Source organism: Paramisgurnus dabryanus, chromosome 15, assembly GCF_030506205.2.
Source record: "Paramisgurnus dabryanus chromosome 15, PD_genome_1.1, whole genome shotgun sequence".
Classification (NCBI taxonomy): domain Eukaryota; kingdom Metazoa; phylum Chordata; class Actinopteri; order Cypriniformes; family Cobitidae; genus Paramisgurnus; species Paramisgurnus dabryanus.
In genome coordinates this window covers 6,696,953-6,761,734 of record NC_133351.1, presented here as the reverse complement: position 1 = coordinate 6,761,734, position 64,782 = coordinate 6,696,953, and the positions used below count along the sequence as shown (strand labels likewise).

The window sequence follows — 64,782 nt, the reverse complement described above, 5'->3', positions numbered from 1 at the left end:
GACTATCAATCTCCTTCAGCTGGTACATTACTTTAAGCACAATCGATCCCATTTACGGGAGCAGTAAATGCTGTGCCAGCTTGAGAGACTATCAAAGAATGCTTCACACTTCACAAGGGGACCTATCACAAGACTTTTTAAAGATGTAAAATAAATCTTTGGTGTTAACAGAGTATGTATGTGGTTTTAGCTCAAAATAATCAGTCCCAAAAAATGTGATTATGCGATCGCATGATTCAATGCATAATCAGCCAAAGTCCGGATACTTGCGGGGGCCGCACTTTCGCCGCATAAATTGCAGATTTCCGCACTCAAAATATGCGGGGCTTGCATGATTTCATAATCCTTGCATTTTTGTAGCAAAAACTCACATATATCTTAGCAGAAAGTTGAAAAATTTTGCATTTACTTCACACAAGCGCAGCCATGTCCCCTGTTGCTATGAGAACATTATGAAGTGATGTAATTACGCAATGTGAACATCATTGAAAAGCTGCACACCCCAACCGCGTTTTTTTGCAAGTTCCCGCTGTTTTTGCAAGTTCACATAAATCTTGCAAGTTCCCGCAAATTTCATCTCATAAAGTTGCATAAATAAATATCCCGCATATTCCATCGCATTTTTTAAGAAAACATGCCGCAAGATCAAGGATTTTTGCCCGCAACAATCACAAAAAAACTCCGTATTTTTCTGGAACGACTGATATAGATGTTAATAGATGTATTATAGCATGTTGAAATGTGCCCTTTTTGGGTGTGTCCTTTTAAATACAAATGATCTGAAGAAATGCAAAAACTGATCGCCATAACGATGGTTTGTCAAAACTGAAACTTAATTGTGCCGTCAATTATTCTCTCTCTCTCTGCACTAAATGGCAGATTAAGGGGTGGTATTATTATAATAAGATCCCCTTATGACATCACAAGGGGAGTAAATTTCAATTACCTATTTTTCACATGCTTGCAGAGAATGGTTTACCAAAACTAAGTTACTGGGTTGTTATTTTTCATATTTTCTAGGTTGATAGATACACTGGGGACCCAATTATAGCACTTAACCTCCTAAGACCTGGTGTGTCCACATACATTTTTTTGTTGTTTGCACCATAATACTTAATTCTGTGTAAATGGAACCTGTTGTACACAAACGTGAAATGTGGAAAAATATTTGGTTATTATATATATTGGTTTTTCCGAACCCCAAATAGTTGAAAGAAATCTAAAATGCAAGCCAAACCATCAGTTCTTAGGAGGTTAAACATGAAAAAGTCTGATTTTCATGATATGTCCCTTTAAAAGGGACAGTCCATCCCAAAATAAAAATTCATGTCATTCGGCACCCGTGTGCTATTCTTTCTTATGGTTCTGTAGCTTATAGAGAAGAGGCTAGTAATGCCAAGACTGTGGGTTTTTTTTTTTCGATAGGGGAACTAAAGACTGATAAAACAAGCATGCAAAGTTTGAATAAGAGCATCTGCCAAAATCATAAATATGAATGGAACACAAATCTAGCAGAATAAAATTTCATTTTCTCCATACACTGAAAGTACCTAGATGGAGATCAGGAACACCTGTGGTCTATCTTCACTTTCATTATGTGAAAAACAGGAACTTGGAAATTTATTTTTGAGAAGTTTGTGCCCATTAGAGCTACAACTAGGCCAAGTTACTTTCTTGCTGATGCAACCTGATCTGTTTGGTCCCGTTTCGTAAATCATGTACTTTACATGCTATTTAAAAACGCAGTATGCTGAATTATGTGCAGTAAACACAGTATGTATCAGCAAGCTATTTTGTAGCGTTCAGGCTCAGAGCCAATGTTTCAATAAACTCAGTATTGTGTTACACCCCTGACATCAGACAAGTGTTTGTTAGTTCACGAGCTTCTATTCTGTCAAAAGCCTCACCGACCGATGATTTACACTTGAGAAAATCTTCAGGACCGCAGACCAGCACATCTACGCTGTTGTTTGTATAGGAGCCACCCATTATTAACAGAGTAATCTGTGAGTTCATGAAACGCACAACAGATTGTACAGCTGCTATATCTGCTTAGCAGGCAGATGGAAAGAAACACTGCAAGAAAATGGTATTTAAAACATTTTAACGGAGTAAGCTAATAGATGCTGTCATCCAATACAACTAAATTTGCAAAAATACACACAGGAAATCTCATTTGATCACCCACTGACTGCCTGGTAACCCAGAATTCAAAATGTATAAAGTATATTTGGCTTTTTAAAGAATAGTTTACCCAGAAAGAAAAATCTGTCAACATTAACTTAACCATGTGAGTTTCGTCCTTTCCTAAAAACACAAGAGAGTTGTTTATAGCAGTTGTTAAAGGGACATACCACTTTTTTTTAAAATATGTTCAATTTCCAGCTCCTCTAGAGTTAAGAGTTACTTGATTTTTACCGTTTTGGAATCCATTCAGCTCGTCTTCGGGTCTGGCGTTAGCACTTTTAGCATAGCTTAGCATAATCCATTGAATCTGATTAGACCATTAGCATTGCGCTAAAAAATAACCAAAGAGTTTCAATATTTTTCCTATTCAAAAGTTACATTGTGTACTAAGACAGATGGAAAATTAAAAGTTGTAATTTTCTAGGCAGATATGTAGGAACTATACTCTTATTCTGGCATAATAATCAAGGACTTTGATGATGTAACATGGCGGCAGCAGGCGTAGTTATTTTACGCAGTGCCCAAAAATTTTCCGGGCACTGCGTAATATCATTGCGCTGCTGCAGCCATGTTAAGGCAGCAAACTCCTTGATTATTACGCCAGTTTGAGAGTATAGTTCCTAGACATATCTGCCTAGAAAATCGCAACTTTTAATTTTCCATCGGCCTTAGTACACAATGTAACTACAGAAGAGTCAAGTTTTAATAGGAAAAATATTGAAACTCTTTGGTTATTTTTTTGCGTGACGCTAATGGTCTAATCAGATTCAATGGATTGTGCTAGTAAGCTATGCTAAAAGTGGTACCACCAGACCCGGAGATCAGCTGAATGGATTCCAAAACGGTAAAAATCAAATGTTTAACTCTAGGGGAGCTGAAAAGTGTCCTTTTAACACTAAAGCTGTTTTTTTTATTTAATGAAAGTGAACATTGACCACAGATGTCAAGAAAGATATTTAAATCAGTTAAATTTGAATTAATTAAATTAAATTTGTTAAATTCAGTTCAGTTTAATTCGATTTGTTTTAAATAAATGTAAAAAATGTAAAAAAAAATGTACTGATTAAATATAAAATTTCAGTTTGTTCCTTACACAAAGCTATCATATGGCTTAAGAAGAATTGTTTTGTCTACACTAGTAGTAGTGCTTTTAATTATTTTGTATAACTTGACAGCCTGTTATCCCTATCAACTCTTTAGGGTATTAAAGGGATAGTTCACCCAAAAATGAAAATTCTGTCATCATTTACTCACTCTCATGTTGTTACAAATCTGTATAAATGTCTTTGTTCTGATGAACACGAAGGAAGATATTTTAAGGAATGTTTGTAACCAAACTGTTCATGAGCAATATTCACTTTCATAGTATTCTCTTTCCTACTATGGAAGTGAATGGGGTTATTGCCTATAAACCAAACCAAACTAAACCAATCCAAACGTTTGCTCTTATAAAGTGCTTTCATGAATCAGTTAAATTTCACTGGATTAGGACCAACCAGCTGTGATTTTCAATATTAATGGTAATTTCTGCCTCTGTATGCTGACAGCCTAATTAGAAGCACATTAATATTCACGTGCACAATCATGTGGGTTTACGCTTTTACAAAATTTAAGGCACAAAATGTGGATTTTAGCGAAGGCGGTGTGGTAAGTGTATTATATTATGGATGCTCTGGCTAAAGTGAGTTTAAATTGTGGTAGATTTTTTTAGTACTGGGTCTTCGCTTTTACCAGAGTGGGTATGAACGGCTTTGAGAGATGAAGACTTTGTTTTCTTTCCGGCCAGTTAAAGATATATCATCTCTTGTAGGTCAACCACAAACTCCCTGTGGATTTTAAGTTTTTAGAAAATTGTTAGAAAAAAATCTAAAGGGAATTTGTCTTGGCAAGTGCAATATCCATAACAGCTTTCTTGTTATAGACACTATTATTGTCCGTCTCCGTGCTCTCCCTATATCATGTATGTTGAATAGCACACACAAACATTTTCTACCATCAGAAACATCTTGTCTATGCTATATGCAAATCAACAAATGCCACCTTGTGTTTTAAATACATACGTTATGTATTTAAAGTCAACATTAAATAAAAATGTGCCGTTTTCCTTTTTATCCATGTTTTAAAACTGTGCATGATTCATTGGTGCAAGTTTGATGTTTTTTCCCAGTAAGCAATCTTGCATTTAAAAGATGTCTAAACACAGTCCAGAAGTCTATGCTAAAACAAGGCAAAAATTATTGAATAGATGTCTAGCCATAGCCCCAAAATAAATTAACCCATTTGCGCCTGATGCTGCATGAAGAAACATTACATCTACCGCCGATTACTTTTATTTCATGTTTCTAAAGTGCTACAGAGGCTTAGATATTACGTTTTTGGTAGACGTTGACAATTCTTAGTATTTTTTCTGAAAACCCTCAGGAGATAATGGTATTTATCCTAGAATAGGCGTTTTAGGAGTAATGGGTTAAATAAACAAATGAAGCCCCTCGTCTTTGCAGACAGCGTTTTACGCTGACTTTAAAAACAACCATGACATTACCAGAAGGCATCATTTAAATACAATGCCTATTGTTAACATTTTTCTTTGTAGTGATCTGTTGTTTCTTAAAGGGTGACATTTCATGAAAATCTGATTTTTCTATGTTTAAGTGCTATAATTGGGTCCCCAGTGCTTCCATCAACCTAGAAAATATGAAAAAGATCAACCCAGTAACTTAGTTTTTGTAAACCATTCTCTGCAAGATTGTGAAAAAATATATGATTAATTGAAATTTGGCTCCCCCTGTGATGTCAGAAGGGGATAATACCGCCCCCTTAATTTGCACTATCCAATCACGGCACTGCCATTTAGTGCATAAATCAGCTAATTTGCATGTTAAAGGACACACCCAAAACAGCACATTTTTGCTCACACCTACAAAGTGGCAATTTTACCATGCTATAATAAATTATCTGTGGGGTATTTTAAGCTAAAACCAAAGATTTAGATTTATTTTACATCTAAAAAAAGTCTTGTGAAATGTCCCCTTTTTTAAGATCAACATTTTTGTCATCACAAGCCAGCTAAAGCTTTTTATCTCTCCCCCTACATTTGATTCATATCATGGCTTTTGTATTTGAGCTGTATGTCATATTTTTGACATCTTGTGGTAAGCACAAACCCACGGCGTTCTGTTTTCTTTTTGTTCCCCTGCTGTCAATGCGCTGTCACACACGATAAGCGCAAGGTGCAAGACACCCGTGCGTCGAAGAAAACTAATACAACCTCCTAAACCTGGCCTGCTCCCATCTCACCTGGAGATTAGCACTCTGAATGTGCAAAGTGACGGCACTGTCGCAAAGGGGAAAGAGTGTTGCTCTCAAACACACTGCTCTAGTTTGCTGAAGCGTGGAACATTTGGTTAAAAAGTGCTCTTTAATCTAACATTTCAAAGCAGGTGAAGGTGAAACGAGTGAGTTGTACAAATGACAGAATGACCTGAGGATTAACATCTCACTTCAGCAGCAAAGAATACAGTTTGACAGGTCTCATATAGAGATGGGCTCCATGAGTCTGTGTAAGTGGATGTGGTCTTAAACCGTAATTGGACACTTAAGCCATACTTGAAGAGGTATGAATATTACTTTTTATGGTTTTCTTTTGTTAAAATGTTCTTCAATTACATGAACTTGATTAAATTTGAATTTTTTATTAGTGAATGCAATTGGTGTGGCTTACGTGTCCAATGCATCAGCCATCCAAGTGCATTTTGAGATTACTGTATCTGCATTGTTGTATAAATTTGCTTGCTTGGCCATTTAACAGAAGTGATTTCTGCAACATTCTGCAACATGTAAAATAAGCATGCACTTCAGGAATATTGTGCACGTCTCATGTGCCATCGTTATACTGTATCATATATCAGCTTTGTAGCAGCCACCCTGCTGTCTACATACTTGCATCAGCCCCATGCTACTAAAAAACACATATCTGTCAATGACAAATTTGCTTATTTCTGATATGCATTATTGCAGACCTTACTGGTAAACATGAATGTCATTACTAAGCGTATTCAGAGGAACTTATGTTACTTTTAATTAATTAACTAAAACAAATCTACAGATACAGAAGTGTGGGTGATCACAGATCAATATTTTAGTATTACAGAAAGATACAAAACTATTATTTTATGTACATTTAAGTTCAAAGTAAAATGCAAATGAATAAAAGAAAAAAAGACTGTGATTAGCTAATGAAAGCCAAATGGTGCATTAAGAGACACCTGAGTGGAACGACAATACAGAAATATAAATGCAAACTCAGAGCTATTTTTAAACGTTGTCAAAGGAAGAATGACTAACAATCCAGTAAGTGAAAGAAGTGAGCAATGTTTTTATCTTGACAGATCATTCATTACATCACATAAAGACAGACCTGATTTACTACAGGGGAACAGCTACTATACAGCATGAATAAAGCATGAATGAGCTTTCAAAAACTTGAACTTTAACTTGTCCTTGAATCGGCTATGTATAGTGTATTGCCTATAAAAACGTCCAAAGAATGCACTACAAAACATCTATATTATTATAAACAAAAGAGAAGTTCATTAGAAGTGCATTAAATACTATAAAGCCGTACGTTTACTTTGATGCATTCAAACCCTGCATGCATACTATATATCAGTCTATACTATATCCACTACCATCTATATTAAAGTAATACAGCATATAATACATAGAGAATCAGTTCAGCTATCATTATATGGCAATGTACAGACCTATGACAAAAGAAATGTCATGCAGTGTATCCTTTTAAGAAATATAGACTAATGCCGATATAAATGTCATATAGCAAGTACTGTAAAGTGCATAGTGGTAGAGCAATGCATTAGCAGTGCAAAATGTCAAGGATTCGAACCCAGGGAACACACATCCTGATAAAAATAATACCTTGAGTCACTTTGGATAAATGTAAATGTAAATATTTAAATCTTATATAAAAACAGAACTACGATCCCATGTTACAGTGGGTAGAGCATTGCATTCGCAATGCTAAGGTCATGGGTTCGATCCCAGGGATAAAAGCACTAGGCGTCTGCCAATAAATGTAATAATAATGTAACCTTAGAGACCACTGCCTATGTAAATGTCAAACAGCAATAGAAAAGTCATGCAGTGTATAGAGATATTTAGACTACTGTGCATATAAATGTCAAAGCATGTACTGTAAAAAAGTAAAGCATAGCCAACACTACAAAACAATACAGATCAATGACAACAGAGATGTCAGGCAATATATACTATATAAAGAAGTTTACTGTAGGCCACTTTATATATAACTGTCACACCGTATATACTGCAAATAAGTGTATGACATTGCAGTCAATCTTTATAGCCATCACTAATAACCAATGACAATAGTAAGGTCATAGAGCAATGCACTGTTGTACATGGACTCCCACCTGCACTGGAATTCCAGTCAAACTTCTCACCCACACTCAAAGTTTCCAATAGCTGATGGCTTTCACCATGGAGCCTTCACCAACAACATCTCCAAACATCTTTTTTAAAGCACACGTGATCAAAAGGAAACTCCCATCCATGATATTCTCCAAGCCATTACATCCAGAAATCCTGAATTAATGGTATTTGAAATGTTGCCTTGGACAATCCAATGCGGTGGACAGCAGAAGACAGAGAACTTTCCCAAATGCCCGTACCCCGAGATCCTCTCGCGTACTCGCAGTACAGCGCCACCTGTCGGTTCCGACCCAAAGCGCAGCGCCTCCTCTCCTTCCTACTCTCCAATGTTCATAGCTCGGCCGGAGACCGTCGTCTTCCCGGCTCCATTTCAACTGGATTTTTAACACTCCCAACCGACCCAGATCAGGACAGGACCGCGTCTAAGGTAAAGAAGAACATCTAAGGGTCTCGTAGAGTCCGGATTATACGGGGTAACGTCGTCTTTTCGTGCTGTTTTTCTTGTGTGTCGTTGAGAAGAAGGGAGCTCGAAACTGACTTCACGCATCAGTTGGTACACCATGCTGATACTGGAGTGCCATAACAAACCTCTCCGCTCTTACAAAGGATTTGCAAAGATCCGATCGGAACCGGCGTGCGCCGAACGACTCGATGATCTTTCCTCGCGATCCGGTCGTGATATTGTCCTAAAGTGAAGGAGGGGGGTGGACACGAAATGTTTTATTTAGCCTCGCTGGCGAGCCCCCCTCGCTGCGAATAGGTGCGATTATCGCTCTCCTTCTTCTCGCCCCGTAGATTGTGGTTGTTTTTGTCGTTTGCTCTCGAAAGCTCAACCGCAGACAGTCACTTGCACCTATTGGGCAGATGGGAGGAAAAACTCGAGACGATTTTCGCGGAGGAGGGTTTTGTGTACGCGCGACGGTATCGTTCAGCGCGAAACTGCTATAATGTATCGGCGATCCGCGCGAAACGTCATAATGCTTGCAACAATGTTACGGCTCGCGGTATTTACAAATTTTATCTGCTCGGCGCACTACTAATGGGTGAAGTTGGCGTGTGTGTGTGTATGTGTGTGTGTGTGCTGCAAGGCTCGTCGTCGTGTAAAAACGTGGACGTTTGTCCTTCAGAATGACAACAGTTTGATGTAATCGTATCGCATCATCTCCAGTCGTGGGTGTTTTCTTGGGGTTTGTTTGTTTGTATGCAGATAGCCCACACGAAGTTTCCGTGGCACATATGTCATCTTGTTTGCTCACCCTCTTGGCATGCTCATCAAATATGACTCGGTTCTGTTTGTGTTCAGGAATTCAAGGGTTAGGGTTGCAGGGTTGAGGTTAGGGTTTCCACCGAGCAAATGTGTGATTTGCTTAAACCCCCAGAGACTTTTTATACATGCGCACAGTGCTGTGATCTCAGTGGTTTAGAACTTGTTGTTGTTGTTGTCCTTCACAAAGGTGGAAAATGTCCAGTGAAAGGCAACGGTCAGATGATGAAAGTCCCAGCACCAGCAGTGGTAGTTCTGATGCAGATCAGAGAGACCCTCCGGTGCCAGAACCAGAGGAACAAGAGGAGAGAAAACAGCCCACGCCTCCACAACAGCAGAAGAAATCCACCAAACTGTCCAGCAAAACAACCGCCAAATTATCCTCCAGTGCAAAGAGGTAAATGTGATCAAAAGCTCTTTTGTACGTGGTTTACTTTTTCAAAGAGTCATTTGGTATTAATGAACCAGAAACATTTGTACACATTTCTTTTTTTTGTATGAATGCTTTTGAACATAAATAGTTTTGACAGTTTTGTGGCATCTGTATTATGAATAGATCATTGACAGCACGGACAGAGAAACTTTATAATGCATGATCAATTTGTTTCAAATAAAGCACTCAGTTTGTATTTAGCAAGTTCTTTTGGGATTCGGAGGCGGGGGGGGGGGGGGGCTTTTTCAGAACTTCCATATAAAGTTATTATAAGGAACAAGAGAAGTGAAAACGAGATACGGCTGATCCGTCCGTATTACAGTTCCCATTTTTACCAGGTTAGCTTTTCTTTCTTACACGGACAGCGATTCAAAACACATACACGTGCACAAACCGATCAGTCAATATCACGTTAACAACTAAATGTGGGTTGAATTGACAGATAAAAAAACACTTTAAGAAAATGTCAAAAATCCTGCCCTTGCTCCCTTGATAATGCTTTTGTAACAGCACCCGAGCTGTGCTTTAAAGCTCTTGTCAAATATGCCCAAGCACACCCCCTCCCTTTACCTCATTTACATATAAGCTTTAAAAGAAAATCTTTTGTGCTTAAAGTGACTTAAAGCAGCCGATGTGGGGCAGGTTGGGAGCTAAGGGGAGCTAGCTTTGAGCTGTGGGGGAGATCAGCGGATTGCGATGGACAGAGTGGCAGAAACATGCCTGGTAAAGTTTTCCTGTTATGGGATTCGGGTTATGCCTCGGAGAACAAAGAGGAAGCAGCCATGTTAGCTGTGCTGAAGGCAGAGCCAGCCGTGCAGTAAACGCAGCTGAGGTAGAGGGCAGTGTAATTCCCCGGCTGCATGCAATTCTCACAGCTTTCTCTCTTTTTCTCTCCCCCTCTCCGTGTCTCTCTCCTCCTCGCTTGTCTCTCACAGAATCCAGAAAGAGCTCGCAGAAATCACTCTGGATCCGCCGCCCAACTGCAGGTATGTTTAATGCATGCTTCAGCATTCTGTATAATGGTTGTTTGAAAACGGATCGCTGTGGAAAATATTGTAGCACCAACTGTTGGAGTGTTATAAACTCGACAATCTAAGCTGATCTCCTCGGGATGGCTTCAAAGAGTTAGGAAGGACAGCGTTTTTTTTTTTCTCCAGAGGCATTCTTGTTATTGATGTTCCTGTGGTCTAGGCGCTGTTATGTTTTTAATAATACGGCAGATGCTGCTCCTAAGCATATGGCTTTGATTTCTCATCCTCAAGCTGAACTTACTGCTGAACCCCCATCTGTTTTAATGAGCTGACCTAGAGATGCCAGAGAACAAGATGAGGGAGCTTTTAAAATTCCCACTGTAGCTCATGTGTGTGCAATTTTTTTCAAGACTGGAGGTTTGTATTGTTTCTGGGTATTTATAAAGTTGATTCGGTGAATTGGTCTTGTCGGTTGTGTTCACAACAAACCTGAAGTGTTTATATTGGGTATCCGTGGTATTGACAGTGTTCAGATTCTTGACATAGATTTTCTTTTGTTTTATCTAGATGTTATTTCATACAGGGATTAATCTACAATACCTGTTAAGAACATGTTTTGCTCTTAAATAAGAAATGCAAATATATTTTGCATAATGAAATGGTAAAATATTTATGGTCTATAATCGTATTTTCTGTACTAAAACATACAGTGAGAAAGGATCAGTAGGGGAGAGTGGGGCACAATCTAATGCTTTTTGGTTTTGGCTCAATCATTCAAAAGATATTTGAGTTTGATTATTTATATTTTTACACAAGCAACACACACATCTCTGTTACAAATGAACATTCGAAGTTTGTTTCTAGTACTTACCATTCTTGGACAATTACACCAAATGTGTCAGAAGTGCAAACGTTACAACTTACCCCATAGGTGGGGTTAATTGTAACAGGCAGGGGGTTAATTGTAACACATAAATATGTGAGAAAAAGCAGCAGAATTATGACAAAACATTTTTTAACCAGTCAGATAATAATAAATAACTAAAATAAATTGGACACACGATTTTTTAAAAAGACAGGCACATTTATTTTGTTGGCAGCCAGCAATCATTCGTGTGTAGCCTATTTAAAACAACGGCAAGAATTATGCTAGCGTTAGCGGTTTTCAGATCGTATGTGCTAAGGGGTTAGTTGTAACACAGCATTACAATTAACCCCGTTGGGTCAAAATATTTTCAAGCCCACCAAAAAAGTTGCTATGAGCTGGAGACATATTTCAAAACGATGCTATGTTTTAGTCAACAAGACACTGATTAATATGACATAGCATTGGATTTGGTATCTTACAAACCCAACTTAGAAACCGAAAAAAAAACATATGATGAAAACAATTACTTACATGCCACCAATAACTCTCTGGAAAAACATTATACATTTCCAATAATTTGCGGGAGATCGTTTTTTTGGCAGAGTAAAAAAAAAACCCGGAAAAACAAAATGCTCAACCTTGTGCAACAATGTAAACAGTCTGTGTTACAACTAACCCAGCGCACCCCTATTTAACATAACGGGAATTACAACAACAAAATTAACTACAATCCCTTTGTATAAATTTTTTTATTTTTAGAAAAATGTGTTTAACCGGCACAATGTAAAAGAATCTGCTTTTTTTTCTCTATGCAAATGCATTTTTTATTATTTGCTTTTGATGTGATCTGAATTCAGTTCGGTGAGGTTTCATGATTCACTTTGATCGTGGTTTGAGGTGGTATAAAAGCATTAGGTTGCATTTATTGGTATAATTTTTCTTTCATATGAGGTTTCAGTAACTGGAGGACAAAAGAAAAATCTAATCCCTCCAAATAATCTTATACGCGCTATGCAACAAATGCTTTTGGCCTTTGTGAACTTAAAATTGAGTGTTACAGCGTCTCAGTTGCCCAACATCAGATAAAGCCGAATACAAGTCCAATGTCCAAAAGCAGGCGTTGAATACACCACATTCATTTGATCCATGTAAATTTATAAAGACCTCTAACAGCTGATCCCAGCTCAGCTGACAGCTCATGCACCAGTGACACTACATTTACATAGGCACACACACACAAATTGGCCCTTTACAAGATCACTCAGTTTCATTGAATCCCAGAGGGAGATTTGAAGGGTACGAGACGTTTAAGTAGAGATGATCAGAAATGAAAATACCAGGCTGTATTGAGACCCCGTGCGCTTCTGCCAGCCGCGAAATCAGCGCTTTAAGCCGTGAGCCAAAGATGCTGATAATGGTAATCGACAATGCAGGGATTTTGTGGCTTTCATAGCGTGATGTGTGCAGCCACACAGTTCAGCAGGCTGAGATGTTTATCCCATAACGTTCATCATTAGCTCTCTGACTGGTTCTTTTCTCCGAGAGTATTTCCCTTGAGCACGGTTTACCTGGAGACAGACTGACATATTAAACTGATTTGTTGGTAATGCATCAAATGCATTGTATTTGTGGGAATGCATATCACTTCTAGTCCTTGTATGGGTGAGGATGTATTTTGTATGGCATGTCTCGGGATGCTTAATTTAAAAGAATACTTTATTATTCCTAATCCTGTTTATTGCTAATCCATGACTGTATTTCAAAGTCATATACATTTCTCAATTGGTATTGAATTGCAATGCATTTAAATGCATAGCAAGTCACTTTGAGGAAAAGCTTCGCCATAAATGTAGACATATTACATTTGTGTAAGTGACACAGGTTTGCATTTCTCTAAAGAATGCAGTGCATGCAAAATCAAATTGGTCCTTTTATTATAAAGTGAGTAAACATGACACGAGGGTGAGTAAATAATGACAATATTCCTTAGCTCTAGTGTTTCTGTTGGCTTTTCGTCCTCTGAGATTGATGCAGCGGTGGTGTGTAAACCTGACGCGTTTGTCCTCGGTTTCACGCTGCTGTTGTAATAACTGTTTAGGCAGGCGCGGTTGCGCTAACGCATTTGAAACGACGTGTTCCAGCAGGACTAAAGGGAAAAATGGTTATGTTGATTCATTTATCCGGGGAAACGTTCAAAGTGCTTCGGCTCTCAGGTGCCGTCCGACCCTCTGCGCTTTCTCTGAAATTTCTGTCTGGCCACTTACCATGTCACTGTGATTTACAACCAAATTCCTCTCAAGAAGCAGATTTTCAACAGCGATGCGGAGAGAGTTTTTAAGCAATCTATTAAAATTCATGCTGTGGAGCGAAAGGCCGACTTCGCCCGGCACAAATTTGCATGTCTTCATAAAAATAAACAGTAAAACTTAAATTGGCTCTAAAGATGAATGATGAGCAGCAGTTGAAGCCTTGCGTCCATGCTGAACAGGCAGAAAGGGGAAGCGTTAGGCAAAAAGAAAGCAAAAATGATCCACCGGTGTAGTTCCTGCTTATGGGTAGAAATTTGATTACATAAACAACGACCACTGTGTAACTTCAACCTTTGTTTACTGTTTAAATCGCCACATTTGTGTGCGCATCGAAACGTGTTGTAAATAATCGCCCAAAGGCTCCTAATAACCTGAATGTGTTTGTGTGAGGAAGTGAGAGGTTTTGACATGAGTGTGCTCTGTTTAACTCGGTTGATTCCTGGTGTGTGTGCGTGTCGGGACTGGTTGACGTGGCTAGGCAAAATGTAGTTAAAATAATTGAAGCAGATTTTTATTATCATACGAGCCCCAGAAAGATTTGTTTTGAGAGTTGTCATTTAAATGTCTCGGTAAATCAAAGCATAGTAGTAAACAAATAGAGAGGTCCAGTATAAAGCTGAATTTATATTTCTGTGTAGGACCTATGCTGTAGCCTACGCATAGAAGCACACCCTACGCCGTACTCTGACTCACACCTCCCCCAAAATGTAACTACAACATTATTTTGTGCCATCGTAGTAGTGTATTAGCCGCAAGGCACAACAGCTGCGTGTTAGATGCTGTGTAACCGCCACTTTTGCATTTGTCCACTCGTTTGTCCAGCACTTTGCAGTTAGGGCGGCCCGCCTAAGCTGGGAAACCCAACTGCCTTAACTAGGTCGCCAAAAAAGCATCACAAGCGGGCACGCTTCACACGACTGAAATGAAAGATGTGGTTCGTCACTGTCTGGAGGATAACTAGCCAGTTGATAAAACATCTTGGAGAATAGCGTGGACGCGCTTCACACCGCGACCATGCACGCGCGCTAAATGACCGAAATGGTCCGTAACTGTCTGGAGGATAGCAGTTGATAAATCGCGTGTTCGTGAGAACTGTAGGTGGACTTATGTTTTGGGTTTATTTAAGCCTGTTATTGTATTAGTCTATATTGCGAATTTAAAGAAAGTTAGCTGGTGATTTTGTTATTTGAGCAACCTGTTAGGTAGGTTGCACGTGCCTGTTGATTTGATATAATTGTTGAGCGCTCTTGCTCACTTTATTTATACAGTAGTTACACTCCATTAAGATAATGTAATTAATAGTGGAAAATAATCAGTTTTCACAATCTTTGTGCTATCGATCATCGTTCGGCAGACTTTCTACAACATCTGCTTCAGTTTGTGTTTATTAACCCTTTAGTTTCACTTCATTGCGCAGCTATTCCTGTTAGAGGTATCTGTTAAAAACATTTAATCAATAATCTAGTATGTGTTCATTTTCTGTCATTTAAGTTTTATTTGAGTGTTTTTAATAAAAATAATTTAATTTTCATCATGACGCGTATGCCACACCCATTTGATTGCCACGCCCCCCGGCCTCGCCTTAACTAACCTTAACTAACAAATTTTCTGCGGGAAACCCTGTGTTGCTATATTTTCTACAACCAAAAATGGAGGATAGCGTGGTTATTAATTCACTAAAAGGGTGACGATTAAAATGGAAGCCATTATTTAAATGGAAATTTACACTTATTTCGGAACAAGTACACAACTGCATTAAATAAATCACACTGTGCACATGCTTTTTGGCTATATGTAAAATCTTACATATTGTTGCTTTAAGTGCTGGAATTTTTTAAAAGGCCTGAAGTTGATGTTGGAATTCCTCAGAGGATTGAGATGCCATAATGGCCCTTGTCATCAAAGCTTTCACTTATTTAGGAATTCTGCTTTCATGACCCTCCTTCACGCTGCTCTTGTTGTGGTCCTGTTGTAGGTGTTTGCTTTTACTTGACCCCTCCACAATGACACAGTGTTTTGCTTGTTAAGTATGTCAGCAGCCCTGAATGAAGGTGTTTATAGAGTTGCACTGACGCAACCATCCCGATGTGAATCCATCTGCCCGCTTCAGATAAATTCATCTATTAGCCTGGAAGTGTTGTTTGACTTATATTCTTCATTGATTTTTCACTCTGGCCCCAGCTGTAGATCTTATACTCTGTCTTTTTATCTCGCTCCACCGGATATTGAAACAATAAGAACACATTTTAGGCCTGGACCGAAAATAAGACGGCAAAGTAGAACAGCAAGTCTTTGTCTTTTTTTAACCTCTGTCTGGTATCACAAAACCTTTGTTTATGCTAAAGCTGTGTTCACACAGTCACACATGTTTGGGATTGAAAAACATTAACGAACAGGTGTAAATAGTATTGTTCATACCAGAAGCACCAGAAGCAGAAGTCATTTTATTTCTTTAACTCACAATAGCTTTTGAGTATTGCTGGTAATCATAACGAAATATAACTACAATAAATTTAAAGGTGTGAATTTTTAAAGCGTACAAGTATTTTATCCTTCAATTTTGTGAGTTTAATTTCTTTAGTGATACAGATTCTTTCTCTTGCTACTTATTTCTAGAGCCATCTAACGATTAGTCGCGACTAATCATTTGCAGAATAAAAGTGTTTGTTTACATACCGGGTTTCCCACAGCGCTTTGCAGTTCGGGCGGCCTGCCTAAGCTGGGAAACCCTATCGCCTTAACTAGGTTGTCCAAAAAATATAATTTGCTGCACAAAAGGCCATCAAGTGCATCTCGGAGAATAGCGCCGACGCGCTTTACACCGCGAGCGTGTACGCGCGCCACGTGGCCAAATTGGTCCGTCACGTGTCTGTGAGAACTGTAAGTGGACTTATGTTTTGTGTTTATTTAAGCCTGTTATTTTATTAGTCTATAGTTCTTGCAATTTAAAGTAAGTTAGCTGGTGATTTTGTTGTTTAAGCAACCTGCTAGGTAGGTTGCACGTGCCTGTTGATTTGATATAATTGTTAGGGATGCACCGATACTGGTATCGGGTATCGGCCTCGATACCACATTTTCTAAAGTACTCGTACTCGTTAAAAGTCCCCCGATACCTGGAATCGATACCACGGTCTGAGAAATGTCTATGTTTGAGCGGCATGTAAGGGGTTAATGCCTCTTGTGTTGTCTAAAGAGGCAGAGTTTACAACAAACTGGAAAACTAGTCCTTTGTTTTTTTTTGTTAAATTATATGACTAAAGCTGTTACCTGTAAATTTAAATCATGTTTTTTTTATTAAGTACTCGGTATCGGTATCGGCAAGTACTGAAATGCAAGTACTCGTACTCGAATTCCAAAAAAGTGGTATCGGTGCATCCCTAATAATTGTTGAACGTTCTTGCTCACGTTATTTATGTGCATTGTTTATATGCTACAGTAGTTACACTCGTTTAAGATAATGTAATTAATAGTGGGAAATAATAAGTTTTTACAATCTTAGCGCTATCTTTCATCGTTCGCCAGACGTTTTACAACATCTGCTTCAGTTTGATTTTATTAACCCTTTAGTTTCACTTCATCACGCAGCTATTCTCGTTAGAGGTATCTGTTAAAAACATTAAATTCGTAAATAATCTATTTTGTTTTCATTTTCTGTCATAGTTTTTCAAAATTAAGTTTTTTGAGTGTTTTTAATAAAAATATTTTCATTTTCACAATGACTGATATCCCTTTGATTGCCCAGCCCCCAGTTAATCGAGTACTCGTTTTTCAGACCTATGAATTAATCGAAATGAAAAAAATGACATAAATGTACATCCCTACTAGCTACCATTCCTGTTTGTTATATAGAAAAAGACCAACCAATTAAGTCACATTTCTCTATTGTGTTTAACTAAAAAAAGAAGGTGAGAATTTGCATTTTCGGGTCAGCGTTCCTTTAAATATTTCTTAAACCGCTATGATCTTTAGACAAATGAAGAGGCCCATTAAGGACATGGAGTTCAGGACCTGTTTAGCCTCCACGGTGTAACGCGCTCTCATCATTGTTGTCATTACGGCGGACTGCTGCGGTAACACCCCTTCATTACGGCTAAATAAAGACGCGCAAGGAAAATGAAGGGAAACTGCGAGCGACGCAGGTCCAGAGCCCGCGTGCTGAGATGTGCAGAGTAAATATTTAAAGAGGACTCCTGGCAAGATTGTGTAATTGAGATCTGATGCATACTCATGAATCACAGAAAGCAATCACGTCGGCAATTACGGCCCGGCTTCTCTTTAAGTCTGCGCTGATGGTGCTCTCGCTGCTATTACACACGGGTCAGGCACTCCATGGGCAGTTTGTACACTAAAAATCCCATAAATGTATTCCATGCTCAGCAGCTCTTTGTCTAAATTGAAAGGTAGCCCTTCAGCGACGCCTCATTTTTCTCAGGGGGTCTTCCATTTCTTTTTTCATCTTCCCCCACTCTCTCTCTCTCTCCTCTCCCTTCTCATTGTGACATTGCCGCTCACATTTATTACCGGCTTGTGACAGTGTTTATCATGCCCTGGCTCTGGTCCAGCTGTCAGAATCATTGTGGGTTTTTTTTATTAGTTGTGTCATTTACTGTCCTGCAGACAGCCTTACACCAGTCGCAGGACACATTTCTGACACATTAAACAGAAGACAAAAATGATTATGTATAATAAGTATATAATGGATTTATAGGGTCTTTTATAGATATTAAAGAGAGGATAATTATATTTTATATTTAAGACATCTGTTATGTTTGTCAGTCTCTGTGTTGACTGGTGATTTATGCATTGAGCTACATAGGATACAGGTGTGGTTTTAAAACTCTGTGTTTGATCACAGACTATAATATGAAAATGTCTTTATTCCCCATTCATGTTGATAGGACTTGGTCTGGTATGACTGAAATAGCTGCCTGAAGGTGTTGCAAATATGCCTGACAAGATTTACAGGATCTTTGTTATGGCCTGTGTAAGTTAACTTAGCAAATAGTAGGGCTGTCGCGGTAACCGCAATCAAGTTTTAACCGCTAGGCCTACTAACAAGTCAACCGCATGGATGACAAGCAACTGCGATTTTCATGTTAAATTCATGAAGCTTTGCCTTTCTTGTTTTACACATCATACATGTATAATAAAGGCCAAATTTGTTTTTTGTAAATATATATTAATTTAAGTTGTAATACTAGTAATAACGTGAATGTGTGAAAAGCCTTGAGTGCATGCAAACTGAAACTGTCTGCCTCTAAATGCAATTTTAAAGTTTAAAATTACTTTAACTGATCAACACAATAACATTGCAATAATAAAACTGATTGCTTAGCCACAATTAAACCTATAAATAAAAACCTTTAATTGTTTTATTTTTGTGTATCGCACCGCGCATTAGCGGGTTGCAGCCAAAGTAATGCTGGTGGCTTTATTGTTAACTAATGGAACACTTATGCTACGTACACACCAAACGCGGGGCATCGTGTTACCTGCGTGATTTAACTTTGTGTCATGCGAATTTTTCGCTCGAGTTGAATATTTTCAACTTGGGCAAAGACGCGTTTGAGGCGAATAACGCGTATTTTTGCGGCAAACGCGCCGCCCATATCCGTCATTTGCATCGCCCCACGCAAGGACGCGTCTGATCGCATCTTTGCATTGACTTTGTATGTAATCTACTCGCGCAAATCGTTGAACCCTCGTCTTGTGTGAACCCACAGTTAAAGGAGGGGTGCATGATTTTTGAAAAAACTCTTTTGAAAAAGGGTTCAGAGTCAGAGTATCAAAACACACTTGTAGCCAATCAGCAGCAAGGGGCGTGTCTACTAACTAGGGCTGGGTATCGATTCAGATGTTCCAGATTGATTCAATTTCGATTCACAAGCTATCAAATCGATTCGATTCAATTTTTGATTGAACACTTACTTTTTATGTTAAGGTGGCATCAACGTCGATGAAGCACCTAAAACCGTCATTTTAAGCACTGAATGAAAGAATGACAGGCTCATTGGTAACATCGCGCAAGGCAAAAAAGAGGGTGACATCTAGGGAAGAAGACTAGTAATTTGATTAACGTTAATCTTACGTTCATTGTTTGCAGGAAAACATATGAAAAAAAAATTATTCTGCTCTTTGAGAATCGATTCTGAATCGACCACGTATAAAAAAAACTATTAATCGAAAAATCTATTTTTTTGCCCAGCCCTACTATTAACCGACATCGTTGCCTGGGTTGCATATGTGTGGGGCAGGTCTATCAAAAGAAGGTCCAGATGAAGTAGGGGCGTGTTTGTTTAGGTGATTTCAAATATCAACATTGGCTTTAGAGATTATGCACCCCGCCTTTAAATTTCAAGTTTTTCATCAACAAAATCTGCGTGAAACAGAAATAAACGTGATAATCATTCGCCAACTGGACTGTTTCGGCACGTCTGAGAGTCCGCTTTATGCTCAGCGTGAGGTAAAAATTTTCATTCTGTACTTTTTTACTTGCATATATTTCTACATATTTTCAACCAAGGACCAGAAGGATATAATGTAAGTTGTTAGCATTTACGCTTGTTCTGAAATGATGACAAAATCAAAATGATTAAAAATGATCATTTTTAAAATGAAGGAGTGTAACTACTGTAGCATGTAAATAATGTACATAAATAACGTGAGCAAGAGCGCTCAACGATTATATTGAAACAACAGGCACGTGCAACCTAGCTAGCAGGTTTGCGCTATTCTCCGAGATGTTTTATCAACTGGCTAGTTATCTTCAAGACAGTGAAGGACCACGTCTTTCATTCATTTCGTCCGTGTGGTGCCCGTGCGCAGTGTGAAGCGCGTCCACACTATTCTCCGAGATGCACTTGACGGCCTTTAATTTTTTTTTGGACAACCTAGTTAAGGCGGTAGGGTTTCCCAGCTTAGGCGGGCCGCTCGAACTGCAAAGTGCTGCGGGAAACTTTGAAGGATTTATTCGTTTTCATACTTTATAGATACACATTAATTTATCTACTAATATATTATTAAAAATGCCCTATTTTAATATGCATCTAATATGTTTGCATTCATTTTTTACATTTAGAAGTGCACAAATACTGGCTATTTTAAGAATTTTAATTTCATTAGGAAACTGCTGTGTTTTGTATTGACCAAGGCACTGTAAATTTGCACTTAACGATGTTCTTCAGTTTATTCACATTTTTTTCTTTAAAGTCGCAATGAAATTGAAATGAAAAACTATATATATTTTTTTAATATTGTGGTATTATTAACAAATGACTTATCTGTGAGCTTCATTATTTTTTAAAAATTCGTGTGTGCTCATAATCTTTAATCAAAAATGCAAATCTCCTCCCCTCCTCAAAACGATCTCTCTTCACTTCCGGTCAAAAGTATGGCAGGTGGGCCGGGTCCGGGAGAAGATCGCAGCGATTAGCAATTAGCAACACGACCCAACTTCAAACGATCCAATCAGATCTCGATGGACAAATTCAAATCCAGCCCTGCCTTATTTCATCTCAAAAGCCGTTTCATTCGGATATACGTCACCACGGGGAAAATAAGGCAATCGCTACTTCCGTTTCATGGCGACTTTAAACTATATATTTTTAGCTGTCCTATAGCTTCTCTTTTTCTCATAAGGGGAAAGCAACCCTGCAATCTACCTCAGTTCACCTCATTGTTTTGGGTTTAAATAATAATTTTATCTTCATAGTTTTATTAAATTAAGGCCCGCATACCACACTAGTGAGCCACGCAAAATCACTGCAAGGGAAATTCCTTCTCCGCGACAGCCCTTGCAAGTACTTGGCAAATTTAAAAATGTTATTAAATCTGAGGTAAAAGTGTGAGGCTGTCATTTCCTTTGACCAGAGTCGCAGTACATCTCCCCTATTGTGTCAGCACTCACAGAAGTAAAAGATTGCGCACATCTAACAGTAGTCAGCGATATCCAATGCCCTCATCCCTGAAAGACTGCCTGAGGAAACTGGCCTGTCATGGGCTGTTTGTTTGGTGCTTTGACTGCTCTTTTTTTCAGCTGTGTTTTTTTCTGATAATCACTCATATGAATGCTTGAAGGCCATATTTCGGTGTACTTAATTTTCATGAAGTAGATCTGGGAGCACTATATCAAAGCCAAGGTCGAGGCGTCAGCTAGTCATTCGATTGCTTAACAAAAACAGCAGATTTTTTTTAAGAGGCTGTAAAATAGCTTGCATAGTTCTCACTATCCGACAGTTTTCAAGTGTTTTGAGAAATCCCACCTGCCCTAGACTTTGAAAATGGCAAAAACAATTGGCCGTGTGAGGTTGTTGTTAGCCAATCCAAATACATTGATTCATCCTCTGCCCTTTCAGTCATTTTGCATGCTTGGTTTTGCTAATGTCGGGTTTTGGGGAATGTTCCTTTTTAATTGTATTTCGTTAGCATCTTTTTTTGTCTCTACTGCCTGAACTAATTTGCATGTAAGCTGTTTTGCAACAATGCAAAAGTGTGAAAAGCACTACTACTATATATTTAAAATGAACTGAAAGGTAACAAAACTATTACCACCTATTTTCCTGTCCAATTGCCAATGTTTTACTAGCAAATGGGCTGATGCAATGTAAACAAAGCAGCCATGAGGAGTTGCGGACATAGGTTCACATATCTGTTATTTAACAAATTCAAATGTGACCTCATAGGTGTTCGTTGAGCTAAATTACAAGAGCGTTGCAGGGTTTCCCCCAGAAAATGTGTTATTTTAGGTGGTAGGGTTCAGACAGTGACGGACCACGTCTTTCTCTCATTTGGCCGTGTGGCGCGTGCCCGCTCACTGTTTTTTTTTTTTTTTTAAGACCTAGTTAAGGCGGTAGGGTTTTCCAGCTTAGACAGGCCACCCGAATTGCAAAGTGCTACCGTAAACCCTGCGTTGTGCAAAGGTAATGTGTTTGATACCCGTTTTTCAAAGGTATGGAAGTTGCTAAAAGCATCTGCCAAATGCATAAATGAGAAGCTAAGATGCGAAAGCCGCTAAACGCCACCAAATGAGATTTTAATATTAACTGAATGCTCTCTGCAGGTATTATACATTCATCAAATACTATAACTTCAAAAATTGTTTGCAAAATCCATTAAGAGCCAGGAATTTTCAAGACAACATGTCAGATGCACTTAAAGCGTTTTGCATCAAAGCTCTTCAAATGTACATCCACCCTTACAGATTTTAGAGCAACTACCATAATAAATAACTAGTTGTTCTTTATAAAGATGTTGTGTCAGTAAAATCATGATGTTTTTGTTTGTAAAATCAGGAAATGCAAATGTAGCACCATTCTAGCATAAGATATCTAAAGCATGTGTGTTTACGTGTAATAGATTTCTCTTGAGGATTCTTGTGTCTGCTCTGCCTATTAAAGGTGCATGATCCTTCCCCCACCCCCAGGCCGCTGAGGGCTATTGCTCCATCACCCATCGCTGATAAGACGGGGAGTCATGTCACAGCTCAACTGTGTGGCCTGGTCTTTAGATAACCACACCGTTACACCTCATACTGTGACCGTGATAACCAGAAACCCTGCATCCACACTTGCACAAAAACTAGCCTTGCTTTGCGACACCATTGCATGGGCTGTGCCGGCGGTTGTGTTTGCGTATCCTGTTTTCTTGTTTAAATTCACTGTTTTGTACATTTATGCAGGTGTGCATGCAACTTACGGTGCATTTACGCTGTACATTTCTTTTTTTGTCAGCATGTGTGCTCCCTGGGAATTAAACCTGCAACCTTTGCAATGCAATGCAATGCTATGCTTAACCAGATGTGCTACTACAAAATCTCCTGTTATGTTGTTTGTAAATTATTTGCATACATTGGGTGAAAATGAATATGAGGCTTGTTAAAAATTCACACCCTGTTCGGGCTTGTTAAAGTTGTTTATTGCATAATTGCACTGTAAAGCTTTCCTCGCACCGCTGCGGTTCAGTCTCATCTTGTGGTGGTGTCAAATCGGGTCCTTAGGTATTGTTTGCCCCTTCCCCCTACATTGGCGTGTCTCCCATGGAGACGCAACATTGTTAGGCCATTACTACAGCACTAAAGCCCCCATGATGCTTGGACACTCGGGGGCCGCATATTTAAATGCCTGTTGCTGGCCGTTGGGTTATTTGCACCGTGGTGACATGAAATTAGCTCATCGAGTGATTTTACAATAACCTTGAGTATAGACTTAAAATGCTTAATGAATCTTAGTGATGTCATTATCGCGAGAGCTTATGTTCATGCTCCTTGATGGACAAATGTATAGGAGGTAATGATGATAAACGTAGAATTTTCAGTAACACGGCAGTCAGCTTTTTCAAAATAATATATATTTACATGAACAATAAATTTGTAGCATGACAAAATTATTTTTTGTAGTTATGAACACAGATGAGTTGTGCACAGTAGGAAACATTATTGCACATTAATGAGGTAATTTGCTTATACTACTTTATCTTTTATCTTAACAAAAAGATAAATATTTCCCCCAAACGGATAATGATTGATAAGACAAGCAATACAGATATGAAATTACAGTAACTTGTGTAAATTGGCTCCGTTTTGAATGTTTTTCATCTGCCTGTGGAGCTCAGAATTAAACTCTAATGTGTTTAATATTTGTGCTTCTAAAGCAGTCTTGGGATTAAAATAAGCGCTCACAAATTTACGAGAAAGATTTCAGCTGGAACAGGACTGCCAATTCTTTTCTATGTAAACTATTTGCTAAATTTTTAACAGATATTTCTGTACAATCACAACAACTCTGAGACAGCACTCAGCCCTTTCATTGAACTTTATTGCTTCCTTTACTTTCATCTCCATCCTTTTTACGGCTTGAAAGCGTCAGTCTTTATTTTTGCATAGAGAAACCATCAAATATGCTGTTGTGTGCTTCATCATGGAAGAAAGTCGTACGAGTTTAAAACAACAAGCTTGAGGATTTTTTTATTTTGGGGTGAACTCTCCCTTTAAAGGTTGCTTTCAAAATCCATTAGCCTGCTCATGTAAAAATAGCCTTTCTTTTTGCAAAGACTCTTTGAATTGGGTAGTTATTTAAAATGTTTCCATCATATTTGAATATTGGGTCAGGACGGTTACATAAGCTTTAGCAATGAATCCTCCTGTCAAATAAGCAAATGTTTTTATTATCTCGCTATGATCTGGTCACCTGGCTGAGCATCACACAGGATTGGGTTTGTGTGTGTGTGAATTTAGGACAAAAGGGAGCCACGGGTTGTACGGAGAGCGTTTTTGCTGCTTTGCACAGTTGGAACAAAAGCAAGCAGGACCCTTAGGCCAAGCATCTTTTCTTTCCAACTTGCACACACACACACACACACACACACACATGCGCGCACGCACGCGCACACAAAAGGAAGAGCGCATACAAAACATGTCAGCTCAAATTGATTAAGCATTATCACAATTCTCCCCTTTGAACTCCACAAAGGTCCCTTTCTCCAGCTCAAAGTGGCCTGTCAAGGAGATGACTCTTGTTGTGAGACAGTTTTTACCATGTTCTGTGATAGGCAGACACTGAACTTATTCCTCTTAGTGTTATTGAAAACATGTATTTTCAGAATCAGGTTTTTAAGAGAGAGTTCAGAAAATACAGAATTCACCCTCAAATGGTTTCCATACCCATACAAACCTAAATGTATCTTCAATACAATACAATGGTGGCCTGTAGTATTTATTATATTATATCTATCCATCGGTCTGTCTCTTTCTGTCTTTATCTGTCTGTCTATCTCTCTCTGTCTTTTTTTCTTTGTGTATATTTCTGTCTATCTGTTAATGTACCCTTACCTACTTGTCTGTCTGTCTATCTTTCTGTTTGTCTGTCTGTCTGTCTCTTTGTTTCTCTTTGAATGTTTCTGTCTGCCTGTCTATCTTCCTACCTGTCTGTCTATCTTTCTGTTTGTCTGTCTGTCTGTCTCTTTGTTTCTGTCTCTTTGTTTGTGTGTCTGTCTATCTGTCTCTTTGTTTTTCTTTGTATATTTCTGTCTGGCTGTCTATCTGCCTACCTGTCTGTCTTTCTGTCTTGCTATTTACCTACATGTCTGCCTGTCTATCTGTATGTATTTACCTACCTACCTGTCTGTCTATCTATCTGTCTCTGTCGTCCGGTTACATTCAAAGAGAAACAAAGAGACAGACAGACAGACAAACAGAAAGATAGACAGACAGGTAGGAAGATAGACAGGCAGACAGAAACATTCAAAGAGAAACAAAGAGACAGACAGACAGACAAACAGAAAGATAGACAGACAAACAGAAAGATAGACAGAAATAAAGAGACAGACTGTCTGTCTATCTTTCTGTTTGTCTGTCTGTCTGTCTCTTTGTTTCTCTTTGAATGTTTCTGTCTGCCTGTCTATCTTCCTACCTGTCTGTCTATCTTTCTGTTTGTCTGTCTGTCTGTCTGTCTTGTCTGTCTGTCTGTCATGTCTGCCTGTCTATCTGTATGTATTTACCTACCTACCTGTCTGTCTATCTATCTGTCTCTGTCGTCCGGTTACATTCAAAGAGAAACAAAGAGACAGACAGACAGACAAACAGAAAGATAGACAGACAGGTAGGAAGATAGACAGGCAGACAGAAACATTCAAAGAGAAACAAAGAGACAGACAGACAGACAAACAGAAAGATAGACAGACAAACAGAAAGATAGACAGAAACAAAGAGACAGACTGTCTGTCTATCTTTCTGTTTGTCTGTCTGTCTGTCTCTTTGTTTCTCTTTGAATGTTTCTGTCTGCCTGTCTATCTTCCTACCTGTCTGTCTATCTTTCTGTTTGTCTGTCTGTCTGTCTCTTTGTTTCTCTTTGAATGTTTCTGTCTGCCTGTCTATCTTCCTACCTGTCTGTCTTTCTATATCTATTTACCTACTTGTCTGTCTGTCTGTCTGTCTATGTATTTACCTGACTTTCTATCTGTCTGTGTCTTTCTGTTTCTTTGTGTATATTTCTGTCTGTCTTTCGGTTTGTGTGTCTGTCTATCTGTCTCTTTGTTTTTCTTTGTATATTTCTGTCTGGCTGTCTATCTGCCTACCTGTCTGTCTTTCTGTCTTGCTATTTACCTACATGTCTGCCTGTCTATCTGTATGTATTTACCTACCTACCTGTCTGTCTATCTATCTGTCTCTGTCGTCCGGTTTTATCCATCTCTTTGTTTCTCTTTGTATATTTCTGTCTCTCTGCCTACTTCTCTGTCTATCTATGTATTTACCTACCTACCTGTCTATCTGACTCTGTCTTTCTGTTTCATTGTGTATATTTCTTTTTCTGTCTATGTACTTAACTATGTGTCTCTCTGTCTGTCTTTCTATGTATTTACCTACCGACCTGTCTGTCTGTCTGCCTGTCTCTGTCTTTCTGTTTCTTTGTGTATATTTTGTCTGTCTATCTGTCTATCTGTCTGTGTACTTACTTACTTGTCTGTCTTTCTTCTGTTTGTTTGTCTGTCTATCTGTCTCTTTGTTTCTCTTTGTATATTTCTGTCAACCTGTCTATCTGCCTACCTGTCTGTCTGTCTTTTTGTCTATCTATTTACCTACTTCTCTGTTTGTCTGTCTATCTGTCTGTTTATGTATTTGCCTACCTACCTATCTGTCTTTCTGTTTGTTGTGTATATTTATGTCTGTTTATCTGTCCATGTACTTACCTAATTGTCTGTCTGTCATGTCTGTCTCTGTCTATCTCTGTCTATCTGTCCATGTACTTACCTACTTATCTGTCTGTCTTTCTGTTTGTTTGTTTGTTCGTCTTTCTGTCTATTTATGTATTTACCTGTCTGTCTCTGTCTTTCTGTTTCTTTGTGTATATTTCTGTCTGTCTATTTGTCTATGTACTTACCTACCTGTCTGTCCGTCTGTCTGTCTGTTTACATGTCTGTCTCTGTCTTTTTGTTTCTTTCTCTATATTTTTGTCTGTCTATGTACTTACCTACTTGTCTGTCTTTCTGTGTGTTCATCTATGTATTTACATGTCAGTCTCTGTCTTTTTGATTCTTTGTCTATATTTTAGTCTGTCTATCTGTCTATGTACTTACCTACTTGTCTGTCTGTCTTTCTGTTTGTCTGTCTGTCTGTCTATGTATTTACCTGTCTGTCTCAGTCTTTTTGATTCTTTGTCTATATTTTAGTCTGTCTATCTGTCTATGTACTTACCTACTTGTCTGTCTATGTACTTACCTACTTGTCTGTCTGTCTTTCTGTTTGTCTGTCTCACTATCTATGTATTTACCTGTCTGTCTCTGTCTTTTTGTTTCTTTGTGTATATTTCTGTCTGTCTATTTGTCTATGTACTTACCTACTTGTCTGTCTGTCTGTCTGTCTGTCTATATATTTTTTACCTGTCTGTCTGTCTCTGTCTTTTTGTTTCTTTGTCTATATTTTTGTCTGTCTATGTACTTACCTACTTGTCTGTCTGTCTGTATGTTTGTTTATGTATTTACATGTCTGTCTCTGTCTTTTTGTTTCTTTGTGTATATTTTTGTCTGTCTATCTGTCCATGTACTTACCTACTTTTCTGTCTGTCTGTCTCTTTGTTTCTCTTTGTATATTTCTGCCTGCCTGCCTGTGTGTCTTTCTGTATATCTATTTATCTACCTGTCTGTCTGTCTGTCTGTCTACACACTTATCTACATGTCTATCTGTCTATGTATTTACATTCCTACTTGTCTATCTGTCTGTCTGTCTGTCTACATGTTTGTCTCTATCTTTTTGTTTCTTTCTCTATATTTTTGTCTGTCTATCTGTCTATGTACTTACCTACTTGTCTGTCTTTCTGTCTGTCTATCTATGTATTTACATGTCTGTCTCTGTCTTTTTGATTCTTTGTCTATATTTTAGTCTGTCTATCTGTCTATGTACTTACCTACTTGTCTGTCTGTCTTTCTGTTTGTCTGTCTGTCTATCTATGTATTTACCTGTCTGTATCTGTCTTTTTGTTTCTTTTTGTATATTTCTGTCTGTCTATTTGTCTATGTACTTACCTACTTGTCTGTCTGTCTGTCTGTCTGTCTATCTACATGTCTGTCTCTGTCTTTTTGTTTCTTTGTCTATATTTTAGTCTGTCTATCTTTCTATGTACTTACCTACTTGTCTGTCTGTCTTTCTGTTTGTCTGTCCGTCTATTTATGTATTTACCTGTCTGTCTCTATCTTTTTGTTTCCTTGTGTATATTTCTGTCTGTCTATTTGTCTATGTACTTACCTACTTGCCTGTCTGTCTGTCTGTCTGTCTGTCTATATATTTTTACCTGTCTGTCTCTCTCTGTCTTTTTGTTTCTTTGTCTATATTTTTGTCTGTCTATCTGTCTATGTACTTACCTACTTGTCTGTCTGTCTTTATGTCTGTCTATCTGTCTGTCTGTCTATGTATTTACATTCCTACTTGTCTATCTGTCTGTCTGTCTGTCTACATGTTTGTCTCTATCTTTTTGTTTCTTTCTCTATATTTTTGTCTGTCTATCTGTCTATGTACTTACCTACTTGTCTGTCTTTCTGTCTGTCTATCTATGTATTTACATGTCTGTCTCTGTCTTTTTGATTCTTTGTCTATATTTTAGTCTGTCTATCTGTCTATGTACTTACCTACTTGTCTGTCTGTCTTTCTGTTTGTCTGTCTGTCTATCTATGTATTTACCTGTCTGTATCTGTCTTTTTGTTTCTTTTTGTATATTTCTGTCTGTCTATTTGTCTATGTACTTACCTACTTGTCTGTCTGTCTGTCTGTCTATCTACATGTCTGTCTCTGTCTTTTTGTTTCTTTGTCTATATTTTAGTCTGTCTATCTTTCTATGTACTTACCTACTTGTCTGTCTGTCTTTCTGTTTGTCTGTCCGTCTATTTATGTATTTACCTGTCTGTCTCTATCTTTTTGTTTCCTTGTGTATATTTCTGTCTGTCTATTTGTCTATGTACTTACCTACTTGCCTGTCTGTCTGTCTGTCTGTCTGTCTATATATTTTTACCTGTCTGTCTCTCTCTGTCTTTTTGTTTCTTTGTGTATATTTTTGTCTGTCTATCTGTCCATGTACTTACCTACTTGTCTGTCTGTCTGTCTCTTTGTTTCTCTTTGTATATTTCTGTCTGCCTGTCTATCTGCCTGCCTATCTGTCTTTCTGTATATCTATTTATCTACGTGTCTATCTGTCTGTCTGTCTGTCTACGCACTTATCTACTTGTCTATCTGTCTGTCTGTCTGTCTGTCTGTGTATTTACATTCCTACTTGTCTGTCTTTCTGTTTATGTATTTACCTTCCTGTCTTTTTGTCTATCCATCCGTCTTTATATCTATTTCTTTGTCTCTTTATCTGTCTGTTTATCTCTTTGTGTGTATATTTCTGTCTGTCTGCCTTCCTGCCTGTCAGTCTGTCTGTGTATGTACATATTTACACACACACACACACACACACACACACACACACACACACACACACACACACACACACACACACACACACACACACACACACACACACACACACACACACACACATATACATAAATACATATACACAGCATATATACCGCATATGTACATACACATATTAAAACACAACAGTGATTGGTCACTTCACATGTCAGACGATCAGACAATCTCCAGTTGTCTGAGTGGGAAGTCCTTGGCCAAAATAAGCTGTGATGTTAACCAGACTTTATGCCATGAGTCAAATGTCTGGCTATGCAAGACTTCCTTTCTCCTCTGCAGTAAAACGGCAACTGTGCGGCCCAGTTCTCTCATCCTTGTCGAGTTTAGAGCTGATGTTTCCTGTAACCGAGCTTAATTCAATCTTTCTTCAACATAAGAAAGGCTCCTTTAATAATCATCGCTCCACCAGTGCCATTTTACCACAAAGTTAATTCAGCAGCTCTTAATGGGCGTCAGCGATCTTGTAATCCGCTATTAAAAATCACGACAGATCCCATGGCAACAAGTCTCAGAGCCCGGAGCGTGACGGGTATTCTGTCTCTCTCTTACGCGCCTTCCTCTCTAAGGATGGAAGGGTGGTTGTTTTGGTTTCGTGATAGTAGATCTAAGGCTACCGGTGTGCTTGAAATGTGCAGAAAGGTCAATCTCAACGTTTACTCTAAGCCAGGGGTTCTCAAAGTTTACATTCAAAGGTCCAAATCTGAATTCTCATCGTTTTCATAGGTCCGGAAAAAATGGTTATTACAAAATTGTCAAGCATAGTCTTAACTTTATGTAAATCATTTGTTTATATAACAAATCAACACAAATGGTTTGGGAAAAAAATAACAAGTGTATTTTGCATTTAAAGTAAAAACATTTTTTAAACATAAACATAAGAAATATGCCAAAAGTAACCAGGTGCAAGATACAGAGCAACCTAATGAGAGAAATGGCACTGTTTGTTTTCCATCAGATGCATAAACCATGGCAAAAAAGTGTGGTTGGTATGTTTATTATGTTTGACGAGTGTTGATTTTTCAAATGCATGTTTTAAACGACTCAAACCAACAGTGATTTCAGATCGATAAGGACTTAATGATCAAAAGCCGTAGTACATGAAGTAGCTGTGCATAATATCTGGGTGTGATGGCTACAGCGTGACACAGGAAATTTTTTAATAACTCGTTTTATTTTCGGCCCAGGAATAATCATAAATCTAAAAAGAAAAGAAAACTAAACGAATGGTTTACAAGTTTAATATGCATTTGTAAAGTAGCAAATGCACACATTTAATCAATCACATAGAAATTAATGCACTTGTACTATGAAGTGGACGCGGGTCCGGATCAAGTTCCCGTCGGGTCCGGATCCGGACCGGAGTCCGGACTTTGAGAACCCCTGCTCTAAGCTAAGCACCACACAAGTCCTGTTGAAAATGTCTGATCGGAGATAGGATTATTTGTAATCTCATTTGCAAAACATTTTGGTTGTTTTATGAGATGGGCTGTGTGGTATAACTGTAGAAATGATATTTTGCCATACTGTTTTTACTCCAGTAGTTATATTTTTGTGACTCTTAGTCTGCATTGCTTTGTTATTTACATATTAGATTGGAAACATCAGAATCAAATATTCCAGAGAACAGTTTGATCAGTCATAAAATACTGTAATGTAAAATTACTCATATAATCCCCTACATTACGTGATTATTCATACACATCACTAGTTGAGCCAAAGGTTACAGAAGTGACTCAAATTGCTACATTTGTGTGGCTGTATCTAGGGACTGTATGTGGTTTGCACCTAAAAGCTGTAAATATTGCAAAGAGTAGAAACCACATCCTGTAACAAGTGCATCATCAGAGGTGTCATACCTTATTATACTCATCTTGTTCAGGGGTCTCGGGTATTTATTTCAGATCTTATCAAGAATCAGAACTGTGCTTTGGAGGACTAGATCTTAGAGAGCAAAATATCACAATGCATCTGTGAATATTCAGCTAAAATCTTTTTTAAAAATCATACTTTATAATGTAAAAAACATTTTATGGAACTATAATCTTAATATCTTTAATATTAATTGAGTAAGGCCAAGTCAAAATTGATATTAAAGTTAAAACAATGAAGCATCTAAGTTTGATTTCACTCAATTTCATCATTAAAATATGAGACTTTAGTCTGGATTTCACAGACAGGGTCATCCATAAAGTACAGGCCTGATTTGAGTTTTGTGTTTCTCAGCTATTGTAAAAACCACCCCAGACCATAAATTAATGTATTTTTTAAAATGTCTTTTTTAAAAAGACCCCTCAGGAACCATCTCGTGCCCCCCCAATTTGAGAACCACTGCTCTAAGCGCATGCAAGTCTTTTTTGCCAAAAAACAATGTAATGTGGTCAAGACATAAACAATTGCAAAATCACTAAAGGTGGAACTACAAACATTGCAAATGATAAAAGTCAGAGTGGTAAAAAGTAAGAATCTGAAAATAGTGTTAATTTTGTCACCTATTTGTAATTTAGTCTTAGTCTTGTGCATATCTTTTTTTGTTGGTCAAGTTTTAGTCGACTAAAAGTCTCATCATTTTAGTCTAGTTTTAGTCAACTAAACGTCTTGTCATTTTAGTCAAATTTTAGTCAAAAGAAGACTTAATATATCTTTGTTAAGTTTTAGTTAAAACATTTTTGTCTTTTTAAAAAGAAATTATTTCTGAGATTATTTCTGATAACCATTTTAGTCAAATAGGGTTACACACGTCTCAAATATTGGTTACACTTGTTGAATGATTTTTGTTGAATGCAACTTTGTTAATGGCGGTGACGTATCTCTAATGCGTGTAAATTGCGTCACCATTCATTCAGTGATGGGCGATAGGAAAGCACCCAGACAGCGATCAGTTACTAATAATAAGCTTTTGTCCTCACAATATACTGTACATTCAGAATACTTGAATAATATAAGGTACATCAACAATGTTGGTAAATAGCGAATGTGGATCAGAAAGACAAGCCGTCTAAGTTACTGAAGACAACAGGTACACGAGAATACAACACAAAAACATCAACAAAATGCTGCATAACACTAAACTTTTTAGCTGTTTGTGAAATATTAATCATAATGTGTGTGGGCTCATTTTACACATGAGACTCTTACTGACCTGACCGCATATGCCTTTTCAATAGTAGACTTTGACGTGGCATTTAGCGAATTCTGCCAACAAAATCCATTTTATTGTATACCTTGTTCACACTGCCAGTCTAAATCCGTTTTGGTATATATCTGATTGTCCACTGTCCACATTGCGTATCACGACTGTTTAGATCCAATCTCTGCGTCCTATAGCATTTTTGCAATTTTCTGGATTATCTGCACTGTTTCTATGGCAATGACGTCGCACAACAGTCTGACATGTTTACGTTTTACGTGATGCATGACATAACTGAAAAGCTACACAATTGCGATCAGATCGGTCAGACTTTTTGGATATCCGGAAAATGCGATTTGAAAAGGTTTTCAAATCTTATGCATGTAGCCTGAAACGAATTAGAAAAAAACGGATTTCATGTGGTTTTTGTCCGTTCACACGTTCTAAATGTGATTGGATTCCAATCGGATATGCACCAAAATCGGATTTGGTCTGATCGTGTGAACAAGGTATTTATGATCTGAGGCTGGGCTTTAAAGCGAAGGTCTTTGATGAACATGAAATACGTGTAGAGAACATTCGGTTAGTTTCATTATTTCATTTCTGACGGAGGTGGTGGCATTTAGCGGCTTTTGCATCTGAGCTCCTCATATGTACTTTGTAGGGTCTAGTTGCTCTCGACAGCTGCGTGTTAAGTCTGGGTGATTTATCATATATGCAAAATTTTTCTTTAATGATTTATAGGTTGCTACAATGTATCCTGAAGCCGGGTTACCATGGTTCCTTGAAATCCTTGAATATACATACATAGATGCAGGTCATTGAAAGTGCTTGAATCTATTTTTGCAAGAAGACAAAAATCCATATTATTCCCTGTGTAGTGTAGGATAATATCATAAAATTTCTAGCCTTTTAAGCACACATGCTAAACTGTTCCCTTTAAATGCTTAAATCTTCTGTATGCGAATGTTGATTCATACCAAAATGCTTTTTTGCATAGTTGTGTTTGACACATGAAAACGTCTCTGGTTAGGGTACCTGAGAAGGGAAAGAGACACTGCGACTCCCTTGCCATACTTCCTGTGTCCCTTTAACACCGTCTTTGGGGATATTTCATATAGCAATATACTTCCTGGTTCCTGCGTCACCCTGTCTTTGTCGTTAAGCCTCACAATTGGTTGAATTTGATATACAGATTCAGACGCACTTACCCCTGGAGGCATCCCCAAAGTGTCACCGCAGTGACCCAGCGCTAGTTCCCTCAAAAGGGAACTGTAACAATGTATCTTAAAAGGTAACACGATGTAACCTTGCTTTCACTTGAAATGTGTCCCCACATATAGTCCTTGAATTTGATGGTATTGGACCTGGAAAGTCCTTTAAGGGCCTTGAATCTGAAGTAAACTAAGGTGTGGGAACCATGTAAAGGCAATGGCAGTGGTCTAGTATTGTGCATTTGACATTTCTTTACAGAAACATATACAGTATGTTCAAAATTGTTTTGTTTGATGTAATGGTAACATTGCTGCAATGATTATAATGCACTGTTATTTGGCCAAGTTTCCTAAAACGTGTGGCTGTGGTTTTGTGCCTTTCAAACCATTTCCTTACAAATACAAAAATATGGAGATGTTTTTCAACTGCCTATTGAGTCAGCTATCATCCTCAATTTTCAAAACACTGTTATTCTCCTCCACCTCTGAAGGAACGTCTGCAGCCCATCATCATGCCCTCCCAGACCTCACGTCTGCAATGCAAAGCAGCTCATGTTCTGTGTAATGCATCACTGTCACTTTATCAGATCACCAGCTCATGAAAAAAATGGCTTATAGAGTGACAGAAAAGTGCTTATAGTAAATGTTGGATGCTGTGTAATAATTGATGTTATATTTTATAATATTGTATTATAGTTATGGATTTAGTGTCTCTGCAGACACTCTTTATTGACTTGTAGCTGTCAGATATCTCTATGTGGAGGTGAGCGTTGTTCAATTTGTAACCGATATGTGGATTTTGGTGGAAAATATGTCAAGGGAGTAAATGTTATCCCCTATTTATCAGGCACTCATTCTTACATCTGACTTCTGTTGTGTCTGTTATCTGTAGAGATTCAGTATGCACATTGTGTTTACACAAAAATCTGTTATGCATAATGACTTTCAATCACAATATACCGATCGAAAATGTTGCATATGCATATACTGTACGTGTATACATAGTAAAGTCTTATAATCTAGTCTTGTATAAAAGGTTTTATAATCCCCCATCAGTGTCTGATCCATGATTGCTTGGAAATTTGTCTATGTTGATGTAATTACATTTGCTAGAAGGAGTGAAGTTTATTGCACCAAACAACTAGATGCATTCGTGTCTTGTATCCGTCCTAGACCACCTCCTGAGGCATCTGGTCAGTAAAGATGCCACAGAGTGTAAAACCCCCTAAATCAAAACCTCAGCGGTTGTTACTTGTCCTCCTTTTAAAATTGCAGCTCTGTTCTCTGCCCGTCGCGCAATGTGCAAAGCTCTGCCCACTTCCTCTCTCTCTGTCTGTGAAGCAGAGGGCGAGTCGACCGGCACGTTGCTTATCTGAGCTGTCAGTCTTCATCAATCTGCTCTACATCCTCATTATCATCAGAGGCAGATGCGGCCGGCTGGCGCTCACTTGACTGATGTCTCAGCACAGGTTTATTTATACACACAGACCATATTGACTCAGGGCTTATTTTTTGCCCTACTGGCTTTTCGTGCTGGGCTGAGGGAGGCAGTGATCTTACAGGGGTCCGGTATCAATGTAGCTCAGACCGCCAAAATCAATCGACCCATCTCTGGCTGCCAAACATAAGGATGCCAGGGCACAGAGTCTTGCCATTGGTGGACTGTGTTTGAAATGCGAATATTGTTGATTTTGTTACTGCTTGATGATATTAATCTGTGTTGATATGAATGGAAATAAATGTGATAACTGCAGTCATTGGTTATATGACCGTTCTCAGTCAATATTAAAAATATCTTTATTAAAACTTAAATGGTTATATTTTTACAGAATGTTCTTTGCATTATGCAGGAGGATTTTATGTACAAAATAGTAAATCACAAAAAAGACATCGGCATATAGTATAATATAGTTTTTTTATTTTACTTGTTGATCATTGTTTAAAATTTTAACATACATAAAAGAAGCCAAGCTTTTATAAAAAAAAAATAATTAATAAATATATTTAAATTGAGGCTTTTAATAGAATGTGCTTTGGTGGATGACTCACAGACTCGGTGTGGGCAACCTGGTGCCCATGGGCACCATGTTGGAGACCACTGCCATAAATGATTCATCTGCCTGAAGTGACACTAATGCCAAGTTTAGACTGCATGATTTTAGCCCTGATTTTGACTTGCCGACAGGTTTTGAGAAATCGCCGACAAATGCCCAAAATCACAGGCAAATAGAACTGTAATAGAATATTGGATTACTATCCGTTTAGCCAAGACTCCTTTATGTGTTCAAATTTAACTGGAACAGTTTTAACAAGTCTGTATCTGATCAGAGATATTATTTATTGTTAAATAAAGTGAAATAAGGACATTCTGAAAATGTAACTTGTGCAATGACGAGAAAATGTGCAAAATAATTAGGAAAATGAATAATAATATATATATATATATATATATATATATATATATATATATATATATATATATATATATATATATATATATATATATATATATATATTATTCATTTTCCTAATTATTTTGCACATTTTCTCACTGACATTTTTCTCACAACTCGGATGATATTTGGCCTTCGGTTGAGTTTTTCATTTTATTCTGCTTTGGCCAAGAATTTTCCTTTTGGTGCATCCCTACTTCAAACTAAAAATCGTCCCTGAAATAATGAATTCATTGTACAACTGTAGCTGCCATTATTAATAAATGTTTTCAAGTTTAATCCTGAGAAAAGATCGACTTCATTTCTTTTGTTCTCATCGCTCCTGCTAAAGCTGACGAATTATAAACGGTATCAGTCGGTATTGATTTATTTCCTTCCATTCACATTCATTATGCTTTTACCTCCCATTCATTTTCACCAAACGCTTTTTCATTTTCTCCGTGATATAAAACAACGTAGCCACCAGTAAATAATGCACGTCGATGAAGAGTGAATATAAAAGATCGCAGGCGTGTATGAAAAGCATTGCTGCTTGCATTCCCAGCTGATTGCATTACACAACCATCGCTGCAAATTCTGTCGTAGTGAAACGCTGAGGGAATCTCATTAATTCTTACTGAACAGTTTAGCGAGTACAGTGCTGCATTTCAATAAAGGCTTTGAGAAACCTGCTCTATATCAGCGTCTCAGGAACGGCATTGAGATCTTATGCGTTTTGTTGATAAATGGACCGGGGTCACATAATATTGCGTGTATGAGGTTTTAGTTGTACATATTGTCAGAGTGTTGCGATGCTTTTCCAGTTTGTTTACAAAACATCTCTCAGATAGCCTGACGTTACTTTTGTCAATTGTGTCATTCGTGTGTAGGAGAATAGTGCGTTATAATGGTGCATGAAGTCTCCAGTGTTACATTTTTAATGCTTTGCTTATAAGAATGCGGCTCATCTAATGTTACATATGTATTAAATGGCTGAAATCTCCCTCTCTTGTAACATTTTCTCTCTTTTGTCTCTCACACCATGAATTGGATTCATCTTGTCTTGCTCTTTGTATGGTAATAAATTGCCCTGAATTTGACATTTTAAGAGCTGAGATTATAGTTATTCATATAATGTCATCATAATTACAGGGCTGACCATGACTTTATTTCAATAGTCAGATAAATAACAGAGCTGGATAGTGGCAGGCAGTTGATTATAGTTGTGTATGCCAGCAAGAGAAGAGGAACAGGGGCTTGATGGCTAAAAGAGAAAGTCTAAAGCCCGGCCCCAGAGGTTACTGCATTAATTGTGGCCAATTTTAAAATCAGTGTCAGGTCATTGACTCTTCGTGCTGCCTGAATACCGCCTGACATCTGCGTGTGTTCAGTGGGAAATTTAATGTTGAGAGGCAGGTGATTTATTACAGCACATAAAGACAGTCAGTTTTAAGGTTAAGGTTTTAATATTATGTTTTAATAGGGCCCTGCTGTGAAGTATTGGATGTATTTCAACATCAGCTTGTTTGTTTTCCATATCAGTCCCTTTCAGACACAGTCTTTACTGGTAAATTGCAGTAAAATGGATCATATGACATTGCTATTAAAACATTATCTTGTGTATTTGGGTGTCCAGCATCAGAATTTTTAAAAAGCCCTTGAAGCCAATTGTTTTGCACAAATAACATTAAGGTCTGAACTTACTACTATATTACTATTATTTTTAGAGGATTTAAAATATTTCCTTTAGAATTATTTCCTTTTTTTAGATTACCATTATCAAAAATTATCATTACCGCAACATGATATTACATTAAATATATGCATTTACAAACTCATGTTTCGGTTATGAGAACTAAAAAGTTGTCTAGGAACTATGACAAACAAAATTTCAACTTTTATCTGGAGAGAAAAAGTAAGAACTGCTTACCTGGTAGCCATCTTGAGTGTCACAGTCAATTATGTCCCTTCCAACTATTTTTTTGTTTTGAAAATATTAGGTCCTTGAGGGCTTAAACAATGATTGAAAATTGTTGCGGAGGATGAGAAAATTGGTCTTGGACACATTTATATTCTTTGTTATTGTCTTTACATTTACAAATGATCACCAAATATCACATGTTTCTTTACTGTAAATGTTTATAGTATAACATGCACTGAAGCTTTTTATTTTTTAGATTTTTTAATTATAAATATTTCCATGTCAAAGAACCCAAATCCAGTCATGGACACGTTGCGGTAATGAAAATTTTCCCCTTAAATGTGAAAAAAAAACAAAATTGGTTGGTATGATGTCATTTGAAATCATGTGCACAATAGTACATGAAGAGATGTTTGTAACTGTATGCTTCTTATTTTGAGACTTTTACTTTGCATTTACTTTTTGTTTCATGACACCTCATAAGTCTAATTTCTCGAAAATCACCCATTTGGTGCAATGTTTATGGGGTTTAAGTTCCAAAAACACATACCCTACATTTTTGTTGGTCCTCTATGCCCTGCCTTTCTGACGCGTGTTGATTTTTACCAAGCTCAGGATTCTGAAAAGCGCGGTGTGCTCTGATTGGCCGGCTATCCGGTGTGTTGTAATTGGCAGAATACCTTAAGTGTGTGACGGAAATGTTTCGCCTCATGACGCTTTTTCCTGGTTTTTATTTGTGGGCTGTAAGGGTGCAACAGTTTTAATGCAGTTTTATTCACAGCTCTGTGGTCATTGTTACAATTTGGCAAATACACTTAATGTTAGAGGTAGTTAGTTGCAGTTGTGGCTTTTAAGCTGTTTGTCTATTACTTTAACACTTTGTTTGGTAGATTGCCAGTATTTCTTGTTTAATGAGCCACTTTTATCACTCTGGCACAAGCCATGCAAAAACTGTTTACAGTGCTTTTTGTAGTATAACATTTATTAGACTGTATAAAAACAACTAATAATTTAGTTTTCACTGGTAAATTGCAGGTTACCACGTTTCTTTATGGTTGCTTTGTTTCCTTTGTTTCTTTATGTTTGTTGAAAAACATCTGCTTATGGCAAAATCCAGGCAGACAGCTATAAATCTCTGTTATAATCTTCCTTCAAAGTCAAGTTTTGGACACTGATCGTAACTAATCTTTGGGGTGCAACTTTAAGTAATTTAAATACAGTTTTTGCATTTTCTTTATTTTCTTCTAACTGTACAGTCTAACCTGTACAGACAATTACCATAACTGCTTTTGAAACTGGACACTTTACAATTCATACATAATATTTATATTCATACTGTCAGTGGTTTTGGAAGTGAAATCATCATACCGTATCACCGAACTACCACTACTGTGTTTTTGTTGTTGATGTTTTTTATAGGAGTACATTTTGCTCTAGTGGAGCTTGTGGTTTCTTTATGCACTTTCTTCGGTGGACTTTAAATAAGGCCCCTGCCTGCCCCCATCATGTAATTCTGTTATCTGCAATGACAGATGGAGATGGATGCTCTTATACGTTTGCACTCAGATTAACGTAATTCATTTCTTTCAGTACTATCTTCTGTTTAATCTACAAAAGTTTTTCTGAACCAGAATGCTGACCCTTGAATGTCCAGCCTCATCGGTAGCTTAAAGGATTTTTTTAAAGCTTTTAATTTACTCACCCCCATGTCATCCAAGATGTTAATGTCTTTGTTCAGTCGAGAAGAAATTAAGTTTTTGGAGGAAACATTCCAGGATTTTTCTCCATATAGTGGACTTTAGTGGACGTCAACAGTTTGCGGTTTCAATGAGCTTCAAAGGGAAACGATTCCAACCAAGGCATAAAGTCCAATTTATAGTCGTGCGTAATGTATATGCCACAGGAAGGGCATAGGTTATTCGTAGTCTGACGTGCACCTTGCCAAATTTTTAACAGTGCATCAGTTCTACGCGGACCGCAAGCGCTGTGATTGGTCCACCAAAACCCCTCCCGTCAGGTAAATAACTGCGTCATAGGTATTTCCGTTTGCGACGATGAGAACAAAGATGGGCTGAGTTGAGGACTGATTTAGCTGAAACTGCAATAAAAGTCGCTGTTTATTTACTTCCATCACTGCTGGTCTTCTCGAAACATACACAACAAGCTGCTGTTTCTTCTTCGTTTGTGGGTTAAACTGACCAAGCTGCTGCTTTATTGAAGGTTGAAAACTGACGCACGTAGGACGTACGCACAACTATAACGAGCCCTTAAGGGTCTTATCTAGCGAAATGATCATCATTTTTGCTAATTAAATAAAAAATAAGTACCTCTAGGAAAGGATCTGTTCATTTTTTACACATTTTGTGTTGATTTTGTGTTAAAATAAAAAGTAACACAAAATGTGTTGTTCCAATAATAACACAGATATATGTGAAATCTGGGACAAGGCATTTAATGTGTTGTCCCTAAACTAACACAAATTTGTTGTTTTTAACACATCCATTCTAAAGGGGGTCGCACACCGGACGCGCAGCTCAGCGCCGCGCCGTTCTAAAAAAATCGAACAGATTGTTTTCTATGAGTGTATGCACACCAGTGCCGCCAGGTTGCACAGTGTCGGGCCACAGAGTGCCACTCACATAGTTTAACATTAAATAACATCTTATTTGTCCCAAATCCTCTGAGTTGTCCTGTACGTGACTCGACGCGGCGCTGAACTGCCCGTCCGGTGTGCGACCCCAGTGAGAGTGTAGCCTTGTGATCCGCCAACATGACCATATTTTCCAGACTATAAGTCGCTCCGGAGTATAAGTCGCATCAGTCAAAAGTTTGAAGAGGAAAAATATATATAAGATGCACTGGACTATACGTCGCATTTATTTAGAAAATTATTTCACAAAATTCAAACCCAAGAACAGACATTTAATCTGGAAAGACAAGTTATTCAACTGAACAATGGCACACAGAACAGCAGGCTGAATAAGTGTCCGTACATGTTAACGTAACATTACCATTTATTCACCGAACACAATAGCATATCGAACATAGCTGGGAATCTGAATAGGCTAAATTAACACAACAAGTTCAAAAAGGTCCCAAAATCATTCCGCATCACTGAATCCATTGAATTACATAAATACAGGAGCAGCATAGAGCAGACTCTCGCGGCTGTAGACGGTAATGTTGTCTCTTGGTTCATATGAATTAATTTTGACATATAGGTCGCACCTGATTAGAAGTCGCAGGACCAGCCAAACTATGAAAAAAGTTTTAGTGTGACTTATAGTCTGGAAAATACGGTATTTCTCCAGGGTTTACAAGTGTGGATAAAGAGCACCGTTACGCCATTGTATGTAAAATGATACTAATTAATGTCTTCATGTCAGTTTATTGTTTAAAATGATCCGCAAATGTGTGTTTCACATATTTAGCGCGTGACCTTTCGACGTGATTACGTAATACTTAAGGTCCCGGTGGTGCGTCACACAACTTGTGAAAGACTAGTGGGGTTTTTTTTGCGAAAATGATGATCATTTCGCTAGCTTAGACCTTTAAGCCTTGGTTGGGATCGTTTCGAGCCCTTTGAAACTGCAATTTGAAACTGCATTGATTCTGTAACCCGTTGAGGTCCACTAAAGTCCACTATATGGAGAAAAATCTAGGAATGTTTTCCTTATAAACTTAATTTCTTTTAACTAAACAAAAAAGACATAAACATCTTGGATGACAAGGGGGTGAGTACATTATCAGGATTTTTTTTATGAAAATTGAGTTCTCCACTTTAATATCATTAAGGCTTGCTTCTTTTAAAAGACTGTAGACTTCTTTTTGCCCTTAAACTAACAATGAAAAGCTAGTTCATTTAAGCAGGGAGAAATGTGTGTGTTACTGGAAGTGGGCGAACTACAAACACATTTGAGGTGATTATTATGTGTGTGAGCCTCGAGGGAACGCTGGATTACACAACGCCCCGGCTCCGAGCGGCTAGAAGCCACTGTAGAAAGGCCTCTGGATTATTGAGGTCACTCCGTTTTTTTTATGAGGATTACTACTCGAAATGTACTGCTAACATCATTTCTGTGTTATATAATATCAGCATATGGTATTTGTTCCAATTATGTTATAAATGTGGTGGCAAGCGTTCCCCCAGGTACATGTTTTCGATTTACCTGAACCCCCTAAAGGTTAATATGTAGATTACCAGGAAGACTCCTGTGACGGTGGAAACTGGTACATTCAGAGTCAGTAAATTCATTTTACGCTGCATACGTCTAATCCTTTTATGTCCTTTTATGTGTCTGGAGGTGAATTGTGCGTCTTTAAGAAGCGTATGACGGTCTGTATTCGACAAACACGACTGTCCACTTGGTTGCCAAGAATTCATTAAAGTCTAGAGGGCTTGTTCGGCTATTAACTGGGGATTTTTTCAATCATTTGGCACTGTTACGTTTTGTTAAGAGTTTGCTGAATCTGTTACGAGTGGCACTTCAGCATCAACGTAATTGCGACAAATCTTCACGGTTAAGCGTTAAGAGGACAGACAGGCTTCTAGCTTTACGCTTCGGTGTGAGGCGGTGTTGGGGAGGAACGAGCTAGTAATGATGCTTTTAATGGCTTTTTTTTCAAAATCGGTCAAAGCATCTGACCCATCAAATGAAACATGCCTTATGACCTTTTGGAAAGTGTTGACCTTTTTAAACTTGAAGTTTTTATTTGGACAACTTGGGTGGTAAACAACTTCTTCTGTGTTGGATGCTTCTTACATTTTTCTTTTCAGTTTATCACAAACAGCGAACATAACAGCCAATTAAAAATGACTTTAATAGTGCAATATTTTTATCAATTTGATTGCTTATCGTTTTATAGTCCTGCTGTTCATGCTGCTGTTTTCTGGTTCAGTAAATAATAGGGGTGTGGCATACTTTTATTTGTTGCATTTAGTGTAAATTAATCTCAACAGTTTCAAAGTACGCTTATGAATCTAAACTCCCCCTTTTATTTGTAATGTGCTGCTCTGCGTTAATCCTTCGAACCCCTGACAGGGCTCGGGTGAAAGCTTCACGCCTCACGTTAACTGCTTTACTAACCACCTACTGAAGGCTTGTCAGATTGATTTTGAGAGGCGTTAAAATGGTTTTTCAATTTCTCCCTCCTTGTTTCTCCTTTAAGGCTACAGCTAGCTACATGATTCCCCCTTGACATCCTCTCCAAATGTCATGTGTTGATTCTGTGGCAATAAGCGTTGACGGCATTGTTTGTTGTTTTGCTGTTAAATGATCTATGTAGCTGCTGTTTATAAATCTGCCATTTATTGCTCTCCGCTGTATTCAAAGCGCTTTTCACCCTCGCTGTGGTGCGAGAGTCCATTGGCCCCAGATGATTTATCTACCTCAAAGAATTAAATAAGCTACATAGCGACAATTAATTGTTCTGATGCTCTTCATGCCATCCAGTCCTATTATCGTTATTCTCCACTGTAATCCCACCTATTCTTGGCTCACTGCGTTATGGTGAATTGAGTTTGACAGCCGTCATCTCTTGTTGCGCAGCAAAAGTAGATATCCAACGTGTAGGCTGGCATGTTTTTATCACATGCGGATTGAGCAGTAGATGTTGGAGATAAGACCTCTCACCTTTTTTTCGTTAGAAAGTGGGCTGTGGATCACGCAAGGCTTTATTTTTCTGAGGGTTGCTTGGTTTTTCTCTATTAGACACATTTGTGTAGTTGTTCCTTTATCTCTTCTTGATCTCTGATTTTTATATTTTAAAGGAAAACACCACAGTTTTTCAATATTTTACTATGTTCTTACCTTAACTTAGACAAATTAATACATACCTATCTTTTTTCAATGTGTGCACTTAATCTTTGTACAGCGCATCGTGAATGTGTTAGCATTAAACCTAGCCCCATCCATTCCATAGGATCCAAACAGGGATGAATTTAGAAGCCACCAAACACTTCCATGTTTTCCCTATTTAAAGACAGTGACATGAGTAATTATTAGAGCTGGGGTAAACGACTATTTATTAAACGATTAATCTGTCGACTATTTTTCTGATTAGTCGACTAATCTAACGACTAATTGGACGATTAATCTAATGATTAGTTTCTGTTGCTTGATTAATAAAAACCATAATGTATCTCAAATAAATGCCAAAAACATTCTTAATTATATACTTTAAAGGATGTATCAGTGATTTCAGGCCAGGGGTGGCCAAAGCTACTTTAGGGGGTCCATAGTCCATGAAAGAAGTAATCCACTAAACAATAAACAATTTTTATTATATGACTTGCAGGTATAATTTTTTGTTGATCACTCCAGTACTAAATTTGACTTGATTCACTCACCTTGGCTTATGTTTGTGTCTTTTCAGTGCGGGACCCAAGGGCGACAACATCTACGAATGGAGATCCACCATCCTGGGACCTCCGGGTTCAGTCTACGAAGGGGGCGTGTTCTTTTTGGACATCACCTTTTCTTCCGATTACCCCTTCAAGCCACCAAAGGTATGAAAACATCTCAACCATCTCCATTCACTATTGTAGGGGTGTGGGTCTTGCTGAGTGTTTTTATGGACATACTGAGCATTGCAGTGTCTTAGCAAGTGCACAGCAGTAAATCATTCAGAGATGGACTAAGTGGGCTGGATCTGTTTTTGCATATGCTGTTGGACTTAAACTGCTATATGAGCTATTTGTTAATAACAAGAGTCTTAGTTTAGCAACATTTTAATATGAACTTTATATCATTAAAGGTGGGGTGCATGATCTCTGAAAACCAATGTTGACATTTGAAATTACCTAAACAAACACTCCCCTACCCCAATAAAATCTGGAGCATCTTTTGATAGACCCGCCCCTCACATACGCAACCTAAGCAACGATGTTGGTTAGTAGACACGCCCCTTACTGCTGATTGGCTACAAGTGTGTTTTGGTAATCGGCCCGACTACTTTTTCCAAAAAGTTTTTCAAAAATCATGCACCCCGCATTTAACACATGCTAAACAGCCTGCTTATCAAAAATAGTTCAAACGAAATGAATTTTAAACATCTTGTTTAGTCTTACTTTATATAATTAGACTTTGTTCTCACCATGACTAAAGCCTTAGACGCTGGCATGGTGTTTAAAAGAGAAGAAAGAAGGAATACTGGAGCCTGAGTGTTAAATGTTAACCGTCATTGAAACCAGTTACACAAGTCGGCAGCACAACTTTTGAGAGAATGAGAAAATGTTTTTTTGCAGAATCTGTTAGTTGAGATCACGAAGAAGCCTCTCCATGTTTGAGATAGCAGTTTTGTATATTTAAAAGCGTACATTTTGCGGTTGAAATCGGCTTGTTTTTGCAGAGATTCTAGCGTGCAGCAGGGGGTGTCATTGTCTGTGTATATTTACATACTGAATAAGCGGCTTTTGTTTTCGCCCTGCCACCAAAGGGAACAGCGTGGCTACTTAATAGGGATAGTTCACCCAAAAATGAAAATAATGTCATTAATGACTCACCCTTATGTCGTTCTAAACTTGGAAGACCTCCGTTCATATTTGGAACACAGTTTAAGATGTTTAACGTTAGATTTAGTCCGAGAGCTTTCTGTCCCTCCATTGAAAATCTATGTACGGTTTCCCTAACCTAACCCTAACCCTAAACATGTCCAGAAAGGTAATAAAAACATCTTCAAAGTAGTCCATGTGACATCAGTGGGTCAGTTAGAATGTGTTGAAGCATCGAAAATAAATTTTGATCCAAAAATAGCAAGAATTACGACTTTATTCAGCATTGTCTTCTCTTCCGGTTCTGTTGTGAACCGCGTGAAGTCACGTGACTGTAGTGACGCGGCTGACCTGTTCCTCAGACTGGTTTGCTAAGTTTTTTTCAAACTTACAGCGTGCATCTCCCCAGACTGTAAATGACGCTCGGGCGCACAAAAAAAGCTGGGGCGCAACAGATAACAGTCAGCTGGGTCGTACGTCAGCCGCGCCACTGGCTTGAGTAGTTTAATTTCGACTCGCTCTTACGGTACTTTGACGTCATCTGTAGGTCTTGCAGCGCAGCATGAAGTCAAACGCACACAAAAAAGTCACAAAAAGATCGTTGAATTTGTTATATAATTGGCTACATGTTTTGTCTATCAATATTTTCCATGAAGTCATTGGCTGATGGAGGAACAAACGTGCGATTGGTTACATCCCTAAAGGACGTCACGTTTTCGACGGGGCTGTTTGGATTATGTATTATACTACCTCCCTCCTTTTAAATAAACATTTTAAAGGTGGGTTCATGTGTTTATCGGAACGTAAAGCGTAATCTCATACAACATTGCATGTTACGATGTAAATAGTCCTCAGATTGTATATTATATTCTATTACTAGACGTTCATGTGAAATCTGATGTAAACAATAGACTATATATCTATATTTCATGGATTATACAAATTTGTGGACAAAAATGGTCATTGGATGATTCACACATCTGAAACAGACTGGATTCGACTTGTGATCAACACAAAGGTAAAAAGTCCTGTTTATTTTTGCATGTTGTCATCCGGACTTTTGTCACAAAATACTAAATATGATGCTGGAACATCTGTATCTCAAAACGGCTTTACAGAGGGGGTATGGCTTTTCTAAATGAGATGTAAATGACCCCCCCAGCTGGAACCTTTCCGTCTCTATTTTCTCGGTTTGAGTTTTTCTGAGTTCCTACATTCAAATGGCCACAACTTCTCCAAATCGTATCAGATTTCCATGTGTTACACAACGTTCCAAAGCTTAGAAACTGCACTTTCAGAATCTGTGAATAACTCAAAATGCCCCAGATCCTTGTGTCCCTACTTTCCGTGACTGGTCACAAATATTGCTCATCAACTTGGTCCATCTTTTTTACCATTTCAAGTGGAAAGATTTATGAGGAAACGTGACGCTATATGTCACAGATTTTTTTTTTTACCTGAGGGAGGGGTTCTAGCTGACCAATCACAGCACCCACAGTACAAGTGGAATTGATGCATTATTAAATTTTGGGGAGGTGCGCATCGGGGTATGTGTCTATGCGTAGACTACGCTGTACACTTGACGCAGCGTATAAATTGGGCTTTAAAGGGGACATATCATGAAAATCAGACTTTTTCCATGTTTAAGTGTTATATCTGTGTCCCCAGTTTTTCTATCAACCTAGAAAATGTGAAAAAGCTCAACACAGTAACTTAGTTTGGGTAAAACATTCTCTGTAAGCATGTGAAAAATAGGTCATTAAAAATTGGCTCCCCCTGTGATGTCAGAAGGGGATAATACCGCCCCTTAATCTGCACTTTCCAATCACGACACTGCCATTTAGTGAAGGGATCAGCTCATATGCATTTTAAAGGACACACCCAAAATGCCACATTTTTTGCTTATACCTACAAAGTGGCAATTTTATTGTGTTATAATAAATTAGCTATATGGTATTTTGAGCTTAAACTTTACATATGTACTCTGGAGACACCAAATATTTATTTGACATCTTTAAAAAGTCTTGTGAAATGTCCCCTTTAAGCTACATGTATGAATGTTTTTGCATTAGATTACAAATAAAAAAATATTTCTGCAAACAAATAAAAGCTAGGTAACAACATAATTTTGTATTTTTTGGTGTATGTATGAAGTGAAGTTGACACAGGCCTTCTAGCAGAGAAACCACAGGTGCAGTTCATTGCAAAAACATATGGGCATGTTTCGTTCATTTGACAGCTACAAAGTAGCGTATGCTTTATAAACATTTCAGTGTGTCATTTGCTATTAGTTAGTTTAAAGTCAGCCAAAGTGATTTGTACCAAAGCCTATTGACCTTTAATTAAGACTTATTAGGTCTACTAAGGACACTGTTGTAATATATTGTCCAGAACAGATTTTGACCTCTGTTTAAGAAAAGTCAAGGATAATGTGATGCTGAACGGTTGGATTTGTCTTGTATTTTATGTGCTCTGTGGCTATACGTACTCTAAGGTGTTTTACAGAGCGCCAGCTATTTCCAGTATAAAGCAATTAGCGAGATGTCGACAAGCAGCCGTGTGGATTATGGAAGAAGGTTTACTGTAGCTCGTACTGTAAAGGTGAAAGAGTTGAGTGCGGCATCTCTGATTCATTAAGATTAAGAATCTGTTTTCTTCCTGTTTGATAATTTGTGTTTTTATACAGCTCCCAGCCTTGAGTCTGACCCTCATCGTGTCAGTGGCGTCTTTAAACAACATGTTTATATAATGTTCACGAGCTGGAAGTGCTTTTTGTTCAGATCGAGCCACTGTGAAGCTTTAATTATAAACAGAATTCATCTTGTGTTGTGGATGACAGGCGTGGTGTCCTGTCAGTCTTTAGTCACCAGATCAAACACAGGGGACATCAGGGCTGAATTCATGTTATGTTTATTTGGGAGTGTACTGTACTCTGGGAACTTGAGCTTTGCTTTAGTGAAGGAGTCTGTGTGTGTATTTGGAGGCGTCTCATTCTACAACTCCATCCAGAAATAAGAGGATTGATGAAGTGCAGCTGTTAAAGGATCTAATACACAACACTCTTTGCTTTTACCATCATTTGACCATTAAGCTTTTTTGTTTTGGGTTTCTTTCTTTGCCTGTTCTTTATTTCTGTCCATCTGTCCTTTTCACTTTTTCTGTCTTGTTCTCTTTCTCTTTTACGCTGCTTCCCTTTTTCGTCTTTCTTCTATCTTTTTAGGGATGTAACGATTCAGTCGCGGTCCCCAATAATAATGCCTGTCTGAAATCGATTCTGAATCACAAGGCTGCAATTCTATGTTTCATGCGCAGCTTGTGCGTTTACTACGGCATTTGGTCAGTAAGAAGTCCTTATCAATCTAAAATCATTATGAGTCGGAGTCGTTTATAACGTGCATTTAAAAAAGCAACACTCGTTAAATAAAAATCATTCAAAATAATGTTTATTATTATGAAAATTCCTGAAACAATTTGAAGAACAGCGTATAAATATTCCTCTAGACATTTCCTGGAATAGTGTTTGTAATGCTACTTCTTCTGTGGCACAAAGGGAGTTTCTGCATGAGAGCGCCCCCTGGCGTTCGGATGTGTCGGGATTTCACCGTAATTCATTAAAATTCATTGAGAAAACACGCATTTGCACGGTTAATCGTTACAACCCTATTCTTTTGTGTCTCTTTCTTTCTTTCCTCCTTTCCTTCTTTTTTTCTTTCTTTTATCCTTTCTAACTTTCTTTTTGGTCTGTATTTTTATGTCCCTCTGTCTGTTCTTTCTTACTGTTCTCATGGTATTTTCTTTCTTTTTCCCGTTTATTCTCTTCTTCTGTCATTTTCTTTCTTTCTCTTTTTCTTTTTTTCTTTTTCTGTCCTGTTCTCTTTCTCTTTTACTCTGCTTCTCATTTTATACGTCTTTCTTTCCTTCCTTTTTTCCTTCCTTCCATCCGTCCACCCATGTCTTTCTGTCTTTTTTCTTTTATCTTCTTATCTGTCTTTCTTTCCTTCCTTACTTTCATCCATCCATCCATTCATTTATTTTCCTCTTTCTTTCTTTCTTTCCTTACTCCTTTCTTTCTTTCTTTCCTCCTTTCTTTTTTCCCCCTTTCTTCTTTCTCTCTTTCTTTCTTTTTTGTCAGTATTTTTATGTTTCTCTGTATGTTCTTTCTTACTGTTTTCCTGGCCTTTTTTTCTGTTTATTCCCTCTTTCTGTCCTTTTCTTTTTCTTTCTCTCTTTCTTTCTTTCTTTTTTATGTCTGTATTTTTATGTTTTTCTTTCTTTCTCTCTGTGTCTGTTCTTTATTTCTGTCCATCTGGCCCTCTTTTTTCCTTTTGTTCTCTTTTTCTGTACTGTTCTCTTTCTCTTTTACTCTGCTTCTCTTTTTATATGTCTTTCTTTATTTCCTTCATTCCTTCCTTCTATCCACCCACCTTTTTTCGTCCTTTCTTTCTTTCTTTCTTTCTTTCTTTCCATCTTTCTTTCTTTCCGTCTTTCTTTCTTTCCGTCTTTCTTTCTTTCTTTGGTCCTTTCTTCTTTCTTTTTTTCTTTTCTTTTTGGTCTGTATTTTATGTCCCTCTGTCTGTTCTTTCTTACTATTCTCCTGGCATTTCCTTTCTTTTTCCCGTTTATTTTCTCTTTCTGTAATTTTCTTTCTTACTTACGTACATTCTGTCCTGTTCTCTTTCTCTTTTACTCTGCTTCTCTTTTTATACGTCTTCCTTCCTTCTTTCCTTCCTTTTTTCCTTCCTTCCTTCCTTCCATCCATCCATCCATTCATCTATTAATTTCTTTCCCTCTTTCTTTTTTGTGTCTGTCTTTTTCTTTCTTTCTTTTTTCTTTTTTCTTTCTTTCTTTTTTGTCGGTATTTTTCTGTCTCTATGTCCGTTCTTTTTTTACTATTTTCCTGGCATTTTCTTTCTTTTTCCTGTTCTTTCTTTCTTTCTTTTTCCTGTTCTTGCTTTCTTTCTTTTTTCTTTCTTTTTTTCTTTCTTTCTTTTTTGTCGGTATTTTTATGTCTCTCTGTCCGTTCTTTGTTTACTGTTTTCCTGGCATTTTCTTTCTTTTTCCTGTTCTTTCTTTCTTTCTTTTTCCTGTTCTTTCTTTCTTTCTTTCTTTTTTGTCGGTATTTTTATGTCTCTCACCATTCTTTTTTACTGTTATTCTGGCATTTTCTTTCTTTTTCCTGTTCTTTCTTTCTTTCTTTCTTTCTTTCCTTACTCCTTTCTTTTTTCTTTCCTCCTTTTGTCTTTCTCTCTTTCTTTCTTTTTTGTCAGTATTTTTTAGTGCTGCCGCGAATAGTCGACATAGTCGACGTAATCGACGATGAAAATTTGTCGACGGCAATTTTTTTAGTCGAGGAGTCGCATATTTATTTTTTTCCGTCTCAAACGGCCCACTGTAATTCTGTCTCATGTCTCAAATGGCTCAATGTAATTCACCTCCACACCAGTCTGTGCGCTGTGCGCGCCCTGCTGGTTAATCTGCTACGCTATCATCTTTCTTCCCTCTCCCCTGCCTTCACTGCTTTAATTTTGAAAAATTGGCGGTGGCAGGTGAGTCTATGGAATTATGAGTCGGAAAGCTTCCGAAGTATGAAAGTATTTTAAGCCAAGTTGTGATAAAAGAGTGGTCTGTTACACCGTGCCAAACGTCGCTGGCTTATCACGGGAGCACAACGACAATGCACGAGCATCTCAAACGAAAACACTCGGGAGTTACTGACGATACACCCACAGAGAATAGGACAACGTAAGTAACTGTTATATGATTATTAATGAAACGGCGAGCTAGTACTGTTTTATTAACTCTTTTGAGAAGTACAATGACTCTGTCTTTGGATGTTAAAGCTGTTTGCTCGTGATTCCGCCACGGAATCAACACTGGACGCAACAAATAGATTTTTCATGATTCCCATTTACATTTTTATTTTACTATTTTAAACGGCTCAATTCATTGTTGCGCGTCTCTCTCTCTCTCTCTCTCTCTCTCTATCACTCATGTTGCTTGCAGCGCCTCGACCGCGCGCGCCTCTCTCTTACGTGACAGTGAAAAGGTGACAGTGTTTTTAATGTACTTTCTTTTTTGCGTAAACGTCAACATTCACAGATGTCTCTAACAAAGACGACTGATCGAGTTAACATGACTTGAAGAAAGATTAGCAGTAGTGTGAGTCTGTGTGCGAGCTTTCTCCCTCCCTATGATGCTGTATGCCGTGTTCTGTAACAACAACAGTGTATATTCTCTTGTATTTCTGAATTTGCACCGAATTGTCTGCGCTATATCACTCGCATTTAAAATCAAGAAATGGCTCAAAACACAACAACAATTATGAGAAGAGCAACAGCAGTAAAGCTACAATGTATATGTATGGTGATTTTTGCATATCTAAATTAGGATTTTAGCAGCAGTTAAAGAAACAGCTGGTTGGATAAAAACGAGGTGATGGGTCATGTTTAGTCACTATTTTATAGGCTACAACAGAACAGATAATATGTAAAATAGCATTCAGTTGTGTTAAAATGCAATATAAGATCAAAGAGTAGAAGTGAAACATTTCATATTTCTGTTAAGCATCTACTTTGCACTGGAAGTTTTTATTATTATTTATATTGTTTACATTGTAATTTTTTATTTGGTAACATTTAAGTTATTCATATTGTTTATGACACCGGTGAGTTCAAAATAAAATGGACAATGAAATAACAAACACTTGAGTTTTTTTTTAATTAGTCGTTTAGAATAGTCGACTATTCGAAAAATTAGTCGAAAGATTAGTCGTTAGAAAATTAGTCGTTAGTGGCAGCACTAGTATTTTTATGTTTCTCTGTATGTTCTTTCTTACTGTTTTCCTGGGATTTTCTTTTTTCTTGTTTATTCCCTCTTTCTGTCATTTTCTTTTCTTTCTTTCTTTCTTTCTTTCTTTCTTTTTTATGTCTGTATTTTTATGTTTTTCTTTCTGTGTCTGTTCTTTATTTCTGTCCATCTGTCCATCTTTTTTCCTTTTGTCCTCTTTTTCTGTCCTGTTCTCTTTCTCTTTTACTCTGCTTCTCTTTTTATATGTCTTTCTTTATTTCCTTCATTCCTTCCTTAAATCCACCCACCTTTTCATCCTTTCTTTCTTTCTTTCTTTCTTTCTTTCTTTCTTTCTTTCTTTCTTTCTTTCCGTCTTTCTTTCTTTCTTTGGTCCTTTCTTCTTTCTTTTTTGTCAGTATTTTTATGTTTCTCTGTATGTTCTTTCTTACTGTTTTCCTGGCATTTTCTTTTTTCCTGTTTATTCCCTCTTTCTGTCCTTTTCTTTTTCTTTCTCTCTTTCTTTCTTTCTTTTTTATGTCTGTATTTTTATGTTTTTCTTTCTTTCTCTCTGTGTCTGTTCTTTATTTCTGTCCATCTGTCCCTCCTTTTTTTCCTTTTGTTCTCTTTTTCTGTACTGTTCTCTTTCTCTTTTACTCTGCTTCTCTTTTTATATGTCTTTCTTTATTTCCTTCATTCCTTCCTTCTATCCACCCACCTTTTTTCTTTCTTTCTTTCTTTCTTTCTTTCTTTCTTTCTTTCTTTCTTTCTTTCTTTCTTTCTTTCTTTCTTTCTTTCTTTCCATCTTTCTTTCTTTCCGTCTTTCTTTCTTTCTTTGGTCCTTTCTTCTTTCTTTTTTTCTTTTCTTTTTGGTCTGTATTTTTATGTCCCTCTGTCTGTTCTTTCTTACTATTCTCCTGGCATTTCCTTTCTTTTTCCCGTTTATTTTCTCTTTCTGTAATTTTCTTTCTTACTTACGTACATTCTGTCCTGTTCTCTTTCTCTTTTACTCTGCTTCTCTTTTTATACGTCTTCCTTCCTTCTTTCCTTCCTTCCTTCCATCCATCCATCCATCCATTCATCTATTAATTTCTTTCCCTCTTTCTTTTTTGTGTCTGTCTTTTTCTTTCTTTCTTTTTTCTTTCTTTCTTTTTTTTTGTCGGTATTTTTATGTCTCTATGTCCGTTCTTTTTTTACTGTTTTTCTGGCATTTTCTTTCTTTTTCCTGTTCTTTCTTTCTTTCTTTTTCCTGTTCTTGCTTTCTTTCTTTTTTCTTTCTTTCTTTCTTTCTTTCTTTCTTTCTTTCTTTCTTTCTTTCTTTCTTTTTGTCGGTATTTTTATGTCCCTCTGTCCGTTCTTTGTTTACTGTTTTCCTGGCATTTTCTTTCTTTTCCTGTTCTTTCTTTCTTTCTTTTTCCTGTTCTTTCTTTCTTTCTTTCTTTCTTTCTTTCTTTCTTTTTTGTCGGTATTTTTATGTCTCTCACCATTCTTTTTTACTGTTATTCTGGCATTTTCTTTCTTTTTCCTGTTCTTTCTTTCTTTCTTTCTTTTTCCTGTTCTTTCTTTCTTTCTTTTTTGTCGGTATTTTTATGTCTCTCACCGTTCTTTTTTTACTGTTTTCCTGGCATTTTCTTTCTTTTTCCTGTTCTTTCTTTTTCCTGTCCTTTCTTTCTTTCTTTTTTGTCGGTATTTTTATGTCTCCTCTGTCCGTTCTTTTTTAACTGTTTTCCTGGCATTTTCTTTCTTTTTCCTGTTCTTTCTTTTTCCTGTTCTTTCTTTCTTTCTTTCTTGTTTGTCTGTATTTTTATGTCTCTCTGTCCGTTCTTTGTGTACTGTTTTCCTGGCATTTTCTTTCTTTTTCCTGTTCTTCCTTTCTTTCTTTCTTTCTTTCTTTCTTTCTTTCTTTCTTTCTTTCTTTCTTTTTTTCTTTCTTTCTTTCTTTCTTTCTTTCTTTCTTTCTTTCTTTCTTTCTTTCTCTCTGTGTGTGTGTGTGTGTGTGTGTGTGTGTGTGTGTGTGTGTGTGTGTGTGTGTGTGTGTGTGTGTGTGTGTGTGTGTGTGTGTGTCTTTTTTCCCTTTCTGTCCAGTTTTCTTTCTCTTTTACTATGCTTCTCGTTTTCTCGTTTTAATTCAGAGTTTGTTTTACTCTCTCTCCCTCTCCCTCTCTCTCTCTTTCACTCTCTTTACTTTTCTCATGTTCTTCCTCTCTGTAGGGGAATACAGTATATCACGTTGTTTTGTTTTCAGTGTCTGGCACCAGACCTCACACAGGTCCGCCTGTGTCATGCTCACTGTGTTGTGCATCGAGCTGGACTCTGAGACCACCATGCTCATACAATACCAGCATTGTGCCAGGCATTCATGGTTATTTTGGTCATTTGGTTTATGCTGCGTCATGTGACTCTCAGTATCTGCTGCAGGGGGCAGAGTTAAACACAAACAAACACAAGAAGCCAGTCTTTATAGGCCAACAAGCAGACTAGCGCATGACCCGGCAGCACTGCCCTTTCTCTCGACCTTCATCCAGCACACTCGACCCTTCCACAGTACCGCAGTCAGTAGTTTGGGTCTGGCCCCTTAAGCCAAGGCCATAAGTCATCAATACCCCTTGAAGATATGGCTACTGACACACAGTTGGAAAGCTAGGTTAGGTTATGCTTGCTTAGCTCTCTTGTCTCAGTGGATCGATAGCTTTCAGGATTCAGCTCTGTTAATAGGAGCTGAATAAATAGTCCCCCTTTATGATGAAAGCCTTGTACTGCTGTTAAGACACATCCATAGCATTAAACTGAGGTTCTGTACTGCTGAGCCAACAATAAGGGTTTTCTCTTTCGCACAGGTCACGTTCCGTACGAGGATCTATCACTGCAACATCAATAGTCAAGGTGTGATTTGTCTGGACATCCTGAAGGATAACTGGAGCCCAGCTCTGACCATCTCGAAGGTCCTGCTCTCCATCTGTTCCCTGCTGACAGACTGTAATCCAGGTGAGTACAGCAAAATAATGCAAGACACTCTGAAAAGAGTTTTTACATGTTGCTTGATCATAAAAGGTCATTGTAATGCTGCTTTCAGACCAGCCGCGGTAGAGGCATCAAGCGCTAGGGTTTTCAATGTTAAGTCAATGAAAAGACGCGTTGACACAGGTCTGGAGGCACGAATGAGCCGTTAAGCCCAGCGCGGTAGACGCGATTCCGCCTCATTTGCGCTTCTAGTTTGCACGAATGGCGTGAATTGATTGATGCCGCATGAAATGCTCTAGTTGAAAAATTTGAATTTTGCTGGAAAAACGTGCCACATTTACCAATCAGGAGCTTGCTCTAGTAGTGACGTGATTACAGAAAGCGAGCTATGTAGCAAAAGCTCCTCCCATGACGCAAATTTCCGTGTGAATGTCTCGATTACTAGAATTTCAAGCGAGTAAATTCAAAATGTGCAAGTGGCAAGCTAGACGCGATAGACGCGAATTTCACGCCTCAAAGGCGGCTGGTGTGAACCCACAGTAACTGTATTCATAATCTCCAAGCAAATTCTTCCTTTAAAGGTGCAGTGTGTAAATTTTAGAAATATATTTTGACACAATGCAATATAATATAGATAACTATGTTTTCAGTGGTGTATAAAGATCTTACAAAATGAACTGTGTTGTATTTATTACCTTAGAACAAACGGATTTTATATCTGCATACACAGCGGGTCCCCTTACATGGATGCTGCCTTTTTGCGGCATCATGTTTTTACAGTAGCTCTAAATGGAAAAACTGCCCTACACAGCGCGTTTGTCACTACTTGTCTCAGACGATGACATGTTTGTCCTGTGACGGCTATTGTAGCTGCTCTATGTGCTTCATAATAAGGGAGATTGCAATTCGCAACCTCACCACTACAGGCCGCTAACATCTACACACTGCACCTTTAAAATCAGAAGACAATACATTTCTAAAAATAAAGGTGTTTCATGATGCCATACAAGGACCATTCCTGGACCTTTTAACATCTGAAGTACCTTTCTATTTCAGATTATAAAAAGGTATGAAATAAAAATGATTATTTTAAGAACCTTTGACTAAAAGATTCTTAGAGGAACTTACATCTTTAAAGTCCATGTAAAGTCATTTTAGAGAAATGTTTCTAAACAAATTATGAATGTATTACTGAAACGTATGTTCCCTTTAAACCAATGTTCTTTATATTGTCAGCGCAATGTTTTACAAATTGAGCTGGACATGGTAATAGCAATAGTCAAGGTCATGAGTTCGATCCCCAGAGAATACACAAACTGCACTGCAAGTCACTTTGAATAAAAGCGACTGCCAAACGCATGACTGTAATATAATTAAAAGAATGTTCCCGTCCTAAACCTAATCTTAAAATCAGAGGGCATTGATGGATTAAACTGCTCTATAAGAAATGGCAATGAATGTTGGTTCAGAAACATTTTGCTAAGCAAATTTTAAATTCTTAGCTTTTATTAAAGCAGATCATTGAATCTGACAGCTTCATTTGTTCATTTCATATGTTGCGTAAAGTCATGGTTTCATCACAAGTCAAGAAAAAAGCTGTGATGTTTGTCTCAAAAACAACTCTGACATGATGTCAGCCGAATCAGCAGAAACGTCTGTGAATCCCACACAGCTCATTTTCATTGACCGGAGATATCTCACTTCCTACTGCTTTCTCTGTCCCGCCCAGCATCTCTCAGAATGACTCCTGGGTATAAGTATGTCTCACTTTCTTATTCATTTTTCTTCTCCATATCTCAGCGGATCCTCTGGTGGGGAGCATAGCTACTCAGTACCTGACCAACAGAGCAGAACATGACAGGATAGCTCGACAGTGGACCAAGAGATACGCCACATAGACGGCGACCGCCGGCAACCCCAGATACCCCACCTCCACCCCGATTTTCCTTTCCCCCTCCCGTTCCCTCTCCACTCCTCCCTCACCCCCAGTCCCCATCACCCGCAGGAGTGTAAAGATCCAGGAGAGGCAACTTTACAACGTGCAACAAATCTTTATAGCCTTTACAAAACGGACTTCTGTGTATATGTCATACCGATTCTACCCCGTGTTTTTACCCAATACGGACTGGGAGCGCAGACAGAACCGACCGCGGTAAGGCTGCCGGAGTAGAATTTTGTAGCGGTAGATTTAGTTCTGTTTAAAAGCCTTCTTGCAAGTCTTGCTTCTTTGGGATATAAAATGTATTTTGTGATGTAACAAGGAAGATGTTCCTAAAGTCAACCAAATATTATGGTGCATTTTAGCCTAATTCATTATCTGTATGAAGTCAACGGAAAAAACGAAAAAGACTAAAAAAAAGAAAAACGAGCTGTAGATTATTAGAAATGATGTCATTTATATGAGACCCACACTCATTTCCAGTTCTGTGGTACATGCTGTTGTGAATCTGTTATACCTTTGTCAGTTTGTAATGAAGAGATCTCATTGAACGTTTTGTAGCTCAGCTGAAATGAGCCTTCACTGTAAAATCCCCTTGAACACGATAATAATAAAAAACCTTTCCCCGGAGGTAAGGTGTGTGTGCTGTTTTTATCAAGGGTGTTTTATAATGTGTGAAGAGAGCGGTCCATAAACATTGCCATTTTAATCTCAATGACAAGTGTTCGCAGAGTCAGAAATCAACTTTTATGATGCAAATGTTAAACCGTAAATTTATTTAGATTATTAACCATATAAAAACGTGCTATTCACTTATGTTAAATACCTATTGCCAATAACACAATTGTTAGATGTCTGGTACAATTTTTGTGGCTTTTTTGCATTTGAGTCTTGGTTAATTTTGGCCTCTGGCTCCTCGGATGTTGCACTAGAGATCAAGGCTTTAAACTGATTCACGGAACGAAAACCAGAATCTTTTGATGTTTTCCAAGGAAAAGAAACGAAACCAGAAACTTTCAAAAAATATATGTGACGGATCAGAATTGTTTATTTAAAATAATGGTAACCGTTTAATACAGTTATTTTTTTTTTGTTCTTTTGTAAATATTGTAGGCTACCAAGTATCTCAAGATGTTTGTTTTTTTAATACTAATTAGTGGTGTAACGAATCGTAGTTGATCCGTACATATCACAACCCACGGTTCGGCTCGCATTCGATTCGCGGATTAATATGAAAATTTAAATAGGGTGAAAGTTGATCATTTCCACATGTTTCAAAAGGCTTGCAAATGTTAACACTTAAGTGATTTAAAACAATTTAACCACAAAAAGGCGATAAAATTAGCAATTTTCTGTATGCACAGACGCACATGCAGTTGAATGTGTCCGGTCCAACTCCAATCAAAAGTGATTATCCCTATGCCCTTCAAAGATCAGAACTCTTGATGTATAAACTTGAGAGTCGTGTTTACTGTGTCTCATACTGTAGTCTATTAAAATACATTTGGTGAATAAAGCCCTGAAAAACAACGTAATTTTCACTTTATGTGGAGCGACTGTTTATGCTGCATCTTTTTAAAGAATCGCTGTCTGTATTTTATCCTCCGTCTGTGTGTGTGCGCGTGTTTAAGTGCACTCAAAAGTGCATACACGGAGAGACGCGTTTCAAAAAGCCTCAAAATACCACAGTATTCTTTTTCTAATAAAAACAAGTAAGTTGTTTGCCAATAAACGACATGGCAGAAATGGTCCTTGCCTTAATTCATGTATAATGCTGAAACAAATGTAGGCATGTCAGAAATACAGTTATGCCGCTTACATAATGTAGCCGTTTTTAATGTTCGATGACACGATAGAGACTTTGTAAAATTATGTAGAGTAATTATTTAAAGCGTAACTAAACCCCTGGTCAGAGCCTGACTCCACCCACTGGCAATATTTGAAAAATGCAAGAAAAGTGGGCAGATCCCAACGAAGATAGAGTGGATGAACTAAGCTCGTACCAAGTGTGTGGTGAGATCGTAACAAGGGCGTGGTGAGCTTGAACCTGCTTACGTCACGAGTCATTTTTTGGACCCAACATCCAATAGGAAAATTAAACTGCAGTAGCCACCATTCAACCTGAAGAGGGCAGCACTCAGACGTTTTTACACCATATATTGTAGTAATGAAACACTTTATATCCAAATGTCAAAAAACTTACTAAAATCAATGAACAGCACTAATAAAGCATCAATCTTACAGATCATTAACCAAAAAAGTTGGTTTAGGGTTTAGTTACTCTTTAAGTTTAATGTCGTAATGATCAGCCTACTTATTTGTATGTCCTACTGCTGACAAGGAACGTTATTTACCGGTTTGGGAACTTTATTTTTTTTTGTTCTAACCGGTTCAGGAACGTCGAATTTTCGAACCAAAACCCTCAACTGTTTCTTTTCGGAGTGAACCAATTGGGAAAAAATCTGGTTCAAAGCCCTGGTAGAGATACACGCATGCTATCATGCATCTTGCAATCTTTGCTCATGGGCATCCAGTTTTGGAAACATTGTCATATGACCGATATCTGTTTAGCCTCAGGAAACGGCATTCTTACCATATGGATTTGCTAACAGCATAGATGAAATAAACATTAGTTTTTTTCCCAAAAAAATGAGCACTGGTAAAAAAATTAGCAGTGCAAAAGATTCCCAGGGAACAAACATACTGATCAAAATGTATGCACTGCTATTCACTTTAGATAAAAGTGCATGCCAAGTGTATAAAGTAATCTAATTTGATTTATATGTTGCTTACATGCAGAAATTTGTCTTAATATACAGCTTATAAATCGTTAAAATGCCAGATAAAAAACAAAAGTGAGACTAATTTACAAAACTAACCATGCTGCCAATAGACTGACATGAGCAGCTGTCCATCAAAGTCTGATGTTTAAAGGATATTGAATGCTCATATCGGGCCACAACACTTATATGTGTACTTGCTAACTTCACAAAACGTGTGTATGGCTTTAATTAAGGCTGTTATGTCATTTTTGGCATGCAGAAGGAGTCACTTGGTCCCCTGTGTGCATTTCACATAGCCAGAATGAGATTGGTTTTTTTAGGGTCGCCCCCAGTATTCGTCACGCGGCCGGTATGGCTTTCTATTATGCTGTGAATGATGCGAGATGAATTCTGACCCGTGTTGATAGTGTCAGATTTACACCCCGGAGGGCGGTGGAATGTGTACGCTGTCTGACCCAACTTGAATGTTTGCAGCCCCCTGGTGGGCCCTTTGTTAATCGCACTTAAATGAGAGGATGATGGAGATCGATGAAGCATCATGTAGAGATTGATTATTTTGTTAGTTGTCAATTGACTGTTGCTCATTCGTGTGTTTTCTGTTTTTTTGTGAAGAGTCCCGTGGGAATCTCCGAGGCTAAGTTCAGAACAGAATAATAGCTTTATTTTAAAGTGAATACAGCACGGTGTACTCTGCTGTTTATTTTGTTTACTATTAAAATGTTTGTGGAAGTTATCATTTTGAGAATAACTGTTAATAATGCATTTATAATAAGCATGACATTGTAAGATACAGTATTACAGATTGCGTTATTATTTGTAGGTGGTCCTGGTAAATCCTACAATGCCAAAATCCAAATGCCCCCACAAATATGTATCACATACCAAATATACTAGTAAATTTTATCTTTGGGATAGATTTGCATAACGATTAATCGCAATTAATCTATTGCAGAATAAAGGTTTTTGTTTACATAATATATGTGTGTGTACTGTGCATAATAACTTTGTATAAATTATTACACACACATGCATGTATATATTTAAGAAATGTTTACATGTGTATATGCATTATGTATAATTTTTTATATTATATATAAATATATTTTTTAATAAAAATTATATATGCATAATTATTGTTCACAGTTCACACAGATATATAATAGAAACAAAAACCTTTATTCTGCAATAGATTAATCATTATGCAACCTTACTTTGGGGACATTTTTTGGTCCTCGTGAGGAAAAAAGCTTAGCAATCATACTAAATTATTAAATAAACATAATTTAATAATAAAGGTAAATATTTTCTGTGAGGGGTTGGGTTAGGGGAAATGTGTGCATGCATGAGTCTGTGCAAAATGTTTAAGGTAATCCATTAGGCATGGGCCGGTATAAGATTTTAAGGGTATGATAACCTTAAACAAAAATACCATGGTTTCACAGTGTTGCAGTATTGCCATTGCAGCACTAAAATGTGTTTTTCAAATGTTTGTGTATGCAACTTTTTAACCGGACACAAAACATTTCATTTTTAAGCAACATACAACACTTAAGTTATTATAGTCTTTAATATATATTAAATGTAAACATCAAATCAATTACATGACATGATTTAATTATTTTTGTGTTAACACAGCTCATACCTTAGAAATTGTATCACAGAAAATGTTAGTGGTTTTGAAACCTTGAGTCTTTAAAACCTTGGTATACCTTGAAACCGGTTATCGGCCCATGCCTATAATCCATAAATACATTTTTCGATCTGTGAACAACGTACATACAGTACATTTACTACTGTGTGTGGTGCAGAAATTATAAGTATTATGTTAGTAGTCCAATAGTGTTATGCTCATTTTCGTGATTTCGTATGGATAAATACAAAACTTTTTTACTGTGAAAACTTTTATTTAGTTTCTTGCATTTTTCAATTTTTCCATGCATACTTTAATGAAAGCCTTTTCTGTACTACACCGACATCAGTAACTGTTTTGACGGATTAATTTATTAGATGATGTGCTTTAGTGTATTAAGAGTGTAGTTATTGGTGTTGAATTGTGAATGTGTGTCTATGAATGGACGGGTCACATTTCCTGGGTGTACCGAGATGTTGGGATAGTCTTCAGTCCCCTGCAACCCTTAAAGAAAGTCGCTTTTATTAGTTTCCGTACAGACTGAGTCTGGTTAAGGAGAGTGACGTGTCGGAGATGTGACAGATATGTGCATTCAGCCCATGTTGCCACATGAGGGAGACAAAACATAGTGTTACTTCCTCTTACACATGCTTTTTTATTTGTGTTTTATTTGAGTTATGTTTTGCATTTGATGTTTATTTCATTGATCCCGACCTTGTAAAAATTACTCACAGGTGGGAGAAAGTGAATTATGCATTACAGAATAAGTAAGTCCCATGTTTACGAGTTATTATAATGGGAAATGATGATTAATCACCCGCACACACCTACTTACAAATAGGCAGACTGTCTGAATTCAGTGAATAATGAGATGGGATGCTCCTCTTCACCCAAATGACTGATAGGATTTATGCTGACCCATGAAAATATGAGCTCTTACTTCAGTCATGTAAATAACCTTTAATAGATTTGTATTGATCCTGAGGTAACTGACAAAAAATAAGTATTATTAATTATTATAATTATGATAACAATAATTATTAATAATAATAATTAATAATAATAAATATTACTATTAATTGTTATTATTATTAATTATTATAATTATGATAATAATCAATAATAATAAATAGTTTTTAATTGTTATTATTATTAATTATTAGTATTATTAATTATTAGTATTATTATTAAATATTATGTTTATGGGCGCCTTACATGACACTTCAGGACACCATGCATACAGTTAAAACGCGTAATAAAAAAATAATAAAATGCTATTCAACCAATATACTATATCACTGGTAAGCCTGCCCAAAAAGATTTTAATGCTTTTAAGATGATGCTTTTTGAAGCATCAGCATTTTGTGACCAAATAAAGTGATGAATATTTTTTATAAAAATTGTTCAGATGAAGAAAGCAAGTCGTGTAAGTCTGAGATGTCATAAGGGTGAGTTTTTCCTTTATTTTTGGGAGAACTATTCTTTTAAGTGGCCTATTATTGGCACAGCTTGAAATTGAGCACTTAAATCTCTTTAAATCGTGCTAAATATGACCGCTTATAACTGCTTAATAAGCAGCCTATAGGTTTTATAACAGAGCCGTGAAAGAAATGTAATCGTACACCAATAAACGTTTCCATTTTTATGAATCAGTTACTACATCTAATGGGTTCCTACATCTAATCGGTTACAGTGAGTCAGAGTTTAAAACTTAATGAAAGGGTTAACTTTCTTTAACCTTATTTTCTTAAGCTATTATTAAATTCTCATAAGCCATGTTTTGGCTATTAACCCCTCTTTGCCTGTGTTCGCGAAAGTCTGTGAAACAAAAGCGGGGGTGTGTTTTTTGTCACTCAGTCAATTCAAGTATGTTTAGTCGTGTGTGTGCGCGTGAGTTGAAGCGATAGGGGCGTCGCAGGCCTCTTCTCTGTGGTTTTAGAGCCACTACAAGTGGAATGCACAAAGGCTTAATTGAGATGAAGTGATCCGTGGATTAGCATGGGTGCTGGTAAATGCCCTCATCCCAGCTGACAATAGAGGGCCTCTGACAGGGGGCGATCAGCTGGGACTACACCAGTCCTCTGTTGTTTTTCAAGGGCCTGTGTGTTTGCCTGAATATCACCCCAAAAGGCGAAACGGCATATGTGCACCAAACTCTTCAATACTTGTGCCGGCACTGAAATATAGAGATTATTTTATGCAAAAGTATTCCAGTATTATCAACATTTTTAAAGCCATCGAGTACACAATCTTGTGATTATGTATTAATAGTTACAATCTTGGGTAAAATGGTTAATAATTTTTTGTGTTTACATTTTTCCATATAAAAAAAACTTTTGTTAGACTATTTGATGTTTATAAATGTATTCGTTTAGCATATGACATATATTTAGCATAAAGGTCATGTGTTTAATTCCCAGGGAACAAAAAATGTAATGCACTGTAGTCACCGGCATAAACGGTTTTCTAGATGCATGAATGTTATCATTAACTCATTAACTGTATGCATGCTTTAACTGAAACAGTTTGTTGAACACTTTCTTTTAGTT

The 64,782-nt window shown here is 37.5% G+C and overlaps 1 protein-coding gene across 2 annotated transcripts; it reads left to right on the top strand.

The window, feature by feature from the left end:
• Window positions 1-6,616: 6,616 nt before the first annotated feature.
• Window positions 6,617-58,450, top strand: ube2e3 (ubiquitin-conjugating enzyme E2E 3 (UBC4/5 homolog, yeast)). Of its 2 annotated transcripts, none has more exons than XM_065252224.2 (6): window positions 6,617-8,126; window positions 9,108-9,314; window positions 10,286-10,336; window positions 45,021-45,153; window positions 55,758-55,905; window positions 57,682-58,450. In XM_065252224.2, exons 2-6 carry the CDS (start codon window positions 9,115-9,117, stop codon window positions 57,777-57,779), a joined length of 630 nt encoding a protein of 209 aa, XP_065108296.1. In that variant the 5' UTR covers window positions 6,617-8,126; window positions 9,108-9,114; the 3' UTR covers window positions 57,780-58,450. The 2 variants fall into 2 exon arrangements, with proteins under 2 accessions (XP_065108296.1, XP_065108295.1); XM_065252223.2 differs by having other exon boundaries at window positions 6,624-8,080.
• Window positions 58,451-64,782: the final 6,332 nt, after the last annotated feature.

Excerpts from the sequence above, each read along its gene's own strand:
- ube2e3 (XM_065252224.2), top strand. The coding sequence starts at position 9,115 with ATGTCCAGTGAAAGGCAACGGTCAGATGATGAAAGTCCCAGCACCAGC. Across the intron at positions 9,315-10,285 it reads TTATCCTCCAGTGCAAAGAG|AATCCAGAAAGAGCTCGCAG; the intron begins GTAAATGTGATC and ends TGTCTCTCACAG. Across the intron at positions 55,906-57,681 it reads GCTGACAGACTGTAATCCAG|CGGATCCTCTGGTGGGGAGC; the intron begins GTGAGTACAGCA and ends TCCATATCTCAG.